We start from the raw sequence: 71683 nt of genomic DNA, 5'->3' as shown, positions 1-71683 counted from the left end.
AACAACACCAGTCATACCAACTAGCTGTAGCACAGCACTGATACATTTCAGCTTTGACAATTAGTTTTACTATCCAGCTAAAGTTTCATTATTGTGGTCTCAACAGGCCACTCAGTTAGATAATGTTAGTTCTGGTGTATTTTCATGCTTGGTTGCAACATTATTGAATACAGAATTTACTCTTGGACATGAGGTAACAAATCCAGGCCTACATCTTGTTTAAAGAGTTCAGTATTATTTGGCAGTAAGCCTGACTCTTTTAAATTTCAAAATTTGTAAATAGTAGTTTGGCATAAAGTGGGAGAAAGCAAACTTTTTAATGAATACAGTTAAACTTGGGAATTAAATTAATGGATATAAAATGGTAATGATGTATATAACAGTTTTCCTCCATTCTCAAACATGTCTTACCTTGATGTCTGGAAGATATTAAGGTAAGATAAGATAAGATATACTTTTATTGTCCCCGTGGGGAAATCTTTCCTGGACGCCGTCCAACTGCAGTTACTAACACTAAATTAAAACAACAACAACAAGAATGTTAAACGTTTCCACACAAGACAGGGAAACAGTTCAACAGAAACAGATGTTTCAACACACAGACAGTCCACATACATAATGGCACATACTATCACACACACCATGGCAGGTATTGCACCCAGGTAGTGCACTACACCGTCTACCGTCTTGCCCATACTGCACAGACAATAACCCAATATTACACAGATGCAACATATTGCACTGTCCCTATTTAACATATTGCACTGTCCTCATGATGGCTTTATGTTACGAGTTGTTGTGAAGTTTAATAGACATCGGCAAGAATGAATGTTTGTAACGGTTCAATCTGCACCGTGGGACTCTATATCTCCTGCCGGAAGGCAAAAGTTGGTACTAATATTAATATTAGGCCTTGTGACAGACGGTAATGATTTGTACTGATAATTTGAAAGAGCTGGTAACATTCAGTTATGTTCATTTGAAAATGCAACTCTCAAAGGTTGACTAAGTCAAGATCTAAAGACGTGTGTTTGCTGGGGTTGCTGTGCTGTACAGAGCCATATTGATTTGCTGTATTGAAAACTGCCCGCCATATATTACGATCAACTTGGGACAAAAAAGGGACACTTCTATGTCTTCTGCATGATGTGCTGGATTTTGCAAAACAGTTATAGCTCATACTATCAGCAATGAAGGATGAAGTGCTTTAAACCTGCAGTAGGTAGAATGTTTTTGGCATCATTGGGCAAAAATGTCCTAATAACCTTTCAGCATATTTTAATTCAAGTGTTCTGAGAGAAAACTAGACTTCGGCATATCCTCATGGCTCTGTTTTCAGGCTTTAGAATATCTATCCGTTACGGGAGACTTTGGCCAATCATAGGTCATTTCATTGAGAGAGAGCGTTCCTATTGGCTGTTCATTCAACGGAGGCAGCTGTCGGTCAAACGGTCAAACTAGGCAGCGCTGATGAAAATATTAATTAACATTCTGTTACTGTAATGCCTATTTCTCACCTCAAGTATTTTCAGAAACATGTAGTGTACTGTTTAGCTGTAAAATGAGAAAGTTTACTCCGGCTGGTGGGCGGTGCGGTGACAGCTGCTCAGAGAAGGCAAGGCTCGAGCTCTGTGAAATCTTGCAGATGCCATTAGGAGCATCGGAAGACACAGAACTTCTTTTCTGTGCAGATCAGGAACTTGAACACCATGTTCTCCCGCTTGAAACGCATGGTGCCACTGATGCGACCAGACCGGAAGCCCAGTAAAGTGGACACACTCAAAGCTGCGACGGAATACATTCGATTGCTCGTCGCAGTTTTGCAGGACACAGACAGTGTAAGTGCTGCATTCATCAGGACTCTATCAAATGACAAGTGTCCCCCGTTGCTTTCCACTGATGGCGCTGCCACTTATTTTGAGATGTTGATTATTATTATTTTCTATTTCTCAGGTTGATGGCAGTGGGACTGATTTCCTAAAGAATGCAATCACTTATGGTCAGACTGACGGCTTTGGCAACGACCTATGGAGGGTGGATGATGTGAGTGTTTGCTTTTTCCACTGTGCAGTTATGACAGTTGGTTTGATACATTTTAGTTGCAACCAACCCACAAAGTGTGTAGGTAGGGATCTCGTCATTGTATGGGTGGCACAGAGGCCACATATAATGCTCTACTCAGTTTTTTAGTGGATGTAGTGGCTTTGGGGTTAGACCCCTAACAATGTACCTGCCTGCATTACCTGTACCTGTGGGAGCAAACACAGAATTAATCTCAGTGAAATAATTTGCTTTAAATTATAAAATTGTGCTGTATCATTAAAAAATCCATATCTACAGATTGGGACCATTTGCACCAATAAACAAGCATAGTGTGTCTATTACTCCCACCCACGTTAGCTTTGAGCGAATAGAAACTCTGATATGATTGTGACACATCACGTCAATCTGTCACAGTATCAGTCACTTCACTCAGGGTGCAACAAACTGTTCCAGCTCCTGCCGCTTAGCTTAGCTTAGCTTATTAGCCAGCTAGATAGCTGGCGAGCATGGAGAAATATCTGAGTCAGTCCACATCGTCAAGTGACGCTAAGCCCAAACTAGCTAAATGGAGAAAATATGACGACGGTTATATCGAGCGACAGCGACGGGAGACCAAAATGTGTCACGTGTCTTCAGGTCACGTGTCTTTTTTTCTTGCCTTAATTCATTGTAACTGTCATGGATTCACTTTTCAAGCCTAAAGCAGGTGAGTATTTGATTGTAGAAGGTTATATTTTGATTTGTTTTTTACTTCCGTGCTTTTTCCTGGCAGTTGCTGAACATGTCAGAGGAGCGCATGGAAGATGGATTCACCATGCCCCCAGAACCGGTAACAGAGGACGCAGATATGACCAGACTGGTGTTGCAACATTGTGTGATGCCTGCATACCAGTTCATCATCCAAGTAGCACCTGATCAGACTTTGGTAACTCATTTCTCTTCCCTAATATTCTGCCTCATTTTATGCTCAGTGTTTGTCAGCTACCCTTCAACTACATCTGTGACGCTGGCCAGGGAGCTTTCGTAGTGCAGCAGTCTGTCAGGCTAACCTCAGTCACGACTCAGAAAGAGGAACTTAATAGACGTGTCAAGGCTATACATTTTCCCTCTAGGTTTTTACACTTAATTTCTGAATTGAATTAGGTTGATCGCACTCCATCATGCAGGGGATGTGATACAGTGTTAGGGGTGTTTTTTTAATTGATTTACAGCCTTAGAAGCAAAAAAATCTGAAGAATACAATATACGTTTTATTTAATCTGTTGATTTAGTTTTCAAAAAGGTAATTTCAATGAACAAGTAGAGTAGGATGAGTGGATGAGTAGGATGCTGCAGGAGGAGAACACAACAACAGCAACATTTGTATACTACATCACAGCATTTGTATACTACATCACAGTCCAATACTATAGCCCTCTAATACTGAAGCTAATGATCAGTGTTTGTTGAGACTGTGGCTGTATTTGAAACCTCATACTATACTAGTAGTACATACTGATTTGGCCGAAATGTAGTGTGCAGTATGCAAACAAAAGCAAAATCTACAGTATGCAAAAAAAAAATACCCGGATGTCGTACTGATTTGGAAAAAATCTCCAGTATGCATCGGACCGCGACAGGCTACGGTTACAACAGCAACCAAAAACGGCTCATTTTTTAAATTTTTCGTAGCTATTTCATCACTAAATTCACTTCTGAAAATTTTTGAGGCGAGAAATCAACTGTGTAGATTTTGAATTTTGGCAGTTTTACGATATTAGATGGCAAATAGAACATTTGTTCCACAGTTGTCGGAGTTAAGAAGCTCCACAAACTGCCGTGACAGCTAGCTAGCGCCTGCCGGGGTCGCTACCTCTCCACCCGTGCAGTCACTCTCGGAGACCGCTATGAGCTGTCTTGAGCTCTCTAGAGACCGGTCTGTAGACGAGGGGCTTTTATTTCCTTATTAACGAATAGTTTGTTTAAATATCACAACACAGATATCCATTATATATTAACAGGAACATGTGTTTATCTGCCTTTTTGGAGTTTAAAAGCTCAACAATCGCCCGCGGGCGTAGCTCGCTGGAGAGCCGGCCACTGACACGCACAGACCGGCTAGAGAGCAGCAGAGTGGCGAGGGAAGAGGCGAGGGAAAGACGGGGCAGAGAGATAACCTGCTGAGACAACATGACCCTTTTTAACATTCCTCTAATATCTGGAGGGAGATCAGTCCACTGTTTTGTTGCTGTAACTGAAAAAGCAGTTTGAGTAACGTACATTTTGTCAAGCAAAGTTTTATTTTTCCCGTCTCCCCTCCTTAATAAGCCTGTTTGTCTCACTTCACTATGAGCTGTTAGAATAAATAGTTTAAACCTGCAGTATCTTATAAAGTAAACAAACATAACATAAACAACTAAATCTAAGGTTGTTTTTCGATAATATTGTAATAGTGGTTTGAGTTTTTTTTTTTTGTCCAGTGCTTTAAGAGCTGGTTTAAAGGCTAAAGCCTGGTCCAGCATACTGCAAAATGCATCGCTTTAACCGTCGCATACTGCATACTACTGAGGAACACAGTACACAGTATAGAGTACATACTGCATACTGTGTTCCTCAGTAGTATGTAGTAGGCGGTTTCGAATACAGCCTGTGTCGAAGAAGTGGTGATTCAGCTCTGGCCAGTTTTAGGCCATAGTCTGATTTACTGTACTGACTGCTGTACTCTATATTGTATAGCGTTTCTGTCCACCACTTCTATGTACTGTAGGGTTGTCCGAATTAGAGTAATGCACAATACAAAAAGGTGAAAATAAACCAACCCTGACCAGCCATGTGGTGCAGTGGTTCGATGCTTTGATTCCACACCTATAAATGGATGTGTGTATTTTGGTACGCAGCGCCTTATTTTACAGACGAGCAATGGATAAAATCAATTCTCACCCTCGCCATCAAACTCCTATGGTGCATCTGTATTTAAACTACTTTCTTCTTTTTTTTTCTAATGGCTGTTTAAGTAAATGTCAAAGGAATTCCTGCAGCTCTGGGAGTTGTGAAACTTGGTTTATATATTTTTTATCACCATTGGATTTTATCTTTGGTATGTTGGCTTTATAGTGTTTTGCAACTGATTGACACATTTCTTTCACTTTTTCCAAATTGTTCAGACCATTCTCTTCACCAACATGCAGCTCAGCACAACAGTTAATCTCACATCCAAAATGCACTAGTGCAACCACAACACCTGATACACATCTCTTGTACCAGAACACTGACAACATTTGTCTCCCAACAGTAACACAACTCATTACAATGACATTAAAAACCGACAGGTAGCATTACAACGCGTACCTTTTATTTATTTATTTATTTATTTATTTATTTATTTATTTATTTATTTATTGATTGATTCAGCATAAACCCAGATTCCACTACAACAAGACACTCGCACTTGTTTATTGCATGGATTTGCTGCCTTACAGTAAATGTCACAGAAATGAATCAGAAATGCTGTAATATGCTTCAGTAGGCTTTATCTTTTTGCCATTGTAGAGAGTAATTCCACGGGAAAAAAATGAAACTATAGCAATTCTAGTGCTGCAACATAAAATGATTCACTACATGCATATATATACTACATATAGTACAGCTACATAGATGGAAATACAACAGTGCTAGTAAATCCTGTCTTCTGTATTTGGACTCATCCACATCACACCTTGTGTACTCTCACAGGGTAATATACCTGGGAAATAATCTGTCTGATCCATCCCTGGCAATCCTCTGCAGTTATTGTCCATGCACCCAAGAAGGACATCTGAGCATGTGGCTATCCACCTTCATGAGGAAAATAATTCCTCCATGGGGTTGAGGAATGGAGAGTAACCCCGGGTTCACAATCACATTTCAAAATTCATCCACTATATTTATGAGAAACAGCCTAGTCTCACTGCTGTCGTGACTGTGGGTTTTAAATTACCTACTTATTCCACATATTTGTCAGTTGTGTCTAAACAGAGCGAGAGAGGAGGAGACACATACATACACACACACAGAGAGAGAGATCTATAGTAAACAGCAGAGGAGCAGAATCGCTTGTTGACCGACGCAGAGAAATGAGCTTCTGGTATGAACAGCCAGGCTTTGGCTCACGCCACGGTTAACATAGCACGGCTTATGTGAACCCACCGTGAGGTGGAAGGAAATGTGACTCCATCCTGGGATGGGCTGTAAACCACTCTGTGACTGGAAGAGATGGTGAAACGCCACATTCTCCCATACAATTACAAAATGTACCCTTCCCTCACTTGGCACAAGTCTTTCATAGAGATCATCAAGGAATAAAAATAGGCCTCAATTAGGAGTTTATGCATTTTGATTTGTTTATTTCTTTGTAGATGTAGCAGAATGTAGCAAGTTGCAGTCTAATTTATGGTAAGTTTGTTTTGAATGTAAATCCAACAGTTATTACAATAGTATGTAAACATGGGGCAAAATCCAGTGTAAAAACACCGAGGTTTGGTGGTGGTTGAGTTTGAGTGAGAAAGCAGTTCATGGATTGTGAAAGATGTGGTCATTGAATGTCTTTGGTTTTCAAAGCAATGAAAAGTCAGTCCACATTGACTTCTGTTGTGCTGACTGTGTGGAGAGTTTTGAAAAAAGTGTTTGTATTATTATTGTATTGAGAAATATGTGTTACGAATTGTAAAAAAAAAAAAACTGTAAATGGTTTCCCCCAGGCTTTTTATGACAGTTGACTTGAGAATGAAAATCAATTATTTAATATGTATGTTTTGCTTATTTAGAGCTCACTTAAACCTGCAGCAGGCCGAATATTTTTGGCATCATTGAGCAAAAATTCCATAACAACCTTTCAGCATTTTGTAATTCAAGTGTTCTGAGAGAAAACTAGACTTCTGCACCTCCTCATGGCTCTGTCTTCAGGCTTTAAAAAATATAGCCAGTGACGGGAGACTTTGGCCAATCACACGTCATTTCAGAGAGACAGCCTTCCTATTGGCTGTTCACTCAACGCGAGGCAGCTGTCAATCACACGTGACTTCCGATCAAACGGTTAAACTAGGCCGCTCTGATCCAATATGAATCAATATTCTGTTACTGTAATGCCTATTTCTCGCCTCAAATGTTTTCAGAAACATTTTGTAGTGTACTGTTGAGCTGTAAAATGAGAACGTTTTTGACCCGGCTGGTGGGCGGTGCTTGGTATTTCCTCAGCTGTTCTCAACATGGCGGCCGGGTCACAAACGTTCTCATTTTTACAGCTAAACAGTGCACTACAACATGTTTCTGAGAACATTTTAGGAGAGAAACAGGCATTACAGCAACAGAATATTGATTCATATTTGATCAACGCCGCCCAGTTTGATCGGAATTCACGAGTGATTGACAGCTGCTCGGAGACAGCAAGACTCCAGGTCGTCTCTGATTGGTTGTTTTCCTCCGGTCTGTGAAATCTTGCAGATGCCATTAGGAGCACCGGAGGACACAGAGCCACATTATTTTTTTCAGATTACCTGTCTCATGCACTACTGTCAGGATATAGTGACCGTTTTATAAAAATAACTATTTTTTAATCATATTTGCCCCAATTCTGCTTTAACTAAATAATTCACTTAATATACTATGCAAATGCAAAATCTCTATCAGTTGTAGACAAATAGTGTAACCTTTTTGAACATAATACAGGCAGTCTTCACACAGCAATAAATACAGACCCCTTCAAACAATAGGCAATCAGGCACGTTTAATTCCTGAAACGATCTGACAGGAACGTGCTACAATTACAGCTGGCCATCCACACAAAGCATTTGATTGATTTCAGTGTAGCCCGGTTATCCGAGTCATTCACAACGTCCTCACAAGTGCCTCGTCCTCTGATTGAGATCAAGGTGAAGAGGTTTAGATCGACATAAGAGCACTTTTTTGTATTGTTCCATTGTCCTTATGATGTGCTGTACAGGTCATAACTGGTTACTGTGGCTGTCACAATAGCTGCTCAGGTAGTGCGTCTTGATGCTGTTTCTTCTATGAAGAAATTATATGAACACTGTAAGAACTCAGATGTCATCACCTTCTTCTTCTTCATTCAACAGATGTCTCAACCCTAGAGCAAGATGGCTTGGACCAATATTGGAAACATGCCAGGTTGGGTATGTTTAATACATGGATATCTAATCACTTATTAGAAATACATTTTCAGTTAAAATCCAGATTGCTGAAATCACACCAAAAGTTAGTAGGATTTTCTGAAGTCTTAACACTGCAGGATGTAGATGATCATGTTAGAACACTAAATAGCAGGCAGATTATATCAGGGGTTATAATAATATGATTATAATTATTGTTTATAATTATAATGAATTGTGGCAATAGTAATGGTAATAGTACCAAACCCCAATATGAACATGGGTCCAATAGTATACAAATGCTGCCCCCATGTGGTCTGAAAGATGATTGTCATTTTTTGGTAACTCTGTTGACAATTGTCACAAAACAAGCACAGCTCACAGAAAAACAAGACTTTTCAACCGCATTTCTATCAACAAGTCTCTGAGTGTAGTAATTGTGCTAAAAGAACTATGCTATTTTAGATAATGTAATTCTTGTTTTATTTTTAGGGGCCTGTGGAAGAAAGGATTATTCAAGAAGAAAATTCAGTTTTATTTTTCTTATTTAATTTAACTTTTGAAATTTACATATTGTTTGAGTAAATATGAATGTGTTTTTATTTTCATTTTACAAACCGTATCCTTGGCAGCCCTTAAATAAAATGTACAACAGCTTCTATTTTTTAATATTTCTGTCTGAAAGGGTTTGTTGTTGTTTTTTAAGTTGAATAGATGCCTTCTCATTTCACTTCAACACTTCATGGTACCAAGACTATTTCTCAATGAATATTGCAGCTTTCATGAATTGTCCTTTGAAGGAAGACATTTGTACCGAGAGGATAAACATTTTTGTTACGTTTCTGGCTCTCCTAATGTTAATTTGTCCATATAATTGAATGCTGTGTTTGTCAAGTTGTCTCATGTTAAAAAGCTTTAATTTCAGGTCTACTACCATGTACTAATCTTATTTCAAACTGGAAATATGAAAATGCATGATAAATGTTGTAATAACCCATCGTAACATGGTGTTTTTATTAAATCCATTATGTCATTTAGGACATATTTCCAGATTAGAATTAGTTGTTTTTTTTAGAAGAAGAAGTAATAATGATTTTTAATGAAAAAGAAGTAGCACACAATACCACAGTAAAATGCTCCATCTCAGATAAAAGGCCTGATTTTAAATGTTATCTAAAGTATCAAAATTACAAGTAGCCTAGTACTCATTATGCAGAATCCTGTAGGCTATATGTTATATAATAGAGTGCTACAGGAATAGGTCTTCAAACCCAGAAATGAGTTAGCATTTTATATCTGTGGTTAACACAATCTGAAGAGATTTTAACATTTTGTTCTACAATTCATCAATAAATACCCACTCATGAATTTTGAAGCCCTTATTTGTCTTGAAAAAGGCAGTTTCTAACAAGCGGCTAAATGAGACTACTAAACGTCATCACGCCGACTCGTCCGCCTTTACAGCCTCGTTGTGTATACTCGCACTCATGCGACGGTGGTTTAGATAGTTTATAGCCTAACGTTAGCTTTGTACTTCTGGCGATTGCATTCACTCTTCGAAAATCATAAAAGTGGTGTTCATTTGTGGAGATTAACTTGCTGAACAAAACGTTTGAGTACCATAAATGTTTGTTTGCCACAGAGTTTATTTTCTGCAATAATCCAAAACCCAATGGAAATATCCCATTGGCTTTTTGTCGAGGGAACCAGGGCGGTGCTAACTTCCTGGGTGACCTCAAGGCCTATAAAGAGGCTGGGTCAACGCGTCATATCTTTGGGGTACAACACATGCGCAGTAGAAGCTGGTCTGCACTCGCCGAAATTGAGCCAATTGCAACGCACGACCGCAGCTTCAGTTGCACTGACCCGTGTCCTAGCATCCTTCAATAGGCCTTGGTTGGCCTACAAAAATACGTCATACCTGGAGCACTCTATTTGATTATCATCATTGCTGCATTAAAGCTGAAGTAGGCAGATTGGAGCAAATATGATTAAAAAAAATCATTTTTATAAAACGGTCGCTATATCGTGACAGTAGTACATGAAACAGGTAACCTGAAAAAATCATGTGCCTCTGTGTCCTCCGGTGGTCCTAACGGCATCTGCAAGATTCACAGACCGGAGGAAAACAAGCAGTAGGAGCTGATCTGAGGTCCGTTATCCACTGCCGTCTATGAGAGCCAGCTGTCAATCACTCGCGAACTCCGACCAAACGGTCAAACTAGGCAGCGCTGATCAAATGTGAATCAATATTCTGTTACGTTAATGCCTATTTCTCTCAAATGTTTTCAGAATCATCTTGTAATGCACGGTTTAGCTGTAAAATAAGAAAGTTTGTGACGCCGCCGCCATTGTGAAATCTGGTGAAGGAATGCCAAGTTCCGGTCACATGACCGGAGCACAGCCAATAGGAACTCTCTCTGTCTGAAATGACCTGTGATTGGTCAAAGTGTCCTGTCAAGGACTAGATTTTCTAAAGCCTGAAAACAGCCATGAGGAGAAGCAGAAGTCTAGTTATCTCTCAGAACACTTGAATTACAATATGCTGAAAGGTTATTATGAAATTTTTGCACGATGATGCCAAAAATATACTGCCTACTGAAGCTTTAACAGTTAAGTAAGTACTCGCAAACTCCGTTCAAACTATGCAGCGCTGATCAAATATGAATCAATATTCTGTTACTGTAATGCCTATTTCTCCCCCTAAATGTTCTCAGAAACATCTTGCAGTGTACTATTTAGCTGTAAAATTAGAAAGTTTGTGACCCGGCAGCCATGTCGAGATCAGTTTAGGAAATACCAAGCACCGCCCACCAGCCGGAGCAAACTTTCTAATTTTACAGCTAAACAGTACAATAATACATGTCTCTGAAAACATTTGAGGAGAGAAATAGGCATTACATTAACAGAATATTGATTCATATTTGATCAGCGCTGCTTAGTTTGACCGTTTGATCGGAGTTTGCGAGTGATTGACAGCTGCTCTTACTGCTTGTTTTCCTCCGGTCTGTGAAATCTCGCAGATGCCATTGGGAGCACCGGAGAACACATCATTTTCAGATTACCTGTCTCATGCGCTACTACTACTACTAATAATAATAATAATAAATTGGACTTATATAGCGCCTTTCAGAAACCCAAGGACGCTTTACAAAGGGGGCACACAAAATCATACTAATAAATAACAAAGAGGAAAAACTATAGCTAAGTAATTAAAAGAGTGATGTGTAGGAAGAGTCAGCATAGGCTTCGATGAATAGGTGGTGTTTGAGGTGTTTGAAAATGTCCAGGGATGAAGCATTTCTTATTTCAGGAGGGAGAGAGTTCCAGAGGGCGGGGGCCGTTATAGTGACCGTTTTATAAAAATAACTTTTTTTAAATCATATTTGCTCAAACCTTTCTTCCCCATCTTTAAGTACAGTACTTTTAAAAATATACTGTTACTTTTTTTGTGGGTGTTAATCTCGACTAAGATGTGACAAAACCATCTAAAATCTTTCTTTCTTTCTTTTTTTTACAGTGTAGGCCACAGGCTTCTCTCCATTAGAACAGAAGGTGGCGCCTGTTTGATGGGATATATATATTATTTTGTCCGACTTGAACTGGGCCTATAGCCAACTAAACACCGTTTTAGGAAACAAACAGTATAGTTATCCTTTACAAACACAATAACTAAATGCACTGCAAAAGGTTTTTTTTTATTCCCACTGTACAGTAGTTGTATGAGTGGGAGCCCCTGCATGGTGCCAGACTGAGGACAGGCGTGGCAGTGGGCTGGTCCAGGCGCACCGAGCGATGAACAACATCAGGGTCCATTGACTTGGTATCAGCTGAGGCCCTGAAAGAGTCTGACAAAGGATAGCCCCCCCCCCCCCCTGGAGTCGCAACCCAATAGGGCCAGATTTGTTGTAATTAACCACATCTGCTTCCTCTGAGGACGGCTCCGGGCTCCGGGCTGTGGGTGTGGTGCAGCCGCACTGAAGACTCGCTCCTGAGGATGCTCTGAGGTGAGTACACAGCCTGGTTGTGTGGATGGAGGGGTATCGTGGTTAGATGTCTGGGCGGATAGCGGGTCCTCCCTGCAGCATGTGTGCGCGGATGCTTCTAGCTGCCTGATGTGTACCATGTTGTTGTTGTCGGCCATACGGCGCACCCCGCTGCCTCTCTACGGAGAGATCGGATGTGCTTGTGTAATATTATTAGAGATAGCATCGTTGTGCTGCACCCTCTGCACAGTGCGCCATGCTTTCTCCATTGTTCTCTGCACAAGAAGGACGAGAGCAAGCTGGTCTCATATGTGCATTTCATGTCGTGTATTCATGGAGAGAGTGTGTGATGGCAGTGCGTTTAGCCATGCTCTGTCTAATCTCGCTCATTAGCCTGCATGTTTGTTATTCTACAGTAGCTCAGTTCAGCCTGTGTGTGTGTGCGTGTGTTTATGTTCCGGACGTGTTTCAGGATGAATATGCGGGACATAATGAGCTCTTTCTTGTCATGTGAAATGATGTATTTTATTAGAGAGTCGTGCAGCGTTGCTCCGTCGCTGCCGGCCTCTCTGCGGTCTGCTGGTGGCCATTGGAGGATCCTGGTGCTGATGCTGCAGCAGCGTGTGCGAGTGTTGCTAGGCAGCCATGCAGAGCGCGCAGGGGCCGCCATACAGCGGGCGGAGGAACGGAGAGAGGATGCTATAATAATAGATAAAGCCATAAAACGATATTGTGCATTGACGTTGAAATATAGAGCTGTAGATACACGATGTATGTTGCCCTGCATGCACTCACGTGACTCAGTGTGATCAATAGGTCTGTCCTCTTCCTCCCCCATGTGGCATCCCAGCATCGTTGGGAGTGCACATTTTATTAATCTCCTCAGCAGCACAATGTCATGATGGATTCATCTGAGCCACAGCAGTGTGGAAGTTGATGTTGAAGTCAGTGTTAGTGGAATTTAGTTTTCTATTATTTACCCTTAATCTATATGTCAGATAGCTTATGAACTACTGAATCATGTTTTACATAATTCAAGCCTTTTATTATTCCAACAAAAATGATGTCGATATACAGTAAATACTGTGTTTATACTGGGGCTGTCGATCCATTAAAATATTTAATCACGATTAATCGCATGATTGTCCATAGTTAATCCTGATTAATCACAAATTAATAAAAAAAAATGTATCTGCTCAAAATGTACCTTAAAGGGAGATTTGTCACGTATTTAATACTCTTATCAACATGGGAGTGGGCAAATATGCTGCTTTATGCAAATGTATGTATATATTTATTATTGGAAATCAATTAACAACACAAAACAATGACAAATATTGTCCAGAAACCCTCACAGGTACTGCATTTAGCATAAAAAATATGCTCAAATCATAACATGTCAAACTGCAGCCCAACAGACAACAACAGCTGTCAGTGTGTCAGTGTGCTGACTTGACTATGACTTGCCCCCAAACTGCATGCGATTATCATAAAGTGGCATGTCTGTAAATGGGAGACTCGTGGGTACCCATAGAACCCATTTACATTCACATATCTGGAGGTCAGAGGTCAAGGGACCCCTTTGAAAATGGCCATGCCAGTTTTTCCTAGCCAGAATTTACCGTAAGTTTGGAGCGTTATTTAACCTCCTTCGCGACAAGCTAGTATGACATGGTTGGTAGGTTTTCTTAGCTTTAAAACTGAGCCTGCTACAACCTCAATATTACAAGTTGCGTTAATGTGTTAAAGAAATTTAGTGGCATTAAAACTAATTTGTGCTAACACTTATTAGCGCGTTGACTTTAACAGCCCTAGTTAATACATTGCAATACGGCTTGTCCAAGACAAATCATGTGATTTTTGCTGTTTTATTTAGTTGAAAACACCTTAATATCAAGTTTATAGTTATTGAAAATCAAACATGCTATTTTGAGGGGCAGGAGTTCTTGAATTATCACTCTGCACTTTCTGTCACATCAGGAATAATAATCCAATAATAAGTCATTAATATTAATGAAAAAGAAACAAATTTAATACTCCCTTGACTGTAATGGACTCCCATCAGCTGCTATTCCGTCTGCTCCTTTCTAAAGTGTTTCGTATTTTTTTATATTATTTATTTGCATTTATAGGTCGAAGCCAAATGTCCCATTAGAGACTATAGTCCTGCACAGAGTCAGCTAAATTTATTCTACCTCTACTTCATTCATGCTTTTTCTTCTTGTGTGTGCTGCGCTTTTTGGAAAGCACTCAGTCTGCAACAGATGTTTAGGGCTTATGTATTTGGGGGTTGAGTACAGCAAAGGTGCCCTTGTAAGTTCTATAAACATGCCATAATAATCCAGTTTAGTGTAGTCACCTAATGTGACACCTAATCAAGTTTTACGTTGGATTATAACGTATTGTTTGCCATGAAATTATCTGATGAGTTGCAGTGACTTTAGAAAGTAAAAACATGATGACAATTATTCATCTTTATCATATTTTGTTTGTTTGTTTGTTAGAATCTAGTTCGATAACTGGTTGGGATCCACCGACCAGCCATTATGACATAAACCTAACAAAAGCGAAGCCGAAGAAAATCAATGCTGAGCTACTTAGGTAATTACACCCCCGTCTGCCTCTCTGCTGTCAATGTCAATGCTCAGACACAAACCTCCTAAAACCACTCGAAAGTGGGTTTACAGCAGTCAATACAGGCATGTATATGTGAAGATAATGTACACCAGACTAACTAGAAAATGGATGGCTTAGTTCACCTCTTTTTAAGATACAGTTTAGGCCAAAGATCTCTGAGTATCTTGCAACAGAGCACAGCAACTTTGTTGTGTTCTGGTGAAGGACACTACAGCAAATAATCATATAAATCTGATCAATACTGAAATTCTGCATTTTTTAGTTTGATAAGAATGCAGCTGTAGAGGAGGAGAGACTGGCAGCTCCCCTACTTCCTGAGATGTTCTGATACAAAAGTGAGGTGATGATGCAGCATGATGAGCCGTCAGAGTGTGACTATGGATAAGAGGAGGAGGAAGTGATGGCGGGCCAGCAGCCAGATCTGGGGCTGAACAATTAATATGATTGAAATATAGCAATATAGCCTACTGCAATTTGCAAATCGCAGGAGATGATGCACGATATTCCTTACAGGTGAAATGTGTGTCAAAATACTATTTTAAATTAGATATTGAGATGTCCTGGGCTACAAATTATATTCTACAGACTTAATCAAACATCTTTGTTTGGTACAGATCCCTGCAAAAATCACACTTTATCTTAACCATCTTTAATAAATAGTAAATAGATATTTTTTTAATAAATTATTAGTTTATTGTTAACAAACAATGGAATGATGATTATTAATATTTACTAATTATTAATAAAGAAATAATTAACATTATTTTAACAGTTTATTGTTATAAACATTATAACATTTTATATACTATATTAAGTATTTAGTAATGATTATGAAATGACTTGTAAACCTGTAACAAATAATTTGTGAAACAGCTATAAGCATTACATAGAAAGATATTTTTTTTTACACTTTGTTAATGGTTAATAACTGCTTTGTAAACCATCTATAATCATTATTTAGATAGCTATGATACGACATATGATTTATAAACTAATTACTTCATATTACACAAACTAATGCAATAAAGGATATTACTAAACATTAAGTATCATTTCATTGTATGTTAACAGTAAAATAACTATTAACTAAAGTTTAATTTATTATCAATTTACCATTCTTCAGTGTTGGCTATTAAAAAGTGTTACCTGGGCGCCTGGTTAGCTCAGTCGGTAGAGCGGGCGCCCATGTATGGCCAAGGCTCAGTCCTAGCAGCGGTGGACCCGGGTTCGAATACGGCCCGTGGACCTTTCCGCATGTCATTTCTCTCTCTCCCCTTTCCAACACACTATCCACTGTCCTATCAATAAATACTTAAAAAAAAAAAAAAAAATGTGTTACCTAACTTTAATGTTTTCATGAAAATGAGAATAATGATGTAAAAATGATCATTCCCTCTGATATCACAATTGCAATATCGGTCAAAATAATCGCAATTAGATATTTTTTTCAATATTGTGCAGCTCTAGTCAGAGGTCTGTCTCCTCTTAGTCATTAGGAGCCTCCCCGGAGGGAGAGGCTCTCTGTCTGCTGCCTGTCAGCAGCTGGGCCCCTCTACCCCCAGAGAGAGACACTGTGAACCAACCTCTAGTATGAGAGAGTAAGAAACAGCCGCTGCTTCACATTGAGGTTGTTATAGACTGAATGCTGCTTGTAACTTTAAAATAAGCGAACATCCATCAGGATACATTCGAATGAAGTTATAATTATGAGAGTTTGTGAATGCATAAAACCAAAAAACTGACCATCAAATTGAAAAGGAAAATCTACCTCAGATCAATAGTAAGTTAAACAGAGCAGTTCTTCCTTAAAGGAGCGATATGTAGCACGGACAGCTAGCGTTTAAAATGGGTAACAGCAGTCCAAATTCAAAACATTGGAGCCGGCGCCCGTCCGCTCCTCCGGTGTGACTGATAGCAGTTAGCGCACGTTTTCGCAATTTCAGCAGTAGACGGAATCATCGTCTGAGTGTCTCAAATACTCGCTGCCTTGATGACCCAGCTGCACACGGACCACCAACACAGTCTCACGGCAGTTTGTGAACTAGTCACGAAATTTAGTCTGTTTGATTCGTGCACATAGACACGAATTTCCCTTTTTTTCCGTGACGCGCAGCACGACTTTCAACAACGTACTTTCAAAATAAAACTACTGAGTTAGGTTTAGGAGTAGATCGACTTGGTTAGGCTTAGGCAACAAAACTACTTAATTACGTTTAGGAAAAGATCAACTTGGTTAGGCTTAGGCAACAAAACTTCTTAATTACATTTAGGAAAAGATCAACTTGGTTAGGCTTAGGCAACAAAACTACTTAGTTAGGTTTAGGAAAAGATCAACTTGCTTAGGCTTAGGCAACAAAACTATGTAGGTTTAGGAAAAGATCGGTTTGGTTAGGAATAGGCAACAAAACTACTTAGTTAGGTTTAGGAAAAAATTGTCTTGGTTAGAAATAGGCAACAAAACTACTTAGTTAGGTTTAGGAAAAAATTGTCTTGGTTAGAAATAGGCAACAAAACTACTTAGTTAGGTTTAGGCAAAGATCGATTTGGTTAGGCTTAATCTCTGATGACACATCATGGTCATTTTATGATTTATTACAGTAAATATATTACATATTGGTCTTTTAAATATGAAAACAAAACAACATACTGCTTGTCTGTTGATGTATGATTAGGGAGTTTAGTGCTTTAGTGACTGGCTGATGATGGTGGATAGCTGATGTAATGTTTCAGTGCTTTTGAGCGCAGGAAGCCTGATGTTGTCGGAGTCAAAGTGCACAGTTTATCCAGAAACTCCATTAAAGGTTTAGTCATCTGTCAGTTTTTAACGTGTGCAATGCAATGAGCTGTAGTAGTAATGCACGTGGATCTGATGTAACGTTCTCTTGTGCTATTAAGAGTGAGCATCTTAAAAGCTTGCCCTGAATGCACGAGGGATGGGATTGACGATGCATGTGATTACGGATGCGCAAGTGGTTCTGTTACAGTAATGCATCTTATCAAGTAAGTAATGAGTGAGTTAGTGAGATGTAGCACAGGAGAGAGGGTGTGGTGTGTCTGGGACCTTATCTGCTCCCTGCAGCACTGTGTGTTTGTGTATGTGTGTGTGTGTGTGTGTGTGTGTGTCAGTCGGGGAGTGGCCAGCTCTCCTCTGAACATCCTTACGGTAACTCTTTACCCTTTCTCCAATTACCGAGGCCGTATCACTAGCTAACTTCCTGTTAGCGGTTCTGACGCTGCTGTCTGCATGTGAGCTCTGCTAATGCTGCATTTTCTATACAGCTGTGCACTTCTACCAGCCAGTGCCCTGAGGAATACAGCATCCTTAATGTGAGGGTAGGTTTTCATCTTTAATGCTGCCATTTGAAAATACTAAGACTACTATTTTTTTTATTTTCGCACTTGTCAAAAGGAAACTGTTTTATGTTAATGCAAGATACAAAAAGGGTTTGCTTGGAGTTTAATTGTACATAAGTGAGCATATTGATTGAACTGACAATTGTTATTTAATATTTGATCATCTTTTCTGGATGTCTTCATAGTTCGGGCTGATGTGCACTCTTGGAAGCAGGAAGATTAAACAATATTCTGCTCAGTGCACTTCTTCCATTTGCACATTTACTTATACTTCTTAGTATAAGCCGTGATAGCGATGACTTTTTCATCTGAACAGTATTATGGCTGCTGCTTTTAAGACATATGGTTAGTATAATTAGATTTTTTTTTTTTCTCCTAAAACGTAATTTCATAGACTTGCTTTATGTAATGTCTTTTATTATTTTTCTTCTTTAATCTTTAAATCATATCTGGCCCATCCCCGTTGAATTTCACTTTCACCTCATTTGCCTGCTCGGTTAATTTCTCATTAGTTATGAACTAGGGCTGTCCATCGATTAAAATATTGAATCATGATTAATCGCATGATTGTCCATAGTTAATCGTGATTGAACGCCAATTAATCGCACATTTTTTATCTGTTCAAAATGTACCTCAAAGGGAGATTTGTTAAGTATTTATTACTCATATCAACATGGGTGTGGGCAAATATGCTGCTTTATTCAAATATATGTTTATATTTATTATTGGAAATCAATTAACAACATAAAAACAATGACAAATATTGTCCAGAAATCCTCACAGGTACTGCATTTAGCATACAAAATATGCTCAAATCATAACATGGCAAACTGCAGCCCAACAGACAACAACAGCTGTCAGTGTGTCAGTGTGCTAACTTCACTATGACTTGCCCCAAACTGCATGTGATTATCATAAAGTGGGCATGTCTGTAAAGGGGAGACTTGTGGGTACCCATAGAACCAATTCACATATCTGGAGGTCAAAGGTCAAGGGGACCCTTTTGCTTGAGTTTGGAGCGTTATTTAGCCTCCTTCCCGACAACCTATTACGACACGGTACCAATGGATTCTCTAGGTTTATTAGTTTCATATGATACCAGTATCTTCTTTAGCTTTAAAACTGAGCCCGCTACAACCTAAAAATAAAAATCACAAGTTGCGTTGATACGTTAAATAAATGAGTGGCGTTAAAACAAATTTGCGTCATCGCGTTAACTTTGACAGCCCTAGTATGAACAGGAAGTGATGACTTGAAACATATTTTCAAAATACAAACTGTGCCCTTTAAAAAAATAAACCTGTGTCCAAATCCATGATGGAGCAACACTCTGGCAAGAGAAAGCTCAACACTTGCAGCTTGTTGTGTTTGTTGGCCGTCCTCAGGCATCGTATTTGACTCATCCTGTCTGAAGCTCCTGCCGTAAGGAAGGGCCGGTCCAGTCGCCATGATTTGCTCCATTATTCCAGTAAGCGGGGGCGAGCGCAACCTCTAATGTGTTTTCAGATTTATGATGTGTCATGATTTGCCTTCAGGCCGATCTCCAGACTGCTCTCAAGCTGAATTTACTCTATGGTTTTACAGTTTTTTTGTAAATGAGCTGCATCTCATCGGTAACTCTAATGTGGAAGGTAAAGAATCTAAATTATGGTGGCTTTCCTGTACTTGCCATTGTTTCTCAAAAGGATTTTAAATGTAATTTATGTTGTCACTCAATGCTATAAAGTAAATTAAGGAGTGCGGATCTGAGAAAAGTAGTGAATTTTGCCAGCATACACCCAGCCACGCCTATAGCTTTCAACATGTTCCCTCGCAAAACGATAGAATAGTCAAAGTCAGGGTTAAGTGTAGATGCTCAGTGGTCTGCAGCCTGCAGGGGGTGGTCCACTGATCACATTGGTTGGCGGTTCAATCCATGGCTCCTCCTGTCCACATGTCCAAGTGTCCATGGGCAAGACACTGAACCCCAGCCTGGTACACAACACCCCCCGTAAACGCATAACTTGGCATTTTTACTCTTCACTCATAGCTGTTATGCTAACCAGCTGCAGATGAGAGGTGTATGGATCTTCTCATCTAACTTTTAAAAGGGAACACCACCTAACTCTCTCTCAAAGCCAGAAACCAGAGAAGTCAGTCTCAAACTTGTGATGTCATCAAGTATAAAGTCTGGAGCTGCTCCGTAGACGATGAACGGGAGACCCACAGAATGTTTGTTTTCTTTTTTATACATAAATGAGCTTTATTCTACTGTAGTGCTCTCAGATGTGAAACAGAAAATGTACTCATATACTCAGAACATTCCCCTGAGTGCTCTCAGTGTCATCTATAACATCTCTCCCAATTCATTGTCTCTTGTTGTCTATGGAGCAGTTCTACACTTTATACCTCATGACATCACAGTTTGAGTTTTAGCGGTCTAGTTTTTAGATTTGGGAGAGAGTTGTTACCTCCGCCAAGGCCGAAGGAGGTTATGTTTTATGTTTTGTTGGTTTGTTGGTTTGTTGGTTTGTTGGTTTGATGGTTTGTTGGTTGGTTGGTTGGTTGGTTTGTTTGTCCGTTTGCAGGATTGGTCCAAAAGTCCGGAATGGATTTGAATGACATTTTTTGGAGGGGTGGGGTGTGGCACAATGAACAATCCATTCGATTTTGGTGGTGATCCGGGTAATGATCCGGATTCAGGAATTTTTTTAAAGATTCCGATCAGCCAGAACATTAAGACCTCTGGCTACAGTGTAGCTGATGGCACGTTGATGACGCATGACCCCGCCTCTTTCCTTCAGAGAGAGAGCGGTGGGGGACGACTGTAGATTCTGCGTTTTTTCACATTAAACTAAGTCCAGTTTGAATGAAGTGTTTTAAGCTGCTCTGCAACGTACAGCTGACCTCAACATAAACAAAAACACACGTGGATGATGGCGCAAGCTGAACGGGGAGGGGGGGGGCGGAGGTCTGCGCTCTCCGAGTGTCTAGTTCATGTTTACTAATATTTCTGGACTGTGTTAGACCAGAGGAATAACATGTATTCATTTTGAAAAATGGCCGTAGTTCACCATTAAATAAAACAAAGAAGCGTATTTTCTAAAATGTCAAACAATTCCATTCAAATGGTCACCTCTCGCTGCCATTTACAGTCTAAAAATGTATAAATTGAATTAGAACCACCATAGTGTAACCTCTTGTGTTATGGCAGTTCTCTCAAAAAGTGCTGCTTAAGCAGCATTTATAATATTGACACTCTTTTTTTTTTACAGTTATCCCCACCCACCCCTTTGTTGTGAGACACCCACTGCAAAACAGTAGAAGATGAGCAAGTCCCCCACCCCCATAGGCACCCCGGTGCAGCGCAGCCCCAGCGATGGGGTCCCTGAGGACCTCCAGTCTCCTCAGCATTCCACACCCAGCTCCGGACCCCAGCAGAAGAAACGCATCTCCAGCCTCCTTCAAAGTCCGGTGAGATGGCTGTGTGTGTGTGTGATTTATTGTCTCAGTTTCCTTCTCTGTCTCCCTCTCCTCTAGATGTGGTTATCTCCTCACATTACTATGAATCTGTTCTCAAATGCCACTTGACAGCTTGGGCTGCAGTCAGTGCTGGACCCCATTCTGAGTGCATGACTATGTGTGCTCCTGCATATGGGGAGGGCAACAGTGAGGCTACATGACGCCAATGAAGTTGTGTGTGAGGTAGAGAGAGAGAGAGAGAGAGAGAGAGAGAGAGAGAGAGAGAGAGAGAGAGAGAGAGAGAGAGAGAGAGAGAGAGAGAGAGAGAGAGAGAGAGAGAGAGAGAGAGAGAGAGAGAGAGAGAGAGAGAGAGAGAGAGAGAGAGAGAGAGAGAGAGAGAGAGAGAGAGAGAGAGAGAGAGAGAGAGAGAGAGAGAGAGAGAGAGAGAGAGAGAGAGAGAGACAGAGAGACAGAGAGACATTAAACATGTTTCCTCACCCTCACCCCGTAGGAGTGTGTGTTCAAGGCTCCATGAATTTGTATGTGATTATCAAAGTTTTTCTTTGTGGAAAAATGAGATGATTCGGAGGTCGATAAATGTTCCACTCCTACACAATGAGTATTATTGTGAAACTGAAAGGATTTATAATGTGTGGTTTGTGTGATAATACATTAATATCTGTGTATGTGTGTAGTCATTCAGGGAGGAGCTGGATGTGCTGATCCAGGAGCAGATGAAGAAGGGTGGCAGCTCATCCAACCTATGGGCACTGAGACAGCTGGCTGATTTCATGGCCTCACATGGCTCCCCGGCCGCCCTGCCCGTCTCCCCTTCTAGTACGTGCACAAGACTTTCAAATGAATCTCTAGGGTTGACAGCAGTGGTTTGCCCGGTTGACTTAACGTCTATGTTAGCCCGCAGGTCCCATGGTTAGTCTGGGTGTTCCATTGAACTACCAGAGCTAACAGTTTTAGCACAAGCTCGATTAAACATAATTTTTAAACCTTGTTAGCCTGAGACTTCCATTGTTAAACTTGGATTTATTATTTGGCTAATCAACTTGACATTACTCCGGGGGTTTCTTTTCATGATCAGACCGGATGTTGATCAAATAAAAAGTAGAGCAAAGACGTAATCAGCTTCCACCCTACTGCCACTCACATCTGATGACCCGATTACGTTTAATGATTGTCTGGCACAAGTGTAACTAATAACATGAATTAGTGGCTGCATTCCATTTAAGTAGGTGGACCTGGTATTTTGCATACTCGTTCACTGGCACACTTAAGAGTAGAAACACACCTCATTAGGGGCAACATGGGATTGCTAACAGAGAAAGATGGGCAGGCAGTGTGAATGAAAGAAGCAATCAACCACTCAGCTACTTACCTTATTGTGTCTGTCTGCTGTTTTCTCTTCCCTCCACAGACATGATGATGGTGACTCCCATCAACGACCTGCAGGGCTGGGAGCCCGGCAGCATGGTGAAGGGGGAGAGGCTGATGCGCTGCAAGCTGGCCAGCGTCCATCGCCTGTTTGACCTGTACGGCTGGGCCCAGATCAGCCGCACCTGTCTCACTGTTAGTTCCACTACCGTCTTACATTACATTCCTGACTTAGTTCTTTTTTCCCCCCTGTGTTGTGAGGCAGAACACATACTTACTGAACAGACTTATTCATCACGTCAGTGGTCATGGAGAAATCTAGTTTACTGGCTGTTGTGGTTGGTGGTCAGAGCCCACCATGAGATCAGCTTTGGTCAGCAGTTTTCTGTGGAAGTGTAGCTGGAATGATTAGGCTGATAGATAATAGAAGAGATAGATTGGGCTTCTAGTAATTTGTTGATTTATCTGACAGCAGTCTTAAAGGAGTACTTCACCCACAAACTGACCATTTGTATATCAGTCACTCACCCCGTGTAACTTTAATTCTTGAAGAAAACTTTGTTTTTCTCTCATGCCTCCCCAGTGAACGAATAATCCAAAAACATACTAAATATTTGATGAATGGAAGTAAATAGGGGCCACGTTGAAGGTTCAGTAGGCAACAAGTTTTTGGCATCATTAGGCAAAAATTCCATAATAACCTTTCAGCATATTGTAATTCAAGTGTTCTGAGAGAAAACTAGACTTCTGCTCCTCCTCATGGCTCTGTTTTCAGGCTTTAGAACATCTAGCCCGTGACGGGAGACTTTGACCAATCACAGGTCATTTCATTGAGAGAGCGTTCCTAATAAGCGTTCCTATTGGCTGTGCTCGTTCCTATTGGCTGGTGGGCGGTGCTTGGTATTTCCTCAACTGATCTCAACATGGCGGCCATGGTCACAAACTTTCTCATTTTACAGCTGAACAGTACACTACAAGATGTTTGTGAAAACATTTGAGGAGAGAAATAGGCATTACAGTAGCATAATATTGATTCATATTTGATCAGCGCTGCCTAGTTTGACCGTTTGATCAGAGTTTGCGAGTGATTGACAGCCGGCTCTCATAGACGGAAGCTGGACGCAGACTCCAGATCAGCTCTTACTGCTTGTTTTCCTCCGGTCTGTGAAATCTTGCAGATGTTGTTAGGAGTACTGGAGGACACAGAGACACATGATTTTTTTCAGATTACCTGCCTGTCTCATGCACTACTGTCAGGATATAGTGACGGTTTTATGAAAATAACTTTTTTAATCATATTTGCTCCATTTCTACACACTGCTGCTTTAAAACACTTCCACATAAACAGTGTCACACATGTTTAGGCGTGCTGCTCGTGTGTTAAGTGCTTTAAATTGTAAGGTTTGAGGGGATGTGCATGTGTTTGGGAAGTAGTGAGTATACGACTGGATAAAGGAGACTTGGAATTGTGTGAGAGTTTGTAAACGGATGTTTTGATGTAGTTTCCTGTTGTTAAACGCGGCCCCCATTCACTTCAATTCATCAAAACTTTTCGTTGTTTTTTTATTCTCCGTTAACCGCGGAGGCCGTGAACTGTTTCTTTAAGAATTAAATGTAACACGGGGTGAGGGTGAAGTATTTAAGTCACTGTAAGGGTAAAGGGTAAAAAAGCAGTTAGTTTATAGCGGACATTTAAGAGACAGGCTTTTAACACAACTAATAATAATAATAATATATTAGATTTATATAGCGCTTTTTAGTAATCTCAAAGACGCTTTAACATAGTCGGGGGAAAAATATTACATACTACATATTACATATTATCTAGCATTATTATCTAGCGTAGCTTTACTCCATCATCTGTCTGTCTTCACTAACGCTCCTCTTCCTCCCTCACAGCTACGTGTTAGTAAAGAACAGGAACACTTCTTGGTGGTTCCAGACGGCCTGGCCTACAGCGAGGTGACTGGATCCAGTCTGGTGAGTTAGACTAATCACAGTCGATATTACGCATACATTCAGTGGTCACTTTATTAGGTACACCTGTACAGGCTTATGCTATTCAATACAACGGCTCTGACATAAATTCTACATTTATAATCACTTTTTGTTGGCATTGTCAGAAATATGTAAATTGAATTATGTGTTTAGTACTGAGGTCAGGGTGGTGTTGTACCAGACTTCTTTATATTAAGAGGTGTTTTTTGTCCATATTTACATACATGGTTTGGGGGGGCAGAATATTAGAAACACCTCTGAATATAATGCAGCTCAGTACAACACAGTCACTGACCATGACCTCAGTGCTAAAACATACAACTGGATGAACACATCTATGACCGTCTATAGGCATCATAATAGTAGACTTTATGGCAGAACAGTCGTACTGGATTGCATTAGATTGTTCAGGTGAAGCTAATAAAGTGGCTACTGAGTGTATGCTGACTTGGTTGTTTATGGAAAAGTGCATTTAGCCCTCTGATAATATTGATATGTTGCTATTTTTTATGCTTTTGCTATTCTATTATATGATGAATAGGGCTGTCAAAGCTAACGCGATAATAATGCGTTAACGCAAATTTGTTTTAACGCCACAATTTTCTTTAACGCATTAACTGAAATTGTGATTTCTATGTTAGCGGGCTCAGTTTTAAAGCTAGTTGGTATCATATGAAACTAAAAAACATAAAGGAATACGTTGGTACCAGCCATGTCATACTAGCTTGTCGTGAAGGAGGTTAAATAACGCTCCAAACTTAGCTAAATTTTGGCGAGGAAAAACTGGCATGGCCATTTTCAAAGAGGTCCCTTGACCTCTGACCTCAAGATATGTGAATGAAAATGGGTTCTATGGGTACCCACGAGTCTCCCCTTTACAGACACTATCAATAATGAATTCAGTCAGACCAAACCTGCTTTTATGAACATGGGTTTTATAACATCTTTTATGTGGTTTCCAGGTAAAGGTGAATATCCTGGGTGAGATGGTGGAGAAGGGCAGCACCAACCTGGGCGTGGACACGGATAAGTTCAGCCTGCACTCGGCCATCTACTCGGCCCGGCCGGATGTTCGCTGTCTGCTCCACCTCCACACGCCGTCCACGGCTGCGGTGAGTCGCCATGGGCCAGTGCCAAGGGAGAGGTTGGCAGTAGCTCACAGCTCTGTCCTGTCCTGTCCTGTTTAGAGGAGACACCATTACTATTCTGCTGGTTGCATCCACATACGCATGGAAGAACACTTCATACTCTTAAAGGGTCCATCTGCTTTCTGCTCCGTTTTTTTTTTTTAAATGGAAACTCTCACTCAGGCATTGCAAAAAGCAGTGACGTAGGTTATCAAAGTAAGCTAATCGAAGCTAATCAATAACATTATGAATAATTGTGAACGCTAGCAATAGCTGAGTACAAGTTAGCTGTGCTACATGTAAGTTTGGAAATAACTGAAAGGGTTAGTTGGAGATGTTTAAAGTGGGATTGTATGTATAATCCCGCGTTCTGCGAGGTCAAATGACTGTTTTTGTGAGTGTAGTGTTGTGGCTTTGAAGAGAGGAAAAGTTTTTAGAAGGACTTGGGAGAATAGCATTTTCATGCTAAGACATACATACCAACATTTGAATGGTTGGATTTGAATACATATGTAAGGAACACCACTGTGGAGCTACATGATGATATAAAAACCTAAAAAAACTAAAATAACGGACCCGCCCTTTAAGATAGAATACCATTTACAAACTACATATTTTAGAGTTGTAGCAGTTGCACCGTCATCTTGTTCTGTTTGAGTCTGATAACATGATATCATTGTCCAATATGGATTTGCTTGTAAAGCACATTGTGACGTCAACACTGTGAATGTGAGCCTGTTTCATGACCTTTGCTGCCACGACTGACCGCTAACCGTCTCCAGGTTTCAGCGATGAAGTGCGGCCTCCTGCCACTGTCCCACGAGGCTCTGCTGGTCGGCGATGTGGCTTATTACGACTACAACGGAGTCATGGAGGAGGAGGAGGACAGAGTGGAGCTGCAGAAGAGCCTGGGGCCGACCTGTAAGGTGAGCCGACCACAAGAGAGAAGACATTTAATCTGAAACGTGCGTATCATTGCACGGTTGAGCAGTTGCTGCTCCCTTGCGTCCCACATTCAGCTTTATGAACGAATGAAGAACAGACATGAGGTGATGTAAGTCTTACACCGGATTCATTATTGATGCCGGTGCTGCTGCTTGGAGATTAGACTTGGGAGTTGGTCTCAGAGTGCCTTCTCATTCTACTGTAACATTTCTCAATTAAAGCTGCAAGCAGCGATGAACGGGCCCTCACACATTCACGCACGTTGGGGGACAGCAGTCGTCGTGGCCAGGCACAATGAAACAGGAACTCTGCTGAGTGCAACGATCCCTCCCTCTACGGTCTACAACAAATGGTTTATGGGTTATGAAAGGGGCGGGGCTAACCCACACCAATGAAATAGCAACTCTCTGCTAAATGCAATGATGCCTCCCACGAGAATCTACAACAAACAGTTCACGAGTTATGATAGAGGGCGGGGCTAAAGTTTAGGGGCGGGACAATGAGTCGGTATAGAGTGCTCTAGGGATGACGTATTTTTGGAGGCCAACCAGAAAGTTAGCATCACCCTGGTTCCCTCGACAAAAAGCCAATGGGATTTTTCCATTGGGTTTTGGATTATTGCAGAAAATAAGCAAAGAGTAAATGCAATCGTCAAAAGTAAAAAGCTAACGTTAGGCTTTAAACTAACTACACCACGGTCGCATGAGGGCGAGTATACACAACGAGGCTGTAAAGGCGGACGAGTCTGAGTGATGATGTTTAGTAGTCTCATTTAGCCACTTGTTAGCAACCGCCTTTTTCAGGACACATAAAGGCTTAAAAATTCACGAGTGGGTATTTACTGATACATTTTATGTCGTACCCAAAACATTATAATCTCTACAGCTTGTGTTAACCACAGACCTTATTTCAGGCATTTAACTAAAAACCCATTAAAAAAAAAATATTGACTTCCAGACGAGTGAACTGGAAGTGCTAAAATGCTAACTCATTTCCGGGTTTTAGGACTCATTCCTGTAGCACACTGTTGGCATGTAAATATCCTACGCAGGTAGGTAGGTACGCAGAAGTTACAACAACTTCCTGTTTTATGACAAAAGGCACTTTTTTTGCCGCCATGCCACGTCACCAGTGTCGCATGAAAACACACGATCGCAAAGGTCTTTAGATGGTACTGACCAAATTTGAAGCCGATCAGATGAATTCTCTAGGAGCAGTTCGTTAAAGGTATACTGCCTGTAAAGCGCTAAAAATGGGCGAAAATGGCACATTTTCTCATTAGGTTTTGGGTATACCTCCCAAGCCCCCAGGAAGAGCGCCAGTCGTTGATCCCAATTTTTGTAGTGGCCAAACGGCGGTACTTCAACTTCCATGTCCATCACGTGATGCAATTGGACCCAAAACGACTTTTTCCTATAGACTTACATTGGGAAAGAGACGTCTGTAACTCATAATAATAATAATAATAATTTCTGATAATTTAATGATAATGATAATTTGTTTTGAGGTAAATCAACTATCCAGTACCAACACTCTAATAGCCCTTATATAAATCATTAGGTCCTAAAAGTTGTAAAGCGCACTAATAGCCGAATCCAGAGTTATTTCCCTTCCTCCGTTCATTTGAATGAGACAAATTTTCAAATTATCAAATTTTCCACCATGTTTGATGCAAAGTATAACAACTTTCTGAGCACAGTAAGGCCCCTCAAAGATGCGATTCATTTTAGGAATAATAATTCCCTCAGTTTCAATAGGGCCTTCGCTGCCCGACGTTGACGTTGCTCGGGCTCTAATAACCTGCAGCTGTTGTAAAATAGAAATAACGAAGGTGGTTTTCATTCCTGTGTAAATGTTGACTTCATGATGTGTAGGTTCTGGTGCTGAGGAACCACGGCATCGTGGCTCTGGGGGAGTCTATGGAGGAGGCTTTCTACACCATCTACCACATCCAGGCTGCCTGCCAGATCCAGGTACACACACTATACTGACTCACAGCTGACGCACTGGAGACAAAGTGCTGCCACTGCATGTACGTATGTGGGTGTGTGTGAGTGGGAGAGTGAGCTGGCATGTGTACATAATGTAGATGCACAAATTTTACACCTGGGCAGTTGCCTTTCTCTTGGTACCCTTTCACTGTAATTGAGCCAGCAGCTCTGCACTGCAGTAGAATACACTAAAAGAGACCCGCGTGCCAATGAGACACTGCAGTAATGCTACAGGAGCAACAGTGGCCTGTAGGGAAGCAGTATATGTAACTGTAAGGTCATTGATCCTTCAAACCTCTGGAGGTTGATGTGTTAAATTTAAAAATGTGTGTGTACGTTGCTGAAAAAGAGAAAATGAGCTCAGTAATTCTTTCCTGAATTAAAGAAAAAGGCCTAAAAGAAGCTGCAGCTTGTTCTAAATTGTTTTTTGTTTTTTTATGCCAGGTGTCAGCTTTGTGCTGTGCCGGTGGTGAACAGAACCTGATTCTGCTGGACCGGACCACCCATAAACCCAACGTAGCCGGCACCGTGGGCTGGGCTGGCTCCACCTTTGGACCCCTGCACAAGAGCCGCATCGGGGAGCACGAGTTTGAAGCCCTCATGAGAACCCTGGATAACTTGGTAGGCAGCAGTTAATGCTAAACAAAAACAAGCGCACAGCCATGATTGAGGATTAATACATTTTTTAATTATTTTGGGATTTTTGTTAAAGGGCCACTCCGCCAATGTTACACGTTAAGTTCAGTTTAATCGTCATGAAGAGTACAATGTAGTAAATAGTTGTACGTAATGTCGTCTGTGGCTCATGAGGGAGTTCAGGGAGTACCAGTCTAATGAAAGATGCTAGTGAGTCCCATTATGGCAAGTTTAGGAGCTTGGCCCATACTAAGTAATACACGTCAGGATATCTCAGTCTCTTTTTAACATGTCTCTCCCAATTTTGTGGCAGTGCGATAATTATTTGCTAGATTACCCCTTGGTGCAGTGTGTAGGATTCAGCGGCATCTAGTGATGTGGTTGCAGATTGCAACTAGCTGAATACGCCTCCGCTAACTCCTCTCTTTCCAGACTGCGGTAACATGAGCAACGGAGTGCGTCTCGAGATAACTTCTGCTATGATTTGACGCTATATAAAAATAAATTGAATTGAGTGCAAAACCGTGGTAACGCCGTTCGCCTCGCTCAGTGGCCATCCTTACCATAGTAACGCAACTATAGGAGCAACGGAAGTCAGACGGCGGCCGGCGGTACCTCGGTGTTGCACTCTGTGTGGCTCACGTTACCACAGTTTCACAAGCGTGTCAGAGAACTACGGTGGCCTTCAGGTAACGTAAAAACGTGAAAGTCTCTCTCTAAAGAGCCAGAGTTTGGTTTGTCCGTTCTGGGCTACTTTAGAAACATGGCAGAGCAACATGGAGGACTCTGTGAAGAGGACCCGCTCCCTATGTAGATATGAAGGGCTCATTCTAAGATAAAGAAAACACAACAATTCTTAGTTTCAAGTGATTATACGCTAATGAAAACATAGTTATGAATATTATATTCCATTTCTGCTCCCCAGAAATGCTACACACTGGACCTTTAACATTTGCTTGAATTTAAAAGGGTGGCACACTAAAGTTTTTACTTTACCTTGATGTGTGTGGGAGGTTTGCTGATTCACTGTCAGCTCTAACCAGCTCACTGTGGCTGCTGCTTCTTTTACCAATCCTCCCATGCATTATTAAAAAACGGGATCCACCAACAAGAATCGCAGGAAGTGTCCATATCTTGCTGCGTAGACCAACTTTTATGGAACAGTAACAGTTAAATACTAATGCCACATTTGTGTAATATGTAGGGGGTGTAAGAAAATATCGAAAATATTGAGTATCACGATAGTATGTTTTGTACCGATTCTCAAAAATACTTAATTACTATTCAGTTAACTATTAATTACTATTAAACTATTAATTAATTTTTAATTAATAGTTTACATGCAAAGATTAACTCAGTTAATACTCTATTTTAATTTGCAAAGATGTGCACCCTCTCAGTGTGTGTGCCCCCTCAAAGTAGTGCTAAGATGTTGGATGGTACAGGGACTGTGATAAATGCAAATGCAGATCCCTCTGTTCTGATTGAATAAGTAAATTCATTTTGTTTTTACTCAGATTTTATGCACATGGCGGTGTGTTCTTTATACTATGACAGTTTTCCTAAAATTGGATGTAAGAAATTTCAATATATCGCCTTGCTTACAGTATCGCAATATATCGTAATATATTGAATCGTAACCCCTGTATCATGATACGTATCGTATCGCCGAGTTTTTGCATACCTATTTACCTATTTAGTTACCTATTTTTCTGAATGCAAAACCAGCAGGGTGCTTGATTATATCAAATTGCTTCAAAAGACAAACAAATATTCATACGTCACATCAGCTAAAGTCCTTCAAGATAATTCAACCCAAATTTAACAGATATAGTGCTACAGTATATGATCAATGCACAACATTTTTTACCCTCAAGCGACCGCCTTGAGTTGTCTGATGTTGTGAGAGATTGCTAGTGGGAATCTTTCCCGTCTCTACCATCTATCCTATATCATGTGAATGCAGCATAAGCACCGTGACAAATGCTGGTCCATTTCCTGTAGCTGCTCCACAGTAAAAGCGTAAAAGCCTTCCTGTGGTTTGCCGACGGAAGCTTTTAATGTAAAGCAGCAGCAGGAAATCTCAAATTCTGTTTGCATCAGCAGTAACTTAACAGCAGATACAGTTGTTCCGTGGAATACAACTACAAACCACAGACTTATTTATTACACTTTATTACACAGATGCTACTCAAATACTGAAAGTTAAACGTAGTGAGACTTTTGAAAATGTTGCTTGCTCTCTGATCACCTACTACACAATCACAGACATCAGTTAAAGGCTCGAGTTACATAATAAGATTGATACCCTCTCATACCTGTCCACTGAGTACAAAGTCAGCAGGCAATCAGTTAGCCTAGCTTAGCATAAATACTGGAAACGGGGAACAAAATCCACCTACCAGGTCCTCTAAAGCTCACTAGTTATATCTTATATAACATTTCTTTAAAGGTCCCATATTATGCTAATTTTCAGGTTCATACTTGTATTTTGTGTTTCTACTAGAACATGTTTACATGCTGTAATGTTAAAAAAAAACTTTATTTTCCTCATACTGTCTGCCTGAATATACCTGTATTCACCCTCCGTCTGAAATGCTCCGTTTTAGTGCATTTCAACGGAATTGCAACAGAATTGCGTTGCTAGGCAACAGCTTGGGTCCGTGTTTACTTCCTGTCAGCTGATGTTATTTACATACACTGCAACAGGAAATAAACTGGGACACATTTAGAATGTTTATGTTTAAAACTGTGTAATGGTCTAAATATTGTCCATTTGTGACATCACAAATGGACAGAAATCCAAACGGCTTGTTTCAAACGCACAATTTCTGAATACAGGCTGTGTGTATTTCTCTGTATATTGAGTGTTTTGATAGTTTAACAGTATTTATAAAGCACTTAAACCTGCTTTATAATATAAAAGACATGAAAATCTCACTTTTTACAATATGGAACCTTTAACCAAAAACAGAACTGTTTTTTACAGGAGTCTTTGCTGGTTGCCAGCTGGCAATATCAACCTGACGACAAGACTCCATAATATCACAGCTCCTGGCAATTATAATGACCCCCTGTTAAACCAAACTTGATTTCACACTTCAGTTTTTGCAGGGGTTAAACAAATGATATCTAGTGTGTTAATAAGTGAGCGTTAGAGGTGCTCCTACTGTAGGCAGCTTTTGTTACCTGCAAGAAAGCCAATAAGCCCATTTCCTGAAATGTTGAACTATTCCGTTAATGACACAGCTCGGTTGAGGGAAGAAGAGACCGTAAAGGTTAGGCTCTGCTCCCAATCAGGGCAAGCCAGTGCTGTTACCCCCAGCTTGATAACACCTTGACATGACACGGTGCTGTATAAAGAGTGCTATAGCAAAGTGCCGGCTTTCTGCACCGTTCTATCCACCAGAAGCTGAGCTTCTGAGCCTTTTCCTTTCTATTGTTTCTCAGGGCTACCGTACAGGCTACGCCTACCGCTTCCCCGTGCTGCTGGAGCGATCGCGGACGCGGAGGGACGTGGAGGTACCCGCGACCGCCACGGCTTTCCACCAGTTCGATGACGACGGGATCCACCCGGCTCTGAGGCAGCACCCTTTTGCTCAGCGCCAGCAGCAGGAGAGAACTCGATGGCTCAACACCCCCAACGCCTACCAAAAAGTCAGCCAGGAGCTAGCCAGCCCGGGACACCATCAGCGTTCCACTGTGAGGCTCTGGGAATCATTACTTTTGATTTATTGTACATATCACACTATGGAAGGAGTTCAAGAATTGTTCTAAAATGAAGTTGCAGACCAGACGTGTGAAATAATTGTGATGTCCCAACTGTAGTCTAAAGTTTAAGATGATGTCAGGAGGAGGCAGACACAGAAACAGAGTCCTGAAGTCACCGTCTTTCTGATGATTTGAAAAAGAAATGAGTTATATGTGATGTGCATTTATTTCTGTATCAACAAAATCAACACTTTCCCCCTCTGATTCCCGCAGAGGTTGATGTACACGGTGGAACATCTGCTTTTATTTCTATGTAGCGTAGAGAAAAGATGAAGCAGAGCTGCAGTGATGAGTCCTTCAGAGACAATAACAATATGAGACTGGTTGTCTTCCATCAGTGGGCGGTGCTTGGCTCCCCCCCCTCTCTCTGTTTTCTCTCCTCCTCAGTCCCTCCCACCCTCCTCTCTCTCCTCTTCTCTGCATTGCAGGGGAAAGCCCACTGCCCTGTGAGGACTGCTGCAGTGCAGCGTCTGCCCTCTGGTGGACAAGCATCCGCATTATCAATGCTGCTTGATAGAAACATACTTTTTAAAAGCTGGGGGGATGCAGTTTACTTTTGGTGTTACTGGGCAAAAAATCCATAATAACTTTTCAACATATTTGTAATTCAAGTGGTACTCCAGGGTAGGCAGTTTTCTGGAAAAGTAAAAAAAAGAAATTGCCAGAATTTGTAAATACAGCCCTCATCCTGCAGTTCTCTCTCTCTCCCCTCTCTGTCCTAAACCCCTCCCACTAGACGAGCACGGGCATGTGCACGCGCTTCATACACTAACCTGTACGAGTACTAGTCATTCATTTCAAACATCATTCCGATCATCATTGTGGCTGAACAATTCGAAATGGGAAAAGAAAGCTGGATGCAAACTTTGTGTAAAATCTTAGTCAAAGCATCCTCCCCAAGTCACAAAGTCACAAAGTTAAATATGGTCTGAAAAATCTACCGAGAAGACTGGAACTTTGAGCCTGGAAAAGTGTGGAATTTTGACATGGAAAATGTGTAGGCAATCTGTAATGCTTTCACCTGAACTGCTGCTGTAGTTACTGTAGCCGTGAGGCTAGCTCACAGTGCTAGCCACAGCCATGAGTAGAAGGCTATTAGCTAACTATTAGCAACATTTTCTCTCCATCTCTGAAACACTTGGCTGATATTTACACACTCGCTTTTTGATAAGTCCATCTCCCTTTTTTAGGGGGTTGCTTTGCATTGCAACAACAGCAGTTGTTGCCAATGCTGAGATAGCAACTTTTTCCTGCAGGATGTTCCGCCCTTGAATCAGGCTTTTACCGAAGGGACGTGCACGCGCAGCTGTATTTCTAGAACAGCCAATAGGAACGCTCTCTACCTGAAATGACCTGTGATTGGTCAAAGTCTCCCGTCTCAGGCTTGATATTCTAAAGCCTGAAAACAGAGCCATGAGGAGGAGCAGAAGTCTCTTAGAACACTTGAATTACAATATGCTGAAAGGTTATTATGGAATTTTTGCCCAATGATGCCAAAATATACTGCCTACTGCTACTTTAAGGGGACAAAATACTTTTTAAGGAAGCAAGTGACTAAATAACACAGACCCTGTTTGGAAATTTTGGATCTATTGAGTCATAAACTTCTGCTACTTTCTTCTTTTAAAGTCGATTATGAGTAATTGTTTTGATGTTGGTTGTCTTTCCCTTAGTGGTTGAAGGCAGAAGAGATGACACAAGCTGGCACAGCCATCAAGATAGAGAACCCGAACCAGTTTGTGCCTCTTTTCACCAACCCTCGAGAGGTGATCGAAACACGAAACAAGGTAACTTCTCCTTGCTTTTGGCCTCCCACAAACCTTTGCCTTCTGCATACTGTCACATGAAATCACAAGAATATTTACCCCCCTCAGATCCGACAGCAGAATCGTCAGGACATGAAGACAGCAGGACCACAGTCTCAAGTGCTCGCCAGCGTCATAACGGTTGACAGTCCTCCGGTAAACTGCAGACTCAGTGTTTCTTTCCCTCTCGCAAGTTCCTCCTCTTCAACTGCAGTATTAAAAGCTGTGATTTTGTGTCTCTGCGTGTCTATTAGTCTCCAGAGAGCACACCTACAGTCCCACCAGAGCCAGAACCTCCCAACCCCTTCAACCAGCTGACAGACCAGGAGCTGGAGGAGTACCGCAAGGAGGTGCAGAAGAAACAGGATGGAGGGACCAATGGTATGATTAATTCAACTCAACTCAGCTGATTATATGACTATATTAACTCTATTTAGCGTCTTAACCATACAGTTACAGTACTATAATGGTCCTTGTATACAGTAGACTCTCTATATTCTTAGGGTTGTTAGGACTTTTAGTCCCTGGAACTACTTTTCAACGAACTGAAAGGTCCCTTCAGCCCACTGTTGTCTGCGTTTCCACCGCGGTCTAAAGACCTGCGAAGAATAGGCAAATTAGTCCGCCGACGTATGAAAAAGCAACATGACGTGAGACGCTGCTGGTGGTCACAGCAAACACACTCTGCAGCCTGCAGTTCAGTGTGCCCGCCTGTTTCATCCAGAAAACCAAAACTAAAAAATAAATATTTACTTCTGCATATTTTTAGCCTATATACAAACATTTGTTTTGTGCTTTAGAATGTAACCGCTGTGAAACAATCAGAAAATAACTTTATTTTCTTTCATTCACAGCACCGTCGCGCTGCGCTGTCTGTCTGTCTCTCTTCTACCGATCGCCCTCTCGCTCGAGTTGTCTTTTAAAAAATGAGTCAGACAGCAGAGCCTAACTTTACTTTAATGGTATCAAACAAAGACAAATGAAATGCTCTACCCTCGTCCCAAAATGGTCCGAAATCGATACTAGAGTACTTCCTTGTTCATGAATGAAGCAGTACCAGCAGTACGAGTTTAAGCAGCAGCACTATGTCTGTGTTTGACCAATCAGCGACAGTCCTCCCTGCAAACTCCACCACGAAAGTTCTGGTACTTTCAGAAAGTACTAGCCTTCGACCAGGGCCTTTTTAGGGGGTAAAAAAGGCCCTGCAAAATGTCCCCGGAACTTAATTTAGACCCTGGTTCCTGCGGTTGAAACGCGAAGAGTTCCTTAAAAGGTCCACCATTACGGGGGAAAGTTCCTGCGGTTGAAACGTCGCTATATTAACTGCCAATACAGACTTTCAGTTTACCGGTTTTCACTTATTCCACCATCTTTCATCGTAAGAAACTGTTTAGCATGGTACAAAGTGTTTGAAAATGTATAGATACTCATTTTTTAAGTTAAAATACTACACACCTTCATGTATGCCATGTAAACTGGGTTCACAACCCGAACTTCCTGCACAGCTGAACCCTCACTGTCCCTCAATGTATGTGTCTGTTGTGTGTGTGTTTGTGTAAGTAGGGGAGGAGGTGGCAAACGACAAGGAGTCTCCCCCCGCTACCTCCCCCACAAAGGGCCCTCCGCCCAGCCTCCCTCCTCTCTCAGGTGAGGCTTGGCATAGCGCTGACCGCCTGACCCCGCTCGCATTGCACGCTGTCTATCTGACCAGCAGCCTGCTCCGAGTCTTACACGGGCTGTACATGTGTGATCCAGTGCTGCTTCTGCCCTCTCATGCTTCCAATGCTCACTGACAACTGTGTTACACCTCTCCATAAGCATTTAAAGGATTTACCTTGTAGATTAGAAGTATTTTTTTTTTCAATTTATAGAAATATATTCAGAAATATTAGAGAGAGCTTCTCGTCATGATTATAGGTACTACATTGATCCAAGTGCTGTTCCATACTGTCAGGAGGATAAAGAGGACATACTGATGTATGGGAACAAAAATCTGACAAAATTCACTTAAAAAATATCTAGAACTTTTGAATCAGAATTTTCTTTCCATTTAAACATAGACGACAATTTCAAATTCAAAAGAAATCGCCCAGTTAAAGGTGCTATAGATAACATTGATAACAATCAGCCACTAGCTGTCTCACCTTCCCTCCCCCGTTCTATTGCATTCACTTCACAACAAGTGGTTACCAGTTCGTTTCCCAACCTGCATATTTTATGGTCGAGTGGAGTGAGACTCACAGAGACAGACAGTCATATCAAGTGATTAATCTTTCGTGGTACAAACTTTACATTTAAGTCATTTTGTGCGGTGGTGTTTCAAAATGTATGTAACATAATCTATGGTAATCTGAGGATATGGCTGTCTAGTTTTAGGTAACGTTTAGCTTGTCATCTAAGCAGTGGTGTGGTGCAGGGAATACGCAGGTATACGGCATATACCTACTTATTTTCTAGTCGTCCACCCTCTTCTAAATCCCCTCTGATGCGCATCTTTGTTATACATTGTTTGAGGGAACTCTAATGTTAGGTAACTGGACGCAACTGTCACTAATGCTAAGATGCTAACGTAGCTCCACAGGGATTGAAACTGTAATTTTTCTCATTTTGACAATCTTACCGGTAACAACTAGAGCTGTCAAAGTTAACGCAACAATAACACGTTAACGCAAATCTGTTTTGAATGACAGCTGTTGTTGCCTGTTGGGCTGCAGTTTGCCATGTCATGAGTTGAGCATATTTTTTATGCTAAATGCAGTAACTGTGAGTTTTTGTGTTGTTAATTGATTTCAAATAATAAATATATACATATATATTTGCATAAAGCAGCATATTTGTCCACTCCCATGTTGATAAGAGTATTAAATACTTGACAAATCTCCCTTTAAGGAACATTTTGAACAGATGAAAATAAGTGATTAACTTGCAATTAATAACGATTACCTATGGACAATCACGCGATTAATTGTGATTAAATATTTTAATCGATTGACAGCTCTAGTAACAACACATAATATGTGCTAACGTCAGTTGTCACTTATTGCCACGGTAAATATTCACGTATTCTGTAGCCTGATGGAGACACCAGTGTCAGTGTGGCCAGGCATGGCAGAGGCAGCCTCCTTTTATCGCTAAGCACTTGGTACCGGAGTGAAGCCGGTTGCTTAACGTGAAACTCAGCCATGTATCCGTTTTTTTTCCACATTAAGTGGCAACTTGATAACTGATGACACAGAGAAACCACGTGATACCAACGTTATTATACTATTGACTCACAAGCCTTGTTGGAAGTGGGAAATATCTTCCACAGAGATAAACAAAACATTCATTTTGGACCCGTCAACATTTTATAAATGATTCATTCACAGTCATAATAATTTTTTTTAGGAAAAGTCACACTTTTATTTGGCACCTTTCTAAAGCTCTCTGGATGTATTATTTTTTTTAATAAGTTATTCGTCTACATAAAAAGTTTATCAATAAGACCTTTAAAACAGAGCTCCAAACACAAACTGAAGAACAATAGCACAAATAAAAAGATGTAGTAGTTATAATGCTGGTGACTACGGTACACTGCTGAGCCATCAGTGAAGGTTTACATGTTAGATACCTAAAGGAGTAACACGGGGTGTCAGGCTTTGTTGGCGTGTGTAATTGATGTTTCTCATGAAAGACATTTTGACTTGAACTACAGGTTGAACTTATAGCATTAATTCTAATGGCTCTGGTACATTTAGCTCGAAATATCGATACACACGGGTATCGCGATATTACGTTTTGCGATACTGTAACGATTTTTGATTAACCTCTTAAAAATCCGGCTTCAGGCTAAATAACGCTCAAAGGTTATGCTAAATTCTGGCGAGGAAAAACTGTCATGGCCATTTTCAAAGGGGTCCCTTGACTTCTGACCTCAAGATATGTGAATGAAAATGGGTTCTATGGGTACCCACGAGTCTCCCCTTCATAGACATGCCCACTTTATGATAATCACATGCAGTTTTTTGCAAGCAGTATAAAATTGTGTTATCTTCGCCCATTCTAAAAATGGTGTGTTTGAATATTTCTGCATACTGGGGTCAGTAAACAGTCTTAGAAATGCATAAATTGCGTATGACTATAAAGCTGAGACTCCAATGAGTCCAATTGTATTCATATGTAATGATATTAGTCCCCATAGTAGCCATTTCACATTGTGATTTTTTTTACTCAGATTTTAAACATACGGTGTGTCTTTATATTATGACAGTTTTCCTAAAATTAGATTTGAAAAAAATTGCAATATATTTAATCGTCACACCTGTATCGTGACACGTATCGTATCGACAGATTCTCGCCAATACACAGTCCTACCACTGAGCCAGCATTGCCCTGGAAATGACTACAAATAACTGGAATGCAGACATTATTTCTGTTATTAGTGACGCCTGTGGAAGTCAAAATGTCTGGTTTAAGTCTGAGCTTATCACTGTTTGATTTACATTTCAGCCCATCTGTCTCTGTACCTACTGTATCTGTTGTACTCTCTCCCTCTGTGTCTTTCTGTCTGTCTTTTTCTGTGTCACTCCACACTGATTCATAGGGCACACTTCTGGTGCTTTGGTCTTGTCTCACTAGTAAGTACAGAGAATGACAACCCACTTCTCATTAAGCAAGCATGTTCATCTGCAGAGACATGTCTAAGCATGTAGCCTTGCAGCTCCACCCCACTCAAGGTTCTCCGTCTGTTTGCTGAATATTCTATGTTTTGCTTTTCTTTTTTTAACAATACCTGGAGCAGAAGAGGCAAAGCCCGACTCTCCATCCATACAGAACGGAGGTGAGGAGGAGAAGCAGACGACGGAGGAGCTGGAGAAAGGGATGAAGGCTCTCTCGACCAACGACACCTCCTCCACCCCCGCCGCTCCGCCCCCCAAACCGCAGGGCGGCACCCCGGAGGGCTCGCCCTGCAAGTCCCCATCCAAGAAGAAAAAGAAGTTCAAGCCTCCGTCCTTCCTGAAAAAGAGCAAGAAGCAGAAGGAGAAAGCGGAGACCTGAGGGTGTTGAGACACACCTGACCTCGGTGAAATATTACCGTGAAACATCTGTCAGTGTAAGACGGAGTAGCAGATGAGTTCACCACATCAGATCCATTCAAACACAGTCAGTTAAGATGTCATTTCACAGACACGGTGTACTAAATTGACTTGCAAATAGTTTACTGTTAACACTGGTACTCACTGGTTTTTGATCTAAGTGGTGATTGATCTTAATACACTGGTAATTATTTTCACATACTATTTGACCCAGGTCAGACACACCCCAACCTTTTGATGCTTCTTGTCACACACACACAAAGTCCCTGTATTACTCGCGTCTTATTTTCACCTGCTGTGCTATCGAACCATTACTTAACTTCACTGTAGAGGCATCGAAACACGTTCCTTTTCTTAAACTGGGATTACTAGTATGATGTTGTGCTCAGAATTTGTTTCATACCATTTAATTTTTTATCCACACCTTTGCAAGACACGGTGGAAATTGAAGTCCCCTTATCCATGTATCTAGGCACTTAACATATGTATATTGACATTCTAGTATGTTGCGTTTGTTCATCACCATCTATAGGCATCTTCTAGTCACGATTTGGTTTTGATTATCAGATAGATGTTGCAGGTATGCTATGTGAGCACGGGTGCAGTACATGTAGAAATATACTGATAGCTACTGATTGTGCTCTTCTGAATGCCGATTCTGTGTAAAAACTAACAGCCTATTGACGTTATTACAGCAGGGAAGAACAGGAAGGGAAATTATCTTGGCTCGCAACAAAACACAAGTCGCTAGAAATGCCTCTTATTACCCGAAACAGGATAAAGCATAAAGAATTTGTTGCTTGCCGATGCAGTTTGAAACCCAGAAGATACTGAAGGTACTAAACATTCCACTTTTCTCATTTTCTTTTAAATGTATGTGTGCAAAATACCTCTTAACAGTTGTAATTATTTTCTGTTTTAACCAGTAGCTGTTATCAAAATGCTGATGTGTGATGGTTGCTCATGTTTTCAATTTATTTTCTATTAGAATGTATAAGTGAGTGTTGCAAGGTTACCATGTATCAGTCATTAAAGATCAAGTTTGATTTAAAACCAACTGGATATCTAGTTTGCGTCTGTCTTTCTCTGCTTGATTAACATGAAGGTTCTACTATTACTGTTAATTTAACAACTAATACACAATATTTGTTTAAATACCATAAAATATTAGTTTCTGTATTGACAAATATGTTTTTTTAAAGTAACAATAGTCGAAGCACTATACTATAATCTATCTAAAGTACCATACTACCATTATTAGTGGAGAATCAAAATCATGTCTATTGCCAACTTAGTAGGTTTTCACATACAACGAATTTGCTTTGGTGTATTAGTGCTTAGACAAGAAACATAAATATAGAATAAAAAAATTACAAATAATATATGTATATTTAAAAATGTTAAAATATGTACAATCTGATGAAAAAGGAAAGTTCTAGGCAGGAAGGTGCAAATATTTTCTCGTGGATGTACAAAGGTTCATAGTATTAAGAATAAAAAGAATATGCAATTTACAGAGATAATAGTCCAAAAAGATGTGCATTAATGTAACAAAGATCAATCGTGATTTTCTTATTTTTTTTCCAGAGTAAACTGTGTGCCATCCCAAATCCCCTATGGGTGCTGCTAGTGCCATTGAAAGACCAATTTCAATGGCACTAGGTGGCGCTAATTCACACTGTTCACACAAAATCTGATCTGAGATCTGCAAAAGCTCATCCCTTACCTTAACCATTCGAGGTCAAAGCCTAACCTGAACTATTCGACATTAATGCCTAACCGTTACCATCTCGAGAGTTTCCCCAATTTGCTGGTTCCCTTCTAGACACGACCCTGTCGACGCCGTCTCTCCTCCTCGTCGCTAGAGGGCGCTCTGCTGTAGAGAGCTCACCGGAAGCTCCCACAAGAGACAACAGACGAGCCTTGAAGTAGCAGTCATTAATACAACGAGATACAAACAACACGCAGTTTGTTCTTATTTCTCACCTCAAATAGTTTTTTTTAGTGCTACAGTGATCTGCGAGGGTGACGTTTGATTGATTAGACCATGGGGAGGAGCAGGAGTCGATCTCCTACAAGACGAGGTGAGAAGCTACAAGCAGGTAAAGGATCTAACGTCAACAGTACGTCCGTCGGTGTGGTCAGCTGCTGTGTTCGCTCCTGTAACGCTGTTCATGTTCTTTTACACTGAGAGAAAGCAAATGTGCATATAAGAAGATGATAATGAACGTATTATATTCCCTTAGCACTGACTTCACCTTAAACTGTGACTCATTGGGGATAGAGCGTACAGCGCTAGCATAACGCTAGCATAACATAGCGCTAGCATAGTTACTCACTGTGATGCACGTGACAGTCCGTTAGATAGCACGGCTTGGTGTGTATGTTAGTGACTGGGTTTACTGGGTTTTGAAGAGGCTGACAGAAAGTTCTGTTTGTCTCCTGTATCGGCCAAAATATGTGGTAAAATATCAGCCATCTGTTTCAATACACCTTATTTCTGCATCCCTGTCTGCTATTTGAGACTGACTTCTGATGATATCATCTAATCTGGGGTTTGTCCTCCTGAGAGGTTCTGCTCACATTGAGCCTCCTCACATTTGACAATTTTCACATCAAATAATTCGGTGTTCAGCATGAACAGCAACAACACTCTTGTCACAACTTTGTCAACCACACACAGAGTCCTGGTTGAACTGCACCTCACGAAGCAGGGATTGTATTCCTAACTAAACAATAAAGGAACAACATCTGCATGCTAATGTGTCCTTGTATACTCAGTAGGCCAAGTTCTACCTGAAGTGATTAAAGGGAATCTGTCCTGACAACACTCTAATTATATCCACAATAATCTATACAATGAACAATGTATAGGCAGTTTCAGAGCATGTTTCTTCTCTATCCAAATGTTTGTCAGTCACCTAGAAGATTCAGTTGCCTTGCGGCATACAAGTGAATTATGTCTTTGCAACAGAAAACTGTACATACAAAACAACATTTGGACTCACATGATGACTTTTATGCATGTATCAGGTAGGGCATATTTCAAACATTTTACAGAGAAGTACAACAAATTAAAGAAGAGAATCTCTTAAATTATCAGTACAGAGAATAATGTTAAAGCTGGAGTAGGCCGGGTGGAGCAAATATGCTATGCCGTCTCTGAGCAGCTGTCAATCATTAGCGAGCTCCGATCAAACATTTTACAGCTAAACAGTGCACTACAAGATGGTTCTAAAAACATTTGAGGCAAGAAAAGGGCATTACAGTTAGGGATGCACCAACACCACTTTTTTTCAGACCGAGTGCGAGTACAAGTACTTACATTTGGGTACTCGCCGATACCGAGTACTGATACGAGTCGCTGGGGAGTCACGCATACGAGGCGGTGTGCCGCGACCGGCTCTAGGTCGGCTTGGAAAGGCTCGGGGCGAAGGTGGCTCGCGGCCGCAGCTTTACAGCGCTCCCCGCCCAGATCTCCCCGCACCGTGACAGGGCTCCCTGCTCCAGGTGCAACTGTTGACCGGGCTGGACAGTCCTCAGTGCGCCCCAACCGCGTCGTGCCGCGGCCCACGTAAAAGGATGCCAGGGGTCCGTGGCGTTGTCTGCAACCCACCCGACCCGTCATGAAACACGGACCAAGGAGTCTAACGCACGCGCGAGTCAAGGGGTGCAAGAAAAACCCTGTGGCGCAATGAAAGTGAGGGACGGCGAGCGCCAGCTGAGGTGGGATCCCGGCCAAGCGGGGTCAGGCACACCACCGGCCTGTCTCGCCCGCACCGTCGGGGAGGTGGAGGACCCGAAAGATGGTTAACGTCGCGCTGCTGTAAAGTGGTATCGGTGCTGTTTTATCGGAGCCGTTATGCAAGAACGAATACATGAGCACAGTATCGACCCGATACTGGTATCGGTATCGGTGCATCCCTAATTACAGTAACAGAATATTAATTCATATTTGTTCAGCGCTGCCTAGTTTGACCTTTTGACTGTCTCAACATGGCGGCCGGGTCACAAACTTTCTCATTTTACAGCTAAACAGTACACTAAAATCTGGAGTTTGCGACAGCTGCCTCCGCTGAATGAACAGCCAATAGGAACGCTCTCTCTCTGAAAGGACCTGTGATTGACCAAAGTCTCCCGTCACGGGCTAGATTTTTTAAAGCCTGAAAACAGAGCCATGAGGAGGAGCAGAAGTCTAGTTTTCTCTCAGAACACTTGAATTACAATATGCTGAAAGGTTAATGTGGAATTTTTGCCCAATGATGCCAAAATATTCTGCTTGCTGCTGCTTTAATGTGTGGATGCCAATACACACTGTTAAAATCTCCCAGGTTTCTGCTAATATGATCTTGTTTCCCCCTTTCCAGCAGAGAGAAGGCGTTCCCGCTCAAATTCACGGGAGCGTGACCGAAGACGAAGGGATAGGGATCGTTCTCGAGATCGGGACAGAGAGCGGCGGAGAAGTCGCTCACGATCTCCTCACAGGAGACGTTCAAGGTGAGGAAACACTTTATTTTTTTTGCTGTTTTGGAACACTGGATGGTATTTCTCTCTGACACCAGTTTTTTTTGTGTATTTAAAAAAAAATATCCTTCCTGTAATGCTTGCAGTGGGCCATTTAGATTTTGGTGGCAAGCATTGTCTTTCAGAGTGTTTGCAGTGCATTTCTGGTACTGTTTTGCCATTTGAGAACAAGCACATGTATCTGCAAGCTTAATAGACTTAGACAAATCATGAACAATGTGAATCACTTGAAGTTGCAGAAGTGTCTGACCTCAGTAGTTGTAGTAAGCCATCCTGAAGCCATCTGACAGCCATTTGTGTTCCCTCTGTAGGTCTCCCCCCAGACGTCATCGCTCCTCCTCCCCCTCTGAGGAGCGCAAAGATTCTAAGGAAAAGTCAGCAAAGACCATTCAGATCTCAGGTATTGGATTAATAACATGCACGTATCTGCTATGTTCACATGAATTAAAGGAACTGTGTGTAACATTTCGGGGGATCTATTAGCAGAAATGGAATATATTATTAAAAATGTTTTCATCAGCGTATAATCACCTGATAATAAGAATCGTTATTGTTTCGTTAACTTAGAATGAGCCCTTCATATCTACATAGGGACCGGGTCCTCTTCACGGAGTCCATCATGTTTCTACAGTAGCCCAGAACAGACAAATCAAACACTGTCTATAGAGAGAGCCTTTCACAATTTTACGTTATTTGAACTGAAGGCCACCGTAGTTCTCCGACACGCTTGTGAAACTGCTGTAACGTGAGCCTCAGAGTGCAAAACCGCTGTACCGCCAGCTGCCGTCAGTGTGATTATGGTAAGGATGGCCTCTGAGCGAGGCGAATGGCGTTACCACGGTTTTGCACTCGGCGGCTCGTGTTACCGCAGTCTTGGAAAGGAAGGAGTGAGCGGAGGGGTACTCAGTTGGCTGCAAAACCACCAGATTCCACTAAATCCTACACAATGTACCTTTTTAAGGAGTAAATTCAGCTTTTTCAGTGCTCATGACATTACCAAGCACAACATTTTATGTTTTTGCCAAAATTGAAAACCATTATTGTTTTGACAGAGGAAGACATGGAGGGCAAAACAGAGGAGGAAATTGAGATGATGAAACTGATGGGATTTGGTTCCTTTAACACCAGCAAGGTAAGAGCACGAGGGTGTCCTATGTTGTGCAGCCACAAGGAGGTGCAGTTAATTTCAAATAAAGTTCATTGCACAGCTGAACTGAAGAGAGGCACATATGTTTGTATTCATCTTTGTGGGCCTTCTCGATGTCTCGATCTTCCAATTTATCGCAGTTGTTCTCTGAATTTCCACGAACACATGTTGAATGACTACAGTATCAGAGTAGCCAAGATTCAGAGAGTAGGTGGCCTGATTATGTACTATTGACATTTCCCTTTACCATGCTTTTTTGATGGTATGAGGAAGGTCATGCCTCTATTTCAAAATTCTTCATCTATTGACAAAAAAAGTGCTGAAAATTGTACAAATTTGTATTTAGAATAACTGTTTTTTTTCTTGACAACAAGCAAGCCCTTCATGGCTAACTCAATTTACATCGTATACGCGACTGCTTGGCTGTAAAATCCTACCAGCGGCTGGAAGTGTTTCACTCTGAAGCAGTTGCAGACGGGATGTTGAAGGAAGTGTTGAGTTAGCCACTGAAATGCAAATCTTTTGTTGATAGAAATGTTGGACTACATGTTGGTACTCTTTTCAGTGGATCAAAACACCTCCGTAATATCTAATATATGTTTTGGATTTTGAGAATTTTGTTGTTAGTTTTATCGGTCAAATACCGACACAGTATCACGGCAGTTTGTGAAATAGTCACGTAATCTATTTGATTCGTGTGCATAAACACAAATTTCCCTTTTTTTCATGACGCTCTGCACGACTTTCAACAACGTATTTTTTGTGCTTTTTCCTACGAATGTCCAGCAACACATGATCCCGTCCTTTTAAAAATAAAACTACCTAGTTAGGCTTAAGAATAGATCAACTTGGTTAGGCTTGAGGCCCAGACACACCAACCCGACATCAAAGAACTAGCGGTGACGAAGGCCGCCTATTGAGCCGCCTTTGTCTTGGCCTACAGCCGACAGCCAACTACCACTTACGTTCTGCGCCTGCGTGAGAGGAAATATCTCTACACCAGCAGGTCGCGGTAGTCTATATTTGTCATTCGAAAAATAAATGAAATAAAGCGGTGCCAGCCGACCATTTTCACACCACTCTCACTCACCACTTAGCTTCATACCAGATGAACATGTCGTTGTGAAAGTATCCGTGTATTGGAATGATCAGATGAGATGAAGATGAAAAATGAGAAGAGCCTTCCTTGTTTGTCCTCTTGACTTTACTCGTTGGCTTGCTTTCCTCACGTCCGTTTCTCTTCTCGTGCACTTATTGGTTTAAGCTGAACAGCCAATCAGAGTGATTTATCTAACCAACAAGCGCTGCCGCCGATTCAACTTGTGAATCGGACGAAAAAACTCCAGCACGGGCAGACTAGAGCTGACCATGAGGGCACAAAAACTAGACTGACAGACGCTCACTGACGGTCGACCAGTGTGTCAGGGCCCTAAGGCAACAAAACTACCTAGTTAGCTTTAGAAAAGATCGCAGTTTGGGTTAAAATAACAACAGAAGTGCTGTAACTTAAGTACGTAAGTTACGTGACAAATAAATCAACTTTGACTTCTGGTTTCACGCGGGACACGAACACCGGTCTCCAGGGCGAAAGTCTAGTGTTTTTTGATCCATCCATCCATCCCGACCTCCTCTCTGAGGCGTTCGCTGCTCTGTATATTTCCCAGTTCACAATTATGTGGATTACTTAAAAACAGATTTTTGTAATCACCATCACAGAAATAATGTGAAATTTGTGTATATGTACATGAATCAATACATTACATGTTGTGACTATTTCACAAACTGCTGTGCGACTGAGCTGCAAAATACAATTTGAAAACTGCCATGATGGCTTACCAACATTATAACACACATTGTATAGTCTTTCTTCAACCCAATTCAGCCCTACATTTCAGGTGTATGATTATTGTAGTTTAGAATCGATTTGGAAGGTTTTGCAAAGGTCTATTTTCCAAATTATCCTCACAAGTTAGTTTTGTGAATTAAAGGAGCGATGGAAGTCAAGCAGAGACTACTACATTTTGTTAATTGCTAATATGTCACTATTTAACTTCAACTGTAAAATGTGATGTTTCGTATTAAAGAGGCAATAACATTGTTTTCAAACAGGGCCGGAAAACTGACGGATCAGTCAATGCATTTGCTATCAATGTGAGCATGAAGAGGAAATACAGGTACGTCAACAACAAAAAAACAAATGTTTTAATGACAAGGAGCTGTTTGTTGGTCGTGCTGCACACAACTACAGACATTTTTTTTGGAATTGTTTCATAAGCACTTGTTCTATTATATAGTGATCGTTTTGAAGTTATTGTTTGAAGCCCAGTTGTCGGTCAGGTTGCTGAGTTAAAGTGTCAACTTTTCAGTCCCCTCACAGTGAGCGCTCTCGGCATCAACCACCGTTATTGTAGCCAATCACCTCTGCAGGTGTTTCCATGCAGAGATCCTGGCTCTCCCATTGGTGCTCGATGATGTAATCTGCAAGTGTTGCGAGGGTAACAGTGATGTAATGTTTTCTTATATATTTATTTTTTTCAGGCAGTACATGAACAGAAAAGGTGGGTTCAACAGACCACTGGACTTCATCGCTTGAAAGAATCAACAACTCATTGTAATACCCGAAAAGCTTACCTCCGTTCTCCCCTCACAGTAGTGGATGATATAGTGCTATTTCTTGTTAGTTCAAATCTGTTTTGTGTTATGCAACAGTTGTGTATATACTTTCTCCCCCCCCCCCCCCCAAGTGGGTCTCCTAACAATGCTCAGCTGTGTCTGAATATTAATAGGAGATAGGAGATAGGAGAGACAATGCATGGAGCTTTGTGTTTTTGAAGTGTGTGGGGTTTTATTTGAAATAAAAGCATTTTAAAAAATGTGTGGCTGCAGTCCTTATTATAAAAAAGAAATTAAATAAAGGCAATTTGCAGCTGCCATAATGTGCAGGAACACTTTCTGATATGTAATTGTCAATGCTGCAACACCGACATTTGTAAATTGATTAATTTGATAATGAGTATCACAGGGTCTAGTGTAACTGACTTTAGAAATATAGCTTATTCTACACTCAGATATATTACTTAAATTGGCTATGCATTCTTGTGTAGCTTGCTTGTTTGTTTTTTCTACTGTGTCACCAAATGTAATCTAATTTGGTGTTCTCTACAACCGTATGTAATGGGCTGGTTTTTCATCCAATTGTTGAATTCATCCCTGGATGAAGGACGTCTTCCAGCAGATAAAGCCGTCCCATGTTGTCTTCGTGTAGGTCCAGGGTTTTTCCCTGCTTTAAAACGGGCATCCATCTCATTTTGAAGCAGGCTTTCACTGATATGTTTCGGAAAGCAGTGGGCGTGCGCCTGCGCGGATACATGCTTTGTGATAGGATAAACAAGAGTCCAATAAATAGACAACATGTGAATCTGGCCAATCCCTGAACACACAATGAGACAAACAACACCACGGGAGCCAATCACAGCCATCCACCGCGAAACAGCATGGCTCAGAGGCGTGTCCCTCTGTCAGGAGCGGGCGTTGTCACTTTAGCTCGTGGGCATTGCGACCAATAGCTAACAAGTTTATCAGACACCAACCAATCACGGTGCGCGAATGTGTAATGTAGAAACTGTGTCCATTTTGGCTCCGCGCAGTCCGCTTTCGCCGATGTGAATTAGAACCAAAATGGCTGAACAAGGACCTCAGTTGCAGTCAGTGCCGACCCCCTCGATAATTGACGGCGTAAACGCCCAATAGGAGCTCGACTTGTTATGTCCAGTAGCCAATCACATCGCAGCACACGGGAGCTTTGTGGTGAAGTACAGTAGTTCGCTGTCGTCCAGATCAACAAGCCACTATTTTGGAAGCAGTTTGATAAACACTCACTGTTCCTCACTTGATGTCAGTCAGTCGCTCTCTGCGCTTCCAGCGAGACGTTCAGCGATAAACCAGCACTAAACTAGACCAGCCACACAGTCCTGAACCGAGACGGTTGGATGACATCGCCGGTTGAACTTTAAGACAACTAACTCGTTTTTCTATCCATTTTAACAGCAGCAGGTCTGACAGCTCCACAGACAGCGGGCTGCTCCTCTGATTGGCTGATCAACATACAACCGAGCTAGCAACAACTCAGCCTTAATCTGACAATTTGTCACCAGCGCCAGCGTTAGACAACTTATATAGAACAATACTTGACTTATTTTTTTTATGTCAAGCAAGTCTTCGTGTTGTTTTGTCAACAAGCAGTTGTTTTTCTCGACGAGCTTCATAGAAAACAACGATATTTAAGCATTGAAGCTAACACTTTGCTAAATAAAGACGTTAGCTGTTGAAGAAGTGAGCAGCCAGCTAACAGCAAACTCTCACCGTCTCCTGAACAATCATTAAAGAAGAGGCTAGTTTGTGTGTTAACTCCTTGGTGCTGTATTCAGGACATTTAACTTTTAAACAGCCCGTCTGATAGACTGCAGGAGGAACTGTTTAACCTCTCGCCTCTTAAAACAACAACTGACAACAGAGCAGCAGCAGCAGCCAGCTGAGAGTCAGCAGGAGAGCAGTGGTAGCTGAGCTGAGCTGAGGATCTGAGGCAGGTTGTGTACAGACACGGATCCCTCATCGGATTGTTATATTATCAGTGTTATTGTTGAAAATGGCGGCGATCGGAATGGTGCAGATGTTGATCGAAGCAGCTGAGTACCTTGAGCGCAGGGAACGAGGTAAAGTGGATTGTTTTCTACGGTCTGTTTTCTTTATGCACAACTACAATGACCCCCCTCCACATAAATCACGCTCATTTATGCACCTGTCATTTTAAAGCTATTTTAAATCCTGATGCTGCCCTTTATTTATTTTGTTTTACATGAAGTAATCTGGCCATGCATTAAATACTGTAATTGGATTTTGCAAAACATTTTTGCACACAACGTTACCTAAAATAATCGATGTTAATATTCAGACAAATGTGCAAAAACACACGTGCATTTGCCTTTTTCTGGTGATGAATAAAAGAGTGCATGCATATGTGGCAGATGCAGTGAGATGTGCAGGGAGACATTGTTTTCATGGAGGCCCCTCCTTTCCCTCTGTTGTGGTTTGCTGGTGGGGTTTATTCTAGTTCAAGATGACATCATTGTCCAGGCTGAGGGGAGAAAATGCTGTATTAAGACACTGCATGGGATCCATCCATTGCATGCCTGCACTTCAACAACAATGCACTGCTACTGAATTCCAAAAGGCTCAAGATCAAATGTGGCACATTTTGCAGCCTTTCTATTCTCGGTTTGGCTTCTTTTCACTGGAAGCCAAACTGAGGCTTTATCTGGCTATATTTTGCATTGCCAGATATCTGGACATGTGACCACTATGTTGTTTACTTGCTTGCAGAAGCTGAACACGGCTATGCCTCCATACCACCTTTCATCAGCAGCCAAGAGAGGGAGAGCTTGAAAAGGAAGAGCAAAAGCAAGAAAAACACAAGTAGCAGGTAAAGACATGTCAGCTCCTGGTGGCCAGAACATAAACACCGTATCATTTTCCAGCTCTGCAACAAGGCGCTCATAATATCCCCACTTCAAGTCAGGCTTAATCCATTGTTTCAGAATCATATGTGAACACATTGAACATTTTGTTTTGCATTTTTTTGATGCTGCAATTAGAAATATTTCAAACCAGAGTAATATGAAATACAACCACTGCTAATTTGTGGCCAACACTACAGAAAACGGTCCTCTGATATTACAAGATGCAGCTGCATGTGAATGTGTGAGTCTATCGGGTTAAAGCCATGTTTTGACTTCCCCCTTGTCTTCTTTGAAGCGTGTGACTGACAGCAGCAAACATCAGTCTGGCTTGAGGCGAATGGCCACTCGGTAAGGCAAACGGGGTCAGTCAAGGTGACTGCAGAAGACATTTCAGTGAGGGAGCATGTCCTGACAGCTCCAGTCAATAGACACCACTGCACACACATAGAAGTCCATAAATCAATCATATGGGACGGATTTATGTCGCGTTCATGCCCCTCGGATCAATGTGTGCTCCGTGATTAGATTGCAGTTGGGGTTTCATGCAATTGCGAAATTTCGTTTGTAAAACTCATTTGAACATGAAGCTTTTGTGAATGCATTGATGATTGCATTGATTATTCTATATGAACTAAAAGATTTGTGTTTTTATCTACCTGTATTTATGCGCATATGCACATGAGACGCCCTGAATAAAACACCAGAAGAAAACAGCTAATTAGTGCTGGCTGAGGTCGAAAAGTTGGCTTGTCAATATAGAGAAGATGTAATAAATTCTGATGAAAACCCTTTTTTAGATAATCGCTGACATTGGGGGATACACCAACGGCATATTGCTGCCACCCACCATAGCGTGCCTTCTTATCATCAGAGATAAAAAACTGACTAAAACACTGCCCTGTGTGGAGAGAGAGGCCATAGATTAATGTATATACAATAGGGCTGTCAAATTTAATGCGATAATAATGCATTTTTTTGGGTTGTAGTGGGCTCAGTTTTAAAGCTATGTGAAGATACTGGCATCATATGAAACTAAAAAACCTAAGAAATCCATTGGTACCAACCATGTCATACTAGCTTGTTGTGAAGGAGGCTAAATAACGCTCCAAACTTACACTAAATGTTGGCGAGGAAAACTGGCATGGCCATTTTCAAAGGGGTCCCTTGACCTCTGACCTCCAGATATGTGAATGTAAATGGGTTCTATGGGTACCCACGAGTCTCCCCTTTACAGACATGCCCACTTTATGATAATCACATGCAGTTTGGGGCAAGTCATAGTCAAGTCAGCACACTGACACACTGACAGCTGTTGTTGTCTGTTGGGCTGCAGTTTGCCATGTTATGATTTGAGCATATTTGTTATGCTAAATGCAATACCTGTGAGGGTTTCTGGACAATATTGGTCATTTTTATGTGTTGTTAATTAATTTCCAATAATAAATATATACATACATTTGCATAAAACAGCATAATTGCCCACTCCCATGTTGATAAGAGTATTAAATACTTGACAAATCTCTCTTAAAGGCACATTTTGAGCAGATAAAAAAATGTGTGATAAATTTGCGACTATTCGTGATTAACTATGGACAGTCATGTGATCAATCGCGATTAAATATTTTAACCAATTGACAGCCTAATTAAAACAGAATTTTTAGTTAATCAGTGACATTGGGGGCACCCCCCCCCCCCCAGTAGACAGAACAACAGCATATTGCTGCCACCCACCAGCGTACATTCTTTATATCAGATAAAAAGGGTGACCGACTAAATCACTGCCCAGTGTGTAGGGAGAGGCAATTGATAAATGTATGTACAATAAATGCCATGATGTACCAGAGTTACAGAAGAGTAGGGTAGCAGCCAGGTCATATAATGCATGTTACCCATTCAGATTGATGGTAGCCCTGGACTGAACCCACATCAGCTATGTTGGCTCTGAGGGCACACTATCCATCATCCAGCTTCCTCTGGAATGAATGCAGAAGACATGTGGTGAAAGATAAAAATACAGATTTATATATATATAGGCCTCTTACCTTGTGTAACCCAATGTACTGTATATCCAGCTGTAATAGCTGGAACCATTTCTGTAACAGACTATCTGACATTAAGAATGCCTACTTCAGGCAGTGATTGGTCAGGTGTGAAGTCTTCACACATCTGCTTCCATCACTTTCGTTATCCCCACTTGAACTATCCCACCTTGCCCCTATCTGTGATTGCAGGCCTTTAGACATTGTTGGATGACACGTTGTATAAACTCGTTTGTTTGAAGAACAGCACCTTGACCTGAAGAGTCCTCTGGATGGCTCAGTATTCAATGTACAGAGCTCATGATATGTGAAGCATGTAGATTGTGTTTATCTATAGGCCTGTTACCCCTCATAACCCAATGTACATATCCAGCTATGTCATCCGCAGATCTAAAGTTGCAAGACTGCTATACAAAGACATGTGGGTATTCCATACCTTCACGTTTGCTATCGGTTAAACAGTTGATTATTTTTTCAATTAATCATTTGCTCTATACAATTTTAAAGAACATAGTTCCCAGAGTCCAACATGACGTCTTCAAATGTCCTGTTTTGTCAGACCAACAGTCCAAAGCCCAAAGATATAAACATCGACTACGTTTACACGCACAAAATATTCAGTTTTTTGCCCTTATTCCGAAAAAGACAATATTCCTACTAGGCTGTCTACATAGCCAATGAAAATTAATGTTTCACTAATATTCCCATTTACATGCAGCCGTGCATACTCATATTAACGTAACCTGTGTCAGACATGTTGGACCGTGCGAACACAGCCTCCCTCTTTCATTCCTTCAACCACCTTCTTGGAGAGATCGCCGTTGCGATATTTGCACATATCCAAAAACCTGTTGATATTATCCACATCTTTCATAAAAAAGGAGGTGTGTTTCTCCTTCCGACCAGAAATGTGGGCTTTTCTTTTGGGCACGCATGTCTGCAAATAAACGCTAGTTGGTTTGCGTTCAACGCACAGAGCTGTCCGCAACTCAGCCGGTGTGTCACAAACTACCGTAAAAACCCCAATTGAGACGCATATTCTGAATGCGCTGTATACATGTCCAAATTATGCTCCTAAAACCTGAATAATATCGTCATATCCCACGTCTTAATCGGAAAATGCTTCATTCTGAATAAGGCTTAATTTAGAATATCCAAATGAAATATGCTGTTTAAAAGATCCGTATCAAATTCAGAATATTGTCATATTTGGAATATTAGTGTGTATGTAAGTGAAAGTAAAAAGCAAATCCTCACATCCACACATACATGCATTTACCTAATTGGTGTGCCTGATAAACAGGAAGACATTTTCCATTCATTGTATATATGTGTACATGTGTAAGTACTGCTCTTTTAAAAGGACCTTGGTGTTACTCAAATATTAGGTTTGGCCTGTTGGCCAGGATTATGTCTGTAGGGCTTGACAGCACTCTCCATGACTGTGTAATGTTCTTCATCCATTGCCTCCGTTTACTAAAAGATGCAGAATGCGGAGTGCTGCAAGAACACACCCACGTCCAGCTCCGAACATGTCTTAACATGCTTATGTGGCGTTACATTTTTAGACATGTCTAGTGGGACTACCTTTGTATGTCAAGTAGACTACGAGCCGCTGCAGGTTTGTCCTCCAGCCATAAAAAAGCTTTTCAGCTTACCAGCACTTTCTCCATTGTATTTGTTTAACTACAAGGTCATGTTAAGCCCTCATCATCTATGAGCACTTAATCAGCTATTACTCGTTACTATTCAAGGGCCACACTTGTTATTAATAAGGCTTTCTGTCCAGCCTAGATGATGTGATGTGATGTGGTCTGGTGTGATACTGGCTCTTGATCATTAATAGGCGGACCAGCACTATGACTGAATGTAATTGCCTCGTCGGGGGGGAGGGTGGATGGGGGATTTCTGCTGGACCATTAATTGATCAGGCATGATAAGTAATGTTGTTGTTGTTGAGGCTTGGTGAGATGTAGGGCGGGCAGCCATGTATGTATGTATGTATGTGAAGCCACTCAAATCAGTATGAACAAGCTCCTCCAGTTTCTGTTGTTTAACCACGGCGTGGACGTGCGAGTAGTGGGGGAGGGGAGTCTCCGTGTTTCTGGCGTGTATGTGTGCCTGTGTGTCAGTAGTAGTGACTCCCCCTCATCTCTCTCTTTTCCCATTTTCTCTCTCTCTCCTCACCTCCTCCACCCTCCTGCTCTGTTCTCACTCTTGGCAGGCAGTGGAGAGCACCAGCTCCTCCATTACATAGATGGAGCGTCCTCCCCCACCCTGCACACACACACACACTGTGCAACTACAGTGCACTATGGAAATTATACAGTGATCTTGCCATCCATGTTGAGCAGGCAAATTGTGTCTTTTCCATATTCACCACCCGGTGTTGTTGTTGTTCAGGCAAATGTGGCCGACTTGGGCGAGGCCACAGAAAGGAAAGCACGGGTTGATGGTAGACTCATGGAGAAGAATCTTGTTGTAGACCAAGCCAAAGGAAAGATACATCATCTTGCTACAATTCAGTTATTCAGTATAATCTGATAATCTTAAACTTTCTCCATCAAGGACCCCCCTAAAGAGACAATAGCCCTTTGACCCCATGTAGTAAGACTATGTACAGGGATCTATATGGGAAGATTGAACGGTCGTTCCGTTTCTTGACATTGCCCTGACTGGTCCGCACCAAGTGACGCAACCCATCACTGTCATTTTCAGTTGACGCGGAAGCTGCGATAGTAGCTGCCAGGAGCAGTTTCACAATGATTTAACTTACTTCTGTAAGTTGACCCAAAGAAGGAACCAGGAACCAACCATGGTTTTATCATTCCTGTCGTTAATTACCAACTGCGACAGCAATGCTGGTATTGTTTTCACCTTGTGAGTCTGTGTGTGTGTGTGTGTCATCATGGCAAAATGTGGTCCTGGAGAAAACAGGAACTACCACAAAAGAGGTTTTGAGTTCTTCTCTGGGTGTTTATATGTCTGTCTATGGACAGATTTTCTCAATGCGAGGTTCAGATTTCGAAGATGGGTGTGGTCCGAGCAAGAGCGTCAGAAGTAGGGGGGGTAGGAAGTGGGGAAGGGGCCATTGGCCCCTCTTTACACCCCTGATTTGGCATCGCGGCTTGTGTGATCCCATCACCAGATGGTCTCTAGTATTAACTTTGTACTCACTAAGGTAATTGCTAAAATCTAGGAATGCAGTGACATTGCTAAAAAGAAGTTGAACAGGGCAAGAAATATGATCAGCCTCCTATTTGGAGGAAACAAATGAAGGCCAACTGCAAAATTATCATCCAAAATGGTCATTATAAACATTCATCACAGTTTACAGACCCACTTCCCGATTCAACTTTGACCTAGCGTACTTTCTGTATTTGTGCGCACACACCGTTTTTCTGTGTTATGAGGAACTACTAGCAACGTCAGGTGTTTTACCTGCAAACAAAGTGGTTTAGAGAACCTGGCTACTCTGTCGGCTTCTTTACAACCTGTCTGATCACATGACTGCTCATGTTTTTTTGCTGCATCAGACTCGGGTGTTGCGATGTTCCCAGATGTGAGCACTTAACTTTGGTGAGGAAAATATCCAATGTAATGTACGGATATAGAATTGGAGCAATCTATACATTATTCCACATGCTCACAATAGAAAACCTCATCATTACTCAGTATGACCTAATATCAGCTGTACCCTGTCGTGCCATGGGTGCATTAGATGGAGGGGTGGAGGGTTATGGGGCGGAGGTGGGAGGTGTCCCAGAGCCTGAAATGTAGCCTGAATAAGTGGGATCATTTCCCTGCTAGCGCTGTTATGTCACCAGCGGCTGTCTGCCCTGCACAGGAATGCACACTGGCTGGAGGGGGCCAAGTGAGATAGAGAGCACCCAAAGCTGAAACAAGATGATACCCCGCACCACACACAGACATGACACCCACTGCCGTACTGAGGATAGTGGAAGACAGTATTTCTAAGCTTAAGTCTTGATAGTAAGTTGTCAAACATGGAGGTTAATCAAGGATCAGGTGTGATTAGTGGCGGGAAAAAAATCGATTCACTTATGCCTTCGTTTTGTTTTTTTTACGATTTTGAAATTAATTTTTTTAATGCCAGAATCGATATATTTGCTTCATTTGAGTCTATGCGGAGGTAGAAGGAAGTTACCGCTTTTATTGTTGTAGGCTGAGTAACGTGACGTCATATCCGTTCCGTATTCTTCAACAAAAAACAAACCGCAGCCGGCCACAGTGAGCCGAAACGAAAGCAGGAAATGGCGGAGGGTCGGCGTGGATAAGACCTGCACCCTCACATTTTATATCGAAAGTGGTAAACACTACACACTGCCAGGCAAAGCAGTGCTAGACACGATGGCTAAAGCTACATGCTAACTCTGTCATGGACAGGAAATGTTATCGTATTGCGGTAACGTGTGGTCAAGCCGGCCGTCACTCTCATGTCCGTGATCAAATCGCTACAACTGTAGAGCACCCATATACTGATATTGATGTTCTCTGCATTGAAACGGCCCCGATGGAGCTGACCATGGATGTATAAAGAGAACGGTGCTGACGGGAGAGCTAGAGGAGGACTTGGCAAAGTCATATGTGACTATGTCCGGTTTTCAAAATAAGGTGTTAACAAAGGGAACTGTATATACAAAATACATCTATGGAAAGAAGATTGATTGGATTATGTTCACTAGAAGTATAAAACATTACATGTCCCTTGTGAATTAAAAAGAAAATACCACTAATTTGTGAGGGAAATGTCTTTATTCTTTGATTTTTGGGTCGCTGGAAATTTTTTAATCAATATTTCTTGACAATAACTGTTATATTTGACTTCAGGGCACCTCTGACTCAAGCCCCCAGGAAGTGTGCCGGTCGCCAAACGGTGGTACTGCAACTTCCGTGTCAGTCACGTGATGCATTGGGCCCAAAAACACTTTTTCACATAGACTTCCATTGGTAAAGAGACGTCTGTAACTCAGCGGATATTTTTTTTTGAGGTGAATCAACTCCCCAGTACGAACACTCTAATAGCCCTTATTTAAAAAAATATGTTTTCAAAGTTGCAAAACACACTAATAGCTGAATCCAGAGTTATTTCCCTTCCTCCGTTCATGTGAGTGAGACCCAGACCGAGGCTGGAGCGCAAGCCGTGACGACGGCGTGACGTTGGGACCCGGTGACCAAGTCATGTGACCGAGCGGACGCTACTCCGCCAATTATCTCGGACACTACTCGGACCATTTAGGCTTCATGTGCCAATGAGCAACTCTCATAGGAATGACCAGGGCCCCGCCTCCAACACTGTATCCAGTTCTTTTAATACATCTATGCTCTGACTACATACACGCTGAAAATCAAACATTTTTATAGTCACAATTTAGATATTTTCCAAAGTAAAAGTCCCTAGAAGTGTATGATTCATCTTTTTCCCGTGGTCTGGTGTTAAAAAAGTTAACTAGTAAATCGTAATATCAAATCGCAATACTTGTAGAATCGCAAAACTTAAAAATCGGCACCCAAATATCATGATAGTATAGAATCGTGAGATAGATGAATCGTCCCAGCCCTAGTGTGTGCGCGAGAGTCCTCTGAGAATCTGGGCCATGGCATGGTGACAGTGTCAAGCTGAGCAGAGCTGAAGGTGCAGAGGCTATTTTTGGAGCCGGGTTGGGGGGATCAGGAGGGTCAGGTGGAGGTAGATGAGGGTTCAGGAATGCTGAGGGGATCTTTGCCTTTTGCCACGCCACACACACACACACACATACAGACACAAAACCACCACCCATTCAGCCTTTATCACACAAGTCAGTCCAGCACATTCATTCCAATAACTACACATAACCCTGTTTCTGCACCCTCTTTTTCTGTCCGTCTGTCTCTGTCTGTGTGTGCGTGCGTGCGTGTTGCTTAAACACTGCAATGCAGAAGTCATGCTGGCCACTAGCACACCTCCATCTCTCAGTTTACCTTCAGCACCGTGTCTCCCCCACCCCCCACCTCTCTCAGTACTACATGCACAGTGGATAATCAGGCAGTATGAAGGGGCATAGTCCCTCGCTTCTGTTTCTAGTTACTGTTACTATGTTTACCCCCGGCCTCTTCCATCACGTATCTGAGTGCGGTCCTTAAAAAAAGCACAAGTGTCCCCCCGTAGATTGAGCCTCGGGCATCACAATACACCAGCCTGTTCTTCTATTTTTCCTAGAAATCTCATTTTGTCAGCCTTTTTCTGGCTGCTCATAAACTCCCACACAGCCTTTTCTCTCCCTCTCTCTCTCACTCCCCTGCAGCAAGGCCTTGGACCGCATTGATGGCACACAATGATGAAACCTTACCCTGTTTAAGCAGTGGCCCTGTTATTATGTGTGCTTCCTCATATGTGTTTTTTATCTCCACAGGTCTACGCACAATGAAATGGAAAAGAACAGGTATGTAAAAGCACCCTCATCTCATCTCTGTGTGTTTGTGCACTTTTGTGAATTGTCGCTGTTCCTCTGTCGCCGTGGAAAGCGTCTGTAAATTACGGGTTGTGGATGGAAAATATTTTTGTATATCGGCTTAAGAATCACCGTTAAGTATGGAGAATTCAAATTAAAAAAGTTAATAAATTATTCTCATTTTAGTACTCTGGATAATCAGGCCATAAATAAATGTTTTAAATGAAAAAGGAAACTGAAAAAGCAAATTGGATATTGAAATGATAAATTAATATTGTGAAATTTGAAATTTTGAAAGTGTTTGAAAAAAATCCTGATCTGGAAAATGGAGACATTTAAATTAACGTACTTACACACATTCATGCTCACCAGAGGACGACTTATCACTTTGGTGATCCCCCTGACTTTTCCTCTAGCACCATCATCAGCTCAACATTTCAATGTGTCCAATACTCTGTTTTATGACCTAATGACATTCCCATCAGCCTCAGCTGTAATTTGTGTAAAGGCTGGCCCATACTAAAAGATTTCGCCAAAACAGCACACACCACACAGTGGAAACAAACATAGCGACGGGCAGAAAGAATTAGTGATGTTAGTTATTGTACTACTTTGTACTGAAAATTCACAAAGAAAAAAGAAAAATAAGGGATGAAGTCATGGAGACACGTTAACTAAACACTTGTGTTGTTGCCACAAATCAACGAATTAGTCCTTCATTTCTGAGCTCCATCTTTTTACTACTTTATGCTTAGGGTTTTGCATTAGCTCATGCAGTAGCTCATGCAGTAGCCGCGGCCGCCGTGACGACCTGCTTCGTTCAGCTTGGTTCTCTATTGTCTATGGTTCTTTCCCACGTGACTGCGTCATCGGCTGTCCTCGGGGTTCCCCACACACACACACACACAACGGGATATCCGATCGTAAATATTGAGCTTGATTCTTGTGTAGTGTGACTTAACTGATGTCACCTTGTAAATGCTTGTGTGTGTGTGTGAGAGGCTGCAAGGGCTCGAAATAGTATAAATACGAATGGGACAACACTGTTATGTAACATTGCGGATTTTTACGTTACGTTTTTTACTGCCCGATTTGAACGTCTTTTAAGGCTCTTGCCTTATGAGACGAGAGGTAACTGTCAAATAATCCATTTACTCGTTTTGGTCAAACAGCTTCAACTAGGTGTATAATATAGCCTATGCTTGCATTCCTCTGAGTTCATGTGTTTTAATGTAACTCCTTAATGTTATGTAGCGTTTCTGTGTAAATGTAGTATGCCTGGCTGAACACATAATGGGCCGTCCTCTTTGTTCACCTTTCTTTTTTTAAGCCTCCCGGCTTCCCCTGGTAACCCAGTGTTTATTGTCCAAACGCTATGAATTGTGGGTAATTCCCTCAGGCAAAAGTCTGCAGAAATGTGGACTTACTGAAAGTGTGCGTAAAGCGCTCAATATGTCTGTGAGAGAGCCCTCCAGCACTTGACCATTTGACAGTGGGACAGCCCTAAACCTTCACGGACCTTCTGGGAAAGCGCCTCAAAGTCCGTGAGCTTGTGCATCAGAGGACTGGGCCTATACCTGCTTAACGTCAGCATGTTAGCTTTGACATTGCGAGCATCTTAGCATGCTGATGTTAGCATTTTAGCTCAAAGCACCACAGTTCCAAGGTAGAGCCTCACAGAGCTGCTAGCATGGCTATGAAACACCACATTAATACGTTTACTATAATACTTTTTGGCTAAGATAATGTCACAGTTGTAATACCAGGCTGTGAGGTTGTAATGATTCCAAACAAAACACCAAACTGCTGTTGTTTTTCAGGAGTTTCTCACTCAGACAGCAAATTAGTATTTTATTTCTTTATTTCTTTATTGGTCACTCTCAGTGCTTCCATCATGCCTGTGCCAGCTGATCTAAACCAGCAGCTCGGTGGACAGCCTGAATAATATATGGAACTGAGGCCTGTGCCTGGGATTTAGCCCTCTGTATGTGTGTGCGTGAGCGTGTGTGTGTGGAGACACCTCATGCACCTTAGCAGTGCGTCAAAATTACGACCACAGCCCGTCGTATTACACTTGAGAACATTCATAGCCTTTAGCCAGTTTCTCCCACCAGTAGCTTGATGATAGAAAGCCGTCATATAGGCAGATAGTAAATTACTCATGGAGACCGACTGCTAGCAAAGCCAGAGGAGTGCAACGAGACCCCCCCCCTCCGGTAATATTGGCTCAGTGAAATCTCCATACACACCTTCAAAGTCTTATTTTGTACAACTCCCCTCCCTTATGTCGTTGCACACAGAACCAATACCATGCATGTTTGTGTCTGTTTGTGTGTGTGTACATGTTTACATCCATGTAACATGACTCCAGCCACCACCACGCCTTTTTTGCTTCCCACCCAGCTAGTCACGAACAGTTACTGTTGGGGGTCAGAGGGCGAGAGCGACGAGGACAGCGGGGTGATTTGCTGCTGGACCTGTCGTGTGCATTTAAAAAAGGACACATGCGCAAAATTAGGGCAGAGAAATGCAGGTTCTGGCTTCAGGCTGCACACGCACGCCTATATCTCCACATACACACTCACCTATTCACACACTGCACTGAAGCCACACTGAACCAGAATAACCCGTGTCGCTGAAATAGTGCTGTGGGTTACAGCCACACCCAAAGTGTTTTGTTTTTTTCACTCAGACACCATGTGACCTGACCTGTGCTGTTTGATGAGTCTGCTGCTCGTCAGTGTTGTTTTAATGAACATTAGCTCAGCCCTGCTGATTATGTCAGAACAACTCAGCCAAGGGCATTTCTCTGTTATGTAATGGCAGTCTTCATGCACTTTGGACTGAGTCAGCTGAGAAACAGGCACTTGGTTTCTGCAACTGAACACTGCTTTGTACTGTATGTGCTTGCATGGGCCTCACTTGCAGTGCCGGTGTTTTTTCAAAAGGGCAAGGGGCAATGACGGACCAGCCATCTGGAGCACCGGTAGTTTTCCCGGTGGGCCGCTTGGCAATTAGGGCCAATGCAACACAAAATATTCATATTATAAAATAATATACACGAATTACATGAAACCTGCCTTGGCGGAGGTCTGCGCTCTCCGAGTGCACTTCTAGTTATGTATGTGATTGTGATTATTGACAATTTAGTACTTTGCATTAACAAATTAGAGACTAACCACCAATGTAGACCATTTTTCTTGCACTAGGATTTAATGAAGGAACAAAACCTACAAAGAAATATAAATATTGGATGATTATTTCTTAAACTGCTGTATAATAAATATTATTGTTTATTGGGTGGGGGGGGTTGTGATGGGCCGGTCTGAGGCAAAAAGTCCAGAGCCATTTTACATTCCCAAGGGCTGGGAATATATTTGTATGTGTCCTCTGCCCACAGTCAAATCAGTCTTACCCTCTCTCCATGTCCTCTTGAATAAATTCTTTCCGGCCGTGACGCTCACATCAGGATTACCTGCAGCAGACAATAAACGAACAGCTCATCCAGCCGGCCCTCAGCTGCCAAAAAACATTTTTACACTCTCTCAGGAAGAGTCTGACGTCCACACGCCCACGCGCTCAGGCACACACGGGCATACAGACACGTACACACTCCGCCAAGGCTGGAGCTGGGGGTGTGTGTTGTGTAACAGCGGGGTCAAGTGGTCGCAAACACCCACCAGACCGTAGCAACTGCCAAGGCTGCCAGCTGAGAGCGACTGAGAGCAGGCTACAGGGAGGAAATGGAGCGGAGATGAGAAAAGTAAATGTGAACTGTTATAGTACAGCTGACATTAATAATCAGTTCAGATCTGAAAATATGTCACTGATTTTCTTTGGATTTCAGCAAATGTCATGTTTCTTCTTTTCAAAGGGAGGATTTGCACACTGTTCCTCAAATATCCTGCAGTACATAGCAACATTATGAAGTAATGTTCCAGTGCTGAAAAAACACACGAGAGTCCCATCACTTCAAATAGAACCCTACATGTGCAAACATTTTACTCACTTCCTCTTACATGAAGAAGTAGCTCAAGCATTTGTATCAAAGAGCAGGAAACTAAAACACATGTACAGTTGCTCATGTAGAAAATGCGAATTCCTCTTTGACATTTAAATTAGGGACGTCAATCAATTAAAATATTTAATCGCAAATTAATCGCACATTTTTTATCTTTTCAAAATGTACCTTAAAGGTAGTTTTCTCAAATATGTAATACTCTTATCAACATGGGAGTGGGCAAATATGCTTGCATTATGCAAATGTATGTATATATTTATTATTATAAATCAATTAACAACACAAAACAATGACAAATATTGTCCAGAAACCCTCACAGGTACTGCATTTAGCATAAAAAATATGCTCAAATCATAACATGGCAAACTGCAGCCCAACAGGCAAAAACAGCTGTCAGTGTGCTGACTTGACTATGACTTGCCCCAAAACTGCATGTGATTATCATAAAGTGGGCATGTCTGTAAAGGGGAGACTCCTGGGTACCCATAGAACCCATTTACATTAACATATCTGGAGGTCAGAGGTCAAGGGACCCCTTGGAAAATGGCCATGACAGTTTTTCCTCGCCAAATTTTAGTGTAAGTTTGGAGCGTTATTTAGCCTCCTTCCCCACAAGCTAGTATGACATGTTTGGTACCAACCACTACAACCTAAAATGCGTTAAAGAAATTAGTAGCGTCAAAACAGATTTGCGCGTTATCGCGTTAACTTTGACAGCCCTAACCAAAACACATGTACAGTGGCTCACAGAGAAAATGCAAAATCGTCATTGACATTTAAATGTTTTTTTGCCTAGTGTTCGGGGAACGATCCTCCCTACTCCCTACTTCCTTTTTGGCTGATATTTATTTTCTATATCTATTGATGCCAAAGTTGCATTAATGATGTCTTATAATGGGCGGGGAACTTGAATACCTTTTAAGTAATTAATTTAAGTATTGAAACTGTCAAATATCCAAATGTAGCTTACTTATTCTTTAATCAGACCATATTTTGATTGAAATTATGATTTTCTCAATTTTAGATAGCATTTTATTGAGGCACAGCTCTTGTAAGGCCGCTTGTGTATAGACAACATTTAACATTTCAGAGGTTTGCCTTCTATTGTATAGCAAGCCTTTTGTATAAGTCTACAGCCACGCTAGCAGCTCTGTGAGGTTATACTTAGGCATTTAGGTGGTACTTTGAGCTAAATGCTAACATCAGCATGCTAACATGCTCACAATGACAGCGTTCACCATGTTCACCAACTTAGTTTTGAGTGTTAGCATGCTAACATTTGCTAATTAGCACTAAGCTCAAAGTACAGTTGCGGCTGAAGGTGATGTCATTAGTTTTGCAGGACATTTGTCGTAGACCAAAGTATTGGTTCAAACTGGAATTTCTGATGATGACACTAAATGAAAAGTTAAGGACTCGCCAACGTTACGGTTATTCATCCTGAGGGGGACATGAATGTCTGTACCAAATGTCATGGCAATTCATCCAATAGTTGTCAAATGTCAACCTCATGGTGGCGCTAAAGAAAAAGTCGGAGGATCACCAAAGTCAGTAGGATCATCATCTAGGGACCATGAGCTCAAAATGTCATAGCCATCCATCCGATAGTTGTTGAGCTATTTCTGGAGCTTTCAACCACATCTCATGGTCTTCTTGAGCAGATGAGGTTGTCATGATGAGATGGCTCAGTTTGCATCATGCGACCGAAGCTCCATAATTAGGTCACCTGATACAACTGCGATGAAGCTCCAGAAAAAAGTTAGGAAGTGGACCTTGAGTTATTTATTTATTATCATCAAACTACTATTTCCAAGGCCAATAATAAACTTGGATATAAAGGTCAACAAATCACATTCTTCTTACAATAATGTTTGACAGTTTCTCTCTCTTTGTTTCTTCTCTTGTGTGTTCAGACGGGCACATCTACGGCTGTGTTTAGAGCGCTTGAAATCCCTCGTTCCCTTAGGACCAGATGCTAACAGGCACACCACCCTCAGCCTGCTGATGAAGGCCAGAAATCATATCAAGGTGCGTGTATTTATGTGTGTTTAGTTCTCACAAGAGGTAAGGCGAGTTTGTTTGTATAGCACATTTCATACACAGAGGCAACTCAAGGTGCTTTACATGATGAAGCTTAAAAAAGACACAGGTAAGTGAAATAAATGAACTTTTTTACATAAAGAAGTTTAAATCGACACAGGTAGGAAGACTTAGATAAAAGGGCAAAATAAAAGTGCAATTTTAGTGCAAATCTTACTATTTCAATTAAAAGGCAGTCATGAACATAAAAGTTTCAAAGTAGTTTCAGTTGGTGCAAATCTGGGATTTTCTGGTAGTCTGTTCCAACCATAGAAATAGAATATAGGCGTAGAATGGACATTTCCATTCAAATCAACGTAGCAGGATGGTCAGAGCGGCGGCCATTTTTATGTGTACCGTTGCCATAGCGACCGTTGTAGGGTGTTGACTTCAGCATAAACTAAACCAAATTGCGGCAAGTTGAGGAGAGGTTTTGCAGTAGCGGCAACTGAACGATCATTGGAGTAGTAACGTTACGAAGCGTTAATGCTTCATTCACACACTCTTGTCACAGCGGAGGAAAGCACATTGCTATCGCCAGATGAGAGACAACTTTGTTTGGCTTGTTTTGTGTAAGCAGTGTGGCATTGGAACATGGTGGAATTAGCAGGGAAGCTAGCTAGTGGACAGCTGGCTGGTTAGCGGGCTGACGGCCAGCGGCAGCGCCGGGATAAGTCAAAGATAGTTCGAGGCCCTGCTGCTAAACCTCACGCTTGTGCTCGCACTACGTAGATGCGAGTGAGCATCAGTCAAAACAGTGAGGCAACACACGCAAGACTAAACACGATTGACAGCTAAAACCACAATGTTAGCTTACCAAACGAAGGTCCCCTCCATGAATCGGAGGCCCGGCCGATGTTGATCCTAGTTTTACCCCGATGCCGGTCACATTCCTGTTTTGCAAGACGGGCTTCACTAGATATAACTCGTTTGTGTTGGAGTCGGAGTTGTGGTGGGGGCTAATCGTTAGCGGACTCCATTTCTAACCGGACGTTAGCTGTGGTTGCACACTGTTAGCCCTTTAGCGTAGCTGAAAATAAAGGCACTCGCGAGCCAGCATCCTTCACATTAAAAGCAGTCTACAGGCTGACAGAGGAAACCCCGAAAGTTGCAGAAGGTCTCATTTTTTAGGTTAGGTTACAACCTGTTCACACATAGGCAATATAAATGATTAAAAAAACGTTATACATGTACAAATTTACATACAGTCCTAGTTAATGGAAATGGAGTCGGGATGAGCCTCGACTTTTAGCTTTTCTTCTTTAGCACCAAAGACAATGATCTAAGTTTTTTCTTTATTTAGAAGAACATTCTGGTTCATCCAACCATTTATATTGTCAATGCATTGATGCAGCAAGTCTATTGGAGCATAGTCGGTCAGTGAAAGTGCCATATAAAGCTGAGTATCATCCGCATAATTATGATAAGCAATGTTGTTATTTTGTATGATTCTGCCTAAAAGGGAGCATTTAGAGGTAAAAAAAAAAAAAAAAGCGTATGTCCAAGGATGGAGCCTTGAGAAACTCCACACGTCATGCTAGATTGCCCAGATACTTTTTTACTTTGTCAAGCTATATTGCATGATGGACTGTGTCGAAAGCAGCACTGAGATACAGAAGCATTAGAATTGACATTTTGTCAGAGGTGTTGAATCGGATGTCATTTAGAACTTTTAATTAGAGCGCTCACAGTGCTGTGTTTGGGTCAAAATCCAGACTGGAAGTCATCTAGACAAAACGAGAGAGCAATTTGTTGAGCGCTGTGGTGGGTTAGTGTGTTTGTATTGTGTTTGAGTGGCTGAATTGTCTCAGATAAGCCACTGAGGGACACACACACACACACACACACACACACACACACACACACACACACACACACACACACAGAGCGACATTTTTGACAACTTCTCCTTGTGTTTTTTCCTCTTCCCACCCGGCAGAGGTTGGAGGAGAGCGATAGGAGAGCTCAGCACACCGTCGAGCAGCTACAGCGGGAGCGAAGACACCTGAGGAGGCGTCTGGAGCAGCTGGGAGTGGAGAGGACTCGCATGGACAGTACCGGCTCCACTATGTCCGACAAGTCCGACTCTGACCAAGGTACGCTGACATAATACACTCACTAATCACCATGAAGTGGTTGATGGTGCAGGTGAATCCAGATGAGAGCAAGACAACAATCAGACATCTCCGACTACATACATGCTGAAAATGTAACATTTTAACTGTGTCAGTTTAGGTATTTTCCAAAGTGAAAGTCCCTAGAAATGTATGATTCAACTCTTTCCCATGGTGTAGTTAACAGAACCCCCAATAAATCGAAATATCGAATTGCAATACATATCGAATCGACACCCAAGTACCGTGATGGTATCGAATCGGGAGATGGGTGTATCATCCCAGCCCTAGTGTGCATAAACAATGAAAGTTAGATTAGTATTTCAAACATGGGGGAAAAAAGCAAAACACAATGCTTTTTTGTTGTAGGCACATACAGCAAAGCACACAGTATCATGAACACATAAATACCGATTTAAGATCTGTAAATAGCAGCTGCCTGCTGCTGCTGACTGTACAGGTACCTGGTGTCCTCAGTTCACCAGTACAGGTGCTAGAACAAATGACTAATATTGAATTATGCTTCAGCCCTATAACGATGTTGTCTTTGCGGTTCCTGTGCTCCAACAGAGGACCTGGATGTGGACGTGGAGGGGACGGACTACCTGCTGGGTGACCTGGAGTGGAGCACCAGCAGCGTGAGCGACTCAGGGGACGAGCGAGGCAGCCTGCGCAGCAGCTGCAGCGACGAGGGCTACTCCAGCGCCAGCCTGCTGCTCCTGCAGGACACTCAGGAGAGGGCCAAGCAGCTGGGCTGCAGCCTATAGATGCCACTGGTCACTGACCCAACTCCCAACTCCTCCCCCTCAGCCAATCCCGTCCCCAAGATTGCCTCACCACTCCCCAATCCCGCTCAGACCTCACCCTCTTCCCTCTTCCCTCTTCCCTCTTCCCTCCCCCCTCCCTCCCTCCCTACCAGGACTTGACCAAGTCTGAGGCCTCTCCTCCAGCCAGGCCTGTCCCCAAGACGACTTCCATCCAGACTGCAACACCTCCGAGACAAACCCGCCACAACATCCAGCCCATCATCAGCGGTCAGTCTTTACGGTGTCACCCCGCTCTGCTCTGCACCAATCAAACGAGTGGGATTTTAAAGACACTCCACCCCTCCGTCTCTCCGTCCATCCATCAGAAACACAACTTTCAGCCAGAGAATGTTACCACACAATATCCCACTGCCTCTTTTTCTATGCCTCAAGAGCCATGGGAAGCACTTCTGAGATTTCACCCCATACGTCACACATATTTAGACACACACAAACACACACACACACACACACACACCCCTCCATCGCTCCTAGTTGTCCAGTGAGACATCCCAAAGGTGTGACATGATGTGGGGCTTTTTTTCCGCCCTGCTCTCCAGTCGACCACCTGTGCATGGTATTTTGCACTTAACAGTTGCTTTTGTAAACAAAACTGTTACATCTTTTTTCAAATGCTGTCTCTGAAAAACGTAAAGCCCCCCCCCCTCCCCCATTACAGCTGTTACAGTAATGTTACAAAATGATACGAGTGTTTGAAAAACATGCCAGTGGTCTGAGTCTGGGGATACTAAAGTAGACTGCGTGTGGTGATAAAATGTCGTGGCCCGACAGCAATACGTCCCCTAATCCCCCAGGCATCGGCAGGCTCCTAACTACCCTGTCATTTTCTGTCCACACCTGCCCCGTTCAGAGGAAAACAAAAACAAACACAAAAAAATCGTGCAGCATGAGATTGTGAAGGGGCCCGGGGGATATACGGGAGGGTTTTTGGGGGGGTGGGTTTGATGTTTTCTGCCTCTCTCTGATGACTGTGGCGTTTTTAACAGCATACTTTTATCATAAATGTGTGTATGTCACGTCCGAGCCCGGCGACGACGGGGGTCAACTAGCCGGCTCGGAAAACGTTTTAACACCAGCCACCAGGGCCGAATGCTGGTATATCTTGGCAGGTGCTGGTACATTTTTGTACACTACTTCTTCTTCTTCACTGCCCCGTTCACCAGGTATTAATAGGAAGGGAAGAGCCTATCTACTGAGAGCAGTTGAGAGACTGGAGCACATTCCATTATGTAGAGAGGACAGGCAGGTAAGATTGAGAGCATTATTTTTTTTTGCGAGTGGATGCTCCTGCCAATTATTTATGAAGAGGGAGTTCAGTTTGAGACGAGCCGAGTCGCCCTGACGCAGAGCGACCGGCTTTGACTTTTCAGTGGGAACACGCCGAGAAAATGTGTTCACATCTGAAAAGCACTAAAACGTTAAAAAGCCACAGATTTTCCCTCCTTTGCCTTGCCTTCATATAGCTATTTATTGTTTGTGCAGAAATGTTAATGTAAATAGTTTACAGAAAGATCTCTATGTCTATCAACAAATGTATTTATTAGATATGCTAAATATATAGATGAATATATAGAAATATATTTAATTAGTCATAGCCTATGTTCTTCTTGTGTGGTTTATTGAGAGTTTCTTACGTGTAGTTTGTTTACACAGCCTAGTCAACCCATATTTAGAGATGTCTCTTGTGCCTCGAGGCTTTTGTGTCTGTTCAGAATTTCGGCACTGTGCTCCAAGAAAAATGAAAATGTTTTCTCTGTGGTTGATCATAATTTTTTAGCTGTTTTCAAAGCCATCTAACGGGAAAATGAAAGGACAAAAAAAATCTGAATAATTTCTAAAAAATTAGAATTAAAAAGTATAAAAGTGAGAGGAGCCGGTGGCCAGGTTGAGCGGTGGCGACAATTCCTCTGGCAAAGCTACTGTTCGCCCATCTCCGTGCCTGAGAACCTCAAACAAAAATGGCTGCTCCACCTCTTGAAAATTTAGTTTGGGTTCAGAATCATCACGGGCGGGGAGAGGATCGCAGCTTTTCAGAATGTAGATGTTTCCTCAACCCTGCAATGCAGCGGCACAGTGCCAAAGGAACCTCCCCGCTGCTGCTCATCCACCGCTTGCAAATCTCAGTTAAAGCATGAAAATGAATCGGAAAAAATAGATATAGGATTTTTTAGTGTTTGAGTGTGGAATGCTGCTGCTTTTTTTTTGTCAAATTGAAACCTTTTCAAAATCGAGGAGGAACTGTGTAGCCACGTTTATAAGGGGGACTGACTAAAGGGGACATGTAATACAAATGAGGTGTGAGTGGGCAGTTGTGTTCACTGAAATGCCATCTGTCGGTGTGCACATGTGTATACAGTATGTAAGTGTGTGTGTGTGTGTGTGTGTTTCGTCACTGTCTTCAGAGAGAAATTTTTGGGGTGGTAGAGGGTGGGTGGTTTAAAAAAAAAAAAAGATGTAAGGCTAAGTTTCTGTTCTTTTGTTTACTAGTAAAATGCAAAAAAAAAAGTCCACTTGACAAAGACTTCATGTATTAACCTAAGCATTAATGTCTGTCTACGGGAGTCTCGTGTTTCTTCCTTTTTTCCATCCATGGCCTGTTGTCTGTCTTCCGCCAATCTACATGCATCCGATTCAACTGTAATCAGGC

General features: G+C 41.8%; 4 protein-coding genes across 14 annotated transcripts in view; all 4 read left to right on the top strand.

Moving 5' to 3' along the window:
- figla (folliculogenesis specific bHLH transcription factor) overlaps window positions 1-9160 on the top strand; it is a 9589-nt gene extending 429 nt beyond the window's left edge. The window contains exons 2-6 of one of the 3 annotated variants that reach the window (XM_074637231.1): window positions 1692-1838; window positions 1954-2043; window positions 2816-2968; window positions 8133-8184; window positions 8658-9160. In XM_074637231.1, the coding sequence (XP_074493332.1) occupies window positions 1692-1838; window positions 1954-2043; window positions 2816-2968; window positions 8133-8147 (405 nt within the window). In that variant the 3' untranslated portion in view covers window positions 8148-8184; window positions 8658-9160. Of the gene's footprint in view, window positions 1-1691; window positions 1839-1953; window positions 2044-2815; window positions 2969-6416; window positions 6438-8132; window positions 8190-8657 lie in introns of those variants that run through there. The other 2 variants (XM_074637230.1, XM_074637232.1) reach the window with 2 other exon arrangements.
- A 2776-nt stretch (window positions 9161-11936) lies between these two features.
- Window positions 11937-41374, top strand: add2 (adducin 2 (beta)). 8 transcript variants are annotated; one of them, XM_074637262.1, is made up of 17 exons: window positions 11983-12172; window positions 18068-18121; window positions 21397-21595; window positions 22279-22420; window positions 23013-23164; window positions 24869-24949; window positions 25930-26079; window positions 26877-27020; window positions 28914-29012; window positions 29475-29651; window positions 33117-33368; window positions 35111-35224; window positions 35312-35398; window positions 35497-35623; window positions 36806-36889; window positions 39825-39858; window positions 40023-41374. In XM_074637262.1, coding segments are annotated over exons 3-17 (1791 nt in total). In that variant the 5' UTR covers window positions 11983-12172; window positions 18068-18121; window positions 21397-21448; the 3' UTR covers window positions 40024-41374. The 8 variants fall into 8 exon arrangements, with proteins under 8 accessions (XP_074493358.1, XP_074493364.1, XP_074493357.1 ...); XM_074637263.1 differs by lacking the exon at window positions 18068-18121 and having other exon boundaries at window positions 11951-12172; XM_074637256.1 differs by lacking the exon at window positions 39825-39858 and having other exon boundaries at window positions 11951-12172.
- An 829-nt stretch (window positions 41375-42203) lies between these two features.
- On the top strand, window positions 42204-48815 carry snrnp27 (small nuclear ribonucleoprotein 27 (U4/U6.U5)). Of its 2 annotated transcripts, none has more exons than XM_074637248.1 (6): window positions 42204-42419; window positions 44685-44814; window positions 45153-45241; window positions 45894-45973; window positions 48098-48162; window positions 48527-48815. In XM_074637248.1, exons 1-6 carry the CDS (start codon window positions 42365-42367, stop codon window positions 48579-48581), a joined length of 474 nt encoding a protein of 157 aa, XP_074493349.1. In that variant the 5' UTR covers window positions 42204-42364; the 3' UTR covers window positions 48582-48815. The 2 variants fall into 2 exon arrangements, with proteins under 2 accessions (XP_074493349.1, XP_074493350.1); XM_074637249.1 differs by having other exon boundaries at window positions 42210-42401; window positions 48527-48756.
- Window positions 48816-49745: 930 nt separating this feature from the next.
- mxd1 (MAX dimerization protein 1) overlaps window positions 49746-71683 on the top strand; it is a 23325-nt gene continuing 1387 nt past the window's right edge. The window contains exons 1-6 of the mRNA XM_074637247.1: window positions 49746-50700; window positions 51368-51467; window positions 59957-59986; window positions 65930-66044; window positions 68035-68191; window positions 68780-71683. The exon at window positions 68780-71683 is cut by the window's right edge and continues 1387 nt beyond it. Of these exons, the coding sequence (XP_074493348.1) occupies window positions 50634-50700; window positions 51368-51467; window positions 59957-59986; window positions 65930-66044; window positions 68035-68191; window positions 68780-68976 (666 nt within the window). The 5' untranslated portion in view covers window positions 49746-50633 and the 3' untranslated portion in view covers window positions 68977-71683. The remainder of the gene's footprint in view (window positions 50701-51367; window positions 51468-59956; window positions 59987-65929; window positions 66045-68034; window positions 68192-68779) is intronic.

This window comes from Sebastes fasciatus, chromosome 6, assembly GCF_043250625.1.
Source record: "Sebastes fasciatus isolate fSebFas1 chromosome 6, fSebFas1.pri, whole genome shotgun sequence".
In the NCBI taxonomy this organism is placed as follows: Eukaryota; Metazoa; Chordata; class Actinopteri; order Perciformes; family Sebastidae; genus Sebastes; species Sebastes fasciatus.
Note: the sequence above shows the minus strand (reverse complement) of the source record. Positions and strands in the feature narration are given on the sequence as shown.

Excerpts from the sequence above, each read along its gene's own strand:
- add2 (XM_074637257.1), top strand. The coding sequence starts at position 21,449 with ATGAGCAAGTCCCCCACCCCCATAGGCACCCCGGTGCAGCGCAGCCCC. Across the intron at positions 29,013-29,474 it reads AGGCTGCCTGCCAGATCCAG|GTGTCAGCTTTGTGCTGTGC; the intron begins GTACACACACTA and ends TTTTTATGCCAG. Across the intron at positions 35,399-35,496 it reads TAACGGTTGACAGTCCTCCG|TCTCCAGAGAGCACACCTAC; the intron begins GTAAACTGCAGA and ends CGTGTCTATTAG.
- snrnp27 (XM_074637248.1), top strand. The coding sequence starts at position 42,365 with ATGGGGAGGAGCAGGAGTCGATCTCCTACAAGACGAGGTGAGAAGCTA. Across the intron at positions 42,420-44,684 it reads AGGTGAGAAGCTACAAGCAG|CAGAGAGAAGGCGTTCCCGC; the intron begins GTAAAGGATCTA and ends CCCCCTTTCCAG. Across the intron at positions 48,163-48,526 it reads AGCATGAAGAGGAAATACAG|GCAGTACATGAACAGAAAAG; the intron begins GTACGTCAACAA and ends TATTTTTTTCAG.